Consider the following 72,089-nt stretch of genomic DNA (forward strand, 5'->3'; position numbering starts at 1 on the left):
AGCTAGTGACTTCAGCTCACAGTGGCCAGCTCTCTTCTGACCTCGGTTCGGCGATCCCACCTTCGTCGCCAGTAAAGTTTACTAAGACAGTGGGTTATGGCTGAAGTAACTGAGGCGGAGGCAGGAATAAAAGGGTTAACAAGTTTATTCCCTGAACATAACACGCTAACAAATGGAACCAGCTGAGACAGGAACAGCGCAGCTTCCCATCTGACAGCTCCCTTTTTATACTCAGGGCTGTCACATGGTAAGCCAATCAGCTGTCGACTATCTCCTGTCATTCCACAACTTTGGTGAGCATGCTCAGAATGTGACAGTATGTATAGCCCTTTAGAGATATTATCAAGCAATCCATCTCATTCTGTTTTCCATGAATGCTTCTAGTTTCAGCCAGAGGTAGTATTCAGCCAGTTTTGACCAGTTCTGGAGAACAGGTAGCGGAGATTTTGAGTAGTTCGGATAACCAGTAAATACCACCTCTGAGTGGCCCCATCCCCATCCATTCTTTGCCTCCCAAGTCCCAGCTGATCAGGAAGAAATGGGGACTTGGCAGTAACCTTCCCCTGGAGTGGGGTGGAATAGAGATTTTAGAGTATCCTTCCCCTGGAGTGGGGTGGGAATGGAGATTTTACAGTATCCTTCCCCTGCCACACCCACCAAGCCACACCCACCAAGCCATGCCATGCCCACCAAGCCACACCCACAGAACTCATAGTAAAAATGTTTGAATCCCACCACTGGTTTCAGCCACTTTGCAACAGAAACATGGAACATTTAAAATGTTAAATGTTAAAATGTTATGCAAGGGAAGGAGAAGATAAGTTATTGCTCGTAATTTATGATGTCACTAGATTTGTCTGCTAGATGCCTATATAACATGTCTGCAACCATTTTTTTATATTAATAAACTGACACTGTAACTGAGGAAAATATTATGTTTTCAATTTTCATAGTCATTCAGTCTACTGGCATGGATGTTGGGAAAATGCAATAAGCCTGTAGCAGAGCCATTACCTTGAAGAAGACTGTCTGGTTCTCTTCAAGAAATAGAGAACAGCTACATATTCAGCTCCATAACAGTGTAAGGATATAACAGATGGTCTGGAAAATCCCTTAGTTAAGGACACAAAGGACATTATTAATTTCCTGCTGCCTAAAGGCAAATAATGAGACATGGTGGGTAGTGTATGTGTTCCAGATGTTAATTACTTACTATCCTTCTGGGCAGAACAATTGCTAAATAATAATAGGTACAGTATAAGACTCTAAAGGGACACGGTGGTTCAGTGGGTAAGACACTGAGCTTGTCGATCAAAATGTCAGCAGTTCAGTAGTTCAAATCCCTAGTGCCACCTAATGGAGCTCCCTTTGGTGGGAAGGTAACAGCGTTCCATGCATCCTCAACATTTAGTCATGCTGGCCATATGACCATGGAGACATCTTCAGACAGCGCTGGCTCTTTGGCTTTGAAACAGAGATGAGCATTGCCCCCTAGAGTCAGGAATGACTAGCACATATGTGCAAAGGGAATGTTTACATTTACCTTTATAAGATTCTAGCTATCTAAATTTGTGCCAATCAGCTGCTAAAAAGAATATTGTCTTTCATTATAAGATAATTCTTCTGGTTATCCGCAACCTCATATTCTGCTAGAAAAAAAAATCAAAATATCATTCCTTTACATATTGAAAAATGTGGGCACCTTGAAAGCAGTAGAAAGATGTCTAGGAAAAGTTGAGCAGCACATTTCACCTTCTCAGCATGATCAGATAAGGTCCCCTTTATCTCCATACCACCTCCACCAGGCCTTTAAACCCATTTTCAAGTAGCCTAAAATAAAGACTCTTCCCAAATGGGAGTTTTATTTATGCATAGCAACTCTTAAGAAACCTTAAAGTGATAAATAAAGTCTTCATGTGCTTTAAAATCTTTGCTTTATGACTGACTCCTGTTTGACAATATTTTTTGAAATTTGGGTCACAACTTCACAATACAAACAGTGCCATTATGAATGCTATTCTATATTGCCAGCTTAAACATGTTTAACACAATAATCAAAAAAGGAACCAACAAATTCTCAGCGCAACTTACTCGGTCCAGTTTTTACTCTGTTTTCTTACAACCTTCCAGTCTCTTGGTGGCTGCAGTATCTCAGAGAGAAAGTCCATTCAGAGAGTGGTAAGGACAGCCGAGAAGATTATTGGAAGCTCACTTCCTGTCATTCAGGATACTGCTTATAAGCACTATGCGCTTAGAGCTCAAAGCATTGTTAAAGACCCCAAACACCCACTTCATGTTCTGTATCTGTTGGTCCACTCTGGGAGGAAATCTCAAAGTATTTCTAGCAGGCTACCGGATTCTGTTACAGCTTTGTTCCCTATGCCATCTGTCTGGTAAACTCCCAAGATTTGTTTTTCTTGCCATGTACATGTATACATCCGAACTAGACTGTGTTGTTTCTCTGTGCCATATAATATATATGGGTATATGCCAGGGGTGAAATTCAGTAGGTTCTGAAAGGTTCTGGAGAACTGCTAGTGAAAATTTTGAGTAGTTTGGAAAACCGGCAAATACCACCTCTGGCTGGCCCCAGAGTAGGGAAGGAATGGGGATTTTGCAGTATTCTTCCCCACCAAGATACGCTCACAGAACCGGTAGTAAAAAAAATGTGAATTTCACCCCTGGTATATGTATAATTTGGTATTTATTTATTTTGTCGTGTTTATGTAGTGTATATTGGAAGTGATGTCCCTTTGAGAGCTGTATGCAATGAAATTTCATTGCATTTGTATGCCGATTAGTGTACATTCTAATCTTCTAGCAACTTCTCTCCTGCTGCCAACCCTAACCCTATTATTTTTTCCAAAAGCAATGTTGCCAATATGACAATACATGCATTGTAACCTCATAATACTATATCTGCCCTGAACCATTTGTGTCACAATGTCATGTACAAATATATGGAGTTTGAATTGGGTTACAATAGCATATTTTCACTTTCATATTCACTTCCTGTCTTAGTTTCCCCCTACCTCAGTGATTGATGACTCAAATGTAGCCATACTTTATGGACTATTAAAGCTCTGCTTGATGTCATACAATAAATTCCTAATACAGTCCTTCCATATTTTTAATGTGTGTTTTATCTGCAGTTGCTGTTGCTATTTAAGAGAACTTGTCTTTCTGTCTGTCTGTCTGTCTGTCTGTCTGTCTATCTATCTATCTATCTATCTATCTATCTATCTATCTATCTATCTATCTATCTAATCATTTATTTATCTACTTACCTATCTATCTATCAGCTTGGGACCAACTTATAAATAGGTAAGAAGAGGTTTTATAAAGGCCAGAATTAGTGAACACTAGACAGCTAAGCAAAAGACCAAATGACTACAAGTTTAACTGCCTTTTCTTTTAACTGAATATATTTTTCATTCATACAACACATACCTGAAAGGCTGCCATTGTTAACAATATATTATAAAGTCCAGCAGCTGTGAAGAGCATGTTTTTTATATCATTAAATCAAGTTCTTTTTTATGTTATTTCTTTCTGTCTTTTTTACATAAAAATGAAAACAAATGTATTTTCTCCGTGTAATTTCAAAGACAATTGAGCAGTAATATTGAGGTTGACTGATTCAGTCAATTGAACTTTGAGCTATACCAAATGCTTCAAAGCTGAACTGGCATTCTGCACTAAAATAATAAATTGAATTTGCCTGAAAACCTTTAGAATTAGATTGACAGAGGGATGATTTATATAATTGAATCTGATAATGTATTGTGTACAGGGCAGGCTTTTTTAAAAGGCTTGTTTGTATCATGCTAATATTATACATTAATAAACAGATCCTTAGAAAATCCATTAGGAGATTCAGTCCTATCTTCTGCAAAAGAAAGATTATATGTAATTAGGCTGTCCTTATTTGTTGCTTTGTCATTCTACAGGAATAATAGTTACTTGCAGAGTGAGATGGGTGCATATAAATGCAATAATAAATAAACAAAAAATAAACAAATAAATAAATGTTTTAAGGCTTCCATGATAAATACCAAAGCATTAAAAAAATATTGTGCTGAAGTAACGCAGGCTCTGCTCTTTTGTGCATGCAGCATCATGGTGGAACATGTGGAACATCATGAGGGGTAAAATGCTACTTTCATCGGGGGGGGGGGACACTGCTTTCATCAGAGGAAATTACATTTTAATATATATAAATGAAACAGCAAAAGAAAAATGCACAGCAAAAGAAACATTCCCACATACAAGGTGAGCATGAAAGTGCTCAGGAGAATATTAAGAATCACAAAAACTAAACGGCCAAATAAAGCTATAACGATGAAAATCCCTAAAGTAAAAATGCCATTGGAAATATGAAATTCTTACTGTTGTTCAGGAGACTAGAATCATAGTGGGAAACTAATGATTAATCTCCAACACATCCCTCCACCCCTTTGACACAAGGATCCTAAGCTTGATTGGTTTTCTTATATATCTCTCCAGGTTTCAGAAGACAGATGTATAGAAACCCCATTTTACCTTTATTGAGCAATGGATAAATTTCAGTTCGGCAAGCAAATAAATTAGTTCAATTACGTTTTAACATTCCAACTAACTTTCATATAGCTGATTTAATGGAATTGATTGTTAATTTGTCAAGACTGGGATAGATGATTCAGATATATGAATTTATATCTCAAATTATTTTAAATGTATTTAGTCAGTTGTGTACAGTCATAAGACTTATTTCATTGCCTAATTGTAAAAAACACCGTATGGGCAGCTAACAATGGCAATAAAAACAAACAACAAAAATACCTCAATAAAGCAAAAAGCCAAAATTGGTGCCCAAGCCATTCTTCTCCAATGCATTCTATACCATGATCTTCAAGCTCTCCATCACCTTCAGGCCCTAACTTCCTCTTTCTCCAAAGTTTGGGCCAGCTCCTTCTGGAAGCCATAGAGCAGTGGTCCCCAACCCCTGGTCCGCGGACCGGTGCCGGGCCGTGGAGTACCTGGCACCGGGCCGCGCAGCGGCCAGGGGACATGAACAGCTGCCCAAAGGTCCGCACGCGCGCGCTGGTGGAATCCCCGGGCGCTGCTGGTACCGCCGCCCCCGCCGCCCCCTGCGAAACCCAAGAGCGGCTCTTCTCCTGCGAGGCGGCTGGCTGAACAGCTGCCACCGCTGCGCGCCTTCCTGCCTCAGCCGCTCCGTCGCTTCCAAGGAACGGCGTCAGCGGCGTCAGCTTTACTTCTGAGGTGCTGCACACTTCCCCAATAGTCGTCACAGCCCAGGTAAGAGAACGGGAACTTCCCGCCTGGCTTCCAGCCCGCACTGAAAGGGGGCCGTTGGGGTTTTTTGTGGAGCTCGGAAAGACGCGCGTCAGCTGTGCGCGTCCGCCTCCTCGGGGCCACTTTTGCCCAAGCGCCCGAGGCAGCCAACCCTGGTAAGCAGGTGGTGGTTAACTGGCGCCTTTGCTGCAGGTTTTTCTGGAAGGGGCCACTGCCGCTGTCCGGAGGTGACCTTGAGCTGCTCGCTCGCTCTATGCGGGGCTGGTGGGGCTGTGACGCTCGGAGGTGGCGCGTGTGGGAGTGAGAGGCACGGGGACTGGCTTTCTCCGGACCGGCTTTCTCCGGGGGGGGAGGCGAAGGACCAGGCTGCAGCGCAAAGGCTCCTGGGCCGTGCGCAAAAGCTCCTGGGCCGTGCGCAAAGGCTCCAGGGAAGAGAGCCCTGTGTGCCCCTGCGCGCGCTCAGCGGGCCACGGTAAAATTATCAAAGGCTGACTGGTCCGCGGCGATAAAAAGGTTGGGGACCACTGCCATAGAGGATAGAGGCATGCTACGGAAAAGTCAAACTTACTAGATTCCACTAGAGGGCAACAATTAAGAGAAAGGACCTGGACTTCATCTGATCTGGTAGAGCAGACAAATAACTGTGCCATGATCTATTCTTCCATTTTATTATCACAAATGTGCTACTGAGAAAGTAGGGGGGGGGGGAAAATAACTAAAGAAATGTTAGTTGAGAAGGATAAGAGACATGAAGAATGGCTACTGAAATATAACCCTCAGAAAAGCAAAGTGTAACATAGGGTGATGACATATTTTGCCATACAGAGGACAATTCTATATGTTTGCTCTTTTTAAAACACCCTGTTTGAAAGGCTAGCCAGGCAAAATATAGGGCAGAATTTAATTATAGATTTCCACCACGGAATGTGGTTTCCAGTTATGGAATAGACTATTTCTTCTTGCCTGGTGCTCTCCTTCTTTCCAGACTATGAAAATATGCTCTATTGCTCTAGCATTCCACAAATACTCTCTCCGGTATGCAGGTGGCAAAAAATGAAGAATTCCCATCAATCAAATGAATTTACACTCTTGAAAATTTGAATTCTCTTGAAGTACCACAAACAACAACAAAGAAATGCTGAAATATTTCTAGACATTTAGCCCCTAGACAGCAGATTTAGGAACAGGGTGTTTTAAAAAGAGCAAACATATAGAATTTTTTTTTAACCATGATGAAGTTTATTGTACATTTTATATGTTTCTGTTGTTTTGTTTCCATGTTTCTGATGTGTAAGCAGTACTCATGCTAGTCACGGAATTATTCCAAAATATTACTTTTTTCTCCTTTTTCTCATTTCAGTCGCAGGACTTGGTTTTGTGTAGATTTGGTTTCCTTTTAAATCCAACAGAGGGCAGTGAAACACTGTCAGTCTTCTTGCTGCTGTTATTATTTGCTTATTCTATTTAGCAACAGAAAATCTACTATATTTTAGGGCAAAATAACTTCAAAAGTAACATAGAACCTTATCTATGTTTTATTACCATTTGTGTTATTTAAATATTCTAAAGTTCATTCCAGAACTGGTTCATTTGGCTACGAAAGTACATTGACCAACATAGATCTAAACAATAGAATCATAGTCACATAGACACCATACTATGCTGAAATATTTCTAAAATTTCCTTGTAATTTGTTTCCTAAAAGTCAAAGCCTGAAGCTGCTCAAGCTGATTAAAGCTCTGTTTCTGGACATTTGTTTAAGATAATGTTAGAGTCATAGAATCATAGGGCAGGAAGGGACATTGGAGATCATCTAGTCCAACCCCCTGCCTATGAAAGGACACTTTATACTTTCCAGGATGAATGGTTGCCCATTCTCTTCTTAAAAACCTCGAGTGATGGAGGACCCACAATTCCATGAGGCAAGCTGTTCCAATGGTTAATTGTTCTCACTGTCCGAAAGTTTCCCCTTAGGTCCAGGTTGGATATTTCTCTTTAAAGAGCTTCCATCGATTGCTTCTTGTCCTCTGGAACTTTTGAAAATAATTCGAACGCACCAACCCGACTCTGTAACAGCCTTTCATGTACCGGAAGACAGCTATCATGTAGTTCTCTTAATTATTCATTGTACAATTTATCTTATAGATCGGTGGTAGTCAACCTGGTCCCTACTGCCCACTAGTGGGTGTTCCAGCTTTCATGCTGGGCGGTAGGGGTTTGCTGTAACTCTGCTTTATAAATTTTATAAAGTAATGTTACTTCCCTACTTTATAAATCACCATTACTGTGGAACCGGTGGGCAGTTAGAAAATTTTACTACTAACAGAGATACAAAAGTGGGTGGTAGGTATAAAAAGGTTGACTACCCCTGTTATAGATCCTTTATCATCTTAGTTGCTTTTTTAATATTCTTTCTGGGCCTCAGCATCTTTTCCATATTGTGGTGACCAAAACTGGATGCAGTATTCCAAGTGTGGCCTCACTAGTGCAATTTATAGTAAAACTATCACTTCTCATGATCTTGATGCTATCCCTCTGTTGATGCAGCCTAGGACTGTATTAGCTTTTTTTGGGCAGCTGCAGCACACTGCTGGTTCATATTTATGTGGTGGTTCACTAGGACACTTAGAACCTTGTCACAGTTCCTACTGTTGAGCTAGCTACTGCCTACTGTGATTTTTTATGCCTTGGTGCAGGATCTTACTTTTCTCACCACTGAACTACATCTTGTAAGCAAGGGTTCAATGCTCAACTCTGTCAAGAACCTTCTGAAACTTGAATCTACCCTCCAAAGTGTTAACAATTCTCCCCCCCCCCCAATTTGGTGGAAATGTGATGAGTTCCTGTTTTATCTCCTCATCTAGATCATTTATGAAGATGTTGAAGACTGGCCAAAAAAGAACCTTGGGCTGCCCCATCGTATGCTTCCCTCCATGTAGATGTATTCTGAAATGCATGTGGATGTGGATCTGTCTGTCTGTCTCTGTCTCTGTCTCTGTCTCTGTCTCTGTCTCTGTCTCTGTCTCTGTCTCTGTGTCTCTGTATCTCTCTGTTTCTCTCTCTCTCCCTCCCTCCCTCCCTCCCTCCCTCCCTCTCTCTCTCTCTCTCTCTCTCTCTCTCTCTCTCTCTCTGTATCTATCTATCTTGCTGCATGTGTACACACACACACACACACACGCATGCATAATGTGATACTGGTCAATCATTTCAGTTCTTGCATTTGAAACATTACTTCTGTTTTCAATAATAGAATTATAAAAAACACAATTCAATAAGCTGAAATGTAAACGCCTGCACTTTTCACTGACCCACAGAAAAACTTTACTTGCCTGGTATAATAATCTTATTTGTAACCACAAATGCTAGTGGCATTTAGCATTAAAGCTAAAAATACATCTCCAACTCATTCTCTTGTGTTTAGGTATTCAACAGATGAGTGTACCTAGGCAGAATGGGGTTAGTTAAGGACCTACTATGCAATTTGAATATGCCCACAGACACAGCATTATATGTCGCCAGGCCCATTTGTGGAGAGTGCTATATTAATGACACAATATTTGCTTTAGTGGCCACTACATATCCCTGCCAGATTAAACATTTGTAATCTGGATCAGCCTTAATATATCCTTTCAAATGGGCAAGCCACAAAGAGCTATACAGCAACATCAACAGAACGTTCTTCGATCTGTTAGCCTGTCAAAATTGCAGTTACGTCAGAACCAGTAATAGCAAGCACCTCCATGAAGGTATTAATTAAGCTGAAAAAAATTAAAGGATTCCTGACTCTGTACAAATCTTCATCTAATACTTTATAAAGTTTGAGGTTTTATTTGTGTGTGTGTATTTTGCTTGATCAAAATTATTCATTTCAAAGCTGCCTGCAACGCAGGATCAGAAAATGAACCAGAGCATGTTTCTTCTCCAACAAAAACATTCACTAAAAGGTTAGTCCTTTGCCCCATCTCTTCATACAGATGCAGGTAAACGAAATACTTTCTGCTTAAAAAGATATTTCCACACTGTAGAGTTATATCAAAGTGGTATCAGGATGCAGTTCTAGGCCTTTCATCATATTTGGATAGTGTTTCTATAGCTAGCTTTATTGCCTGCTACTCCAGAGTAAATTTTAATGAAGATAGCATATTTTTCACCTTTTTCTGCTAGAACTGCAGGGCTGTTTGCTGTTGGGTGAGCGAGGCTTTGTCTTCTCCCTCTGCAAGTCTCTTTGGATCTTCCCTTTCTCTGCAGGAATGAAGGCAAACCTGGTCTTTGCAGTCATTTGTGGTAGAATATTATACCAAGCCTAAAGTCATCTCCTGCCCTCCTTCCCGCTGTTCCCTCTATCCCCACTTCATTTTTTTTGCCAGAAAATAAAGGCAGGGACATAAAGCTGTCCAGCTGGAAGATGTTCTGATCATCTTATAAACAGGTTTGTCCACTGCAACAATGGTAACAATAGGATATTTCAGGGTGGGCTTCAAAAATTTTAGTAAGGGGTTCTCTGCTAGATGGGCATGGCCATAGTGGGTGTTGCCTAGTTGGCCTCCTGCACCACCGCAGGTGGAGAAATTTTGCCTTCCTCAGGCTCTGGAGGCTTTTCTCGAGCCTCCAGGAGGGCAAAAACAGCCTCCCCAGGCTCTGGAGGCCCTCTGGAGGCCAGAAACAGGCCCGTTTCCAGCCTTCCCATACTTCCGGTAGGTCCGTTTTTCACCCACCTTGAGCCTCCGTGGGCGCCCTGCACTTACATGCATCAAAAACAGGCTGTTGGAGACTCCTGGGAGGGGTGGAGGCAGAGTGAGTCCAGGAGTCAGATTTTGGGGTTCTCCAAACTGCACAGAATCTTAGCTAGAGGTTCCCTCAACCCCTATGAACCCCTAGTAGCCCAACCCTGGTTCGATGGGGCACAGGACTGGCATGGAAGGTTTAAAGGGGAAGTGGAGTAAATCCAGTTTCTATATGAAAGTGCCATGAGTATATCAAATAGGATTGACAACACATGGAAAAATTACTATTAAAAGACAAATATTTGTCTTTCCTACTTGCATCCTGGTGATATACATAACTTTCCAATTCAGGCATTATAATAACATGGACTGTTTCGGATACAGTTATATAATGCTTGTACTTACCAAATTGTATTTCATAATTATGACGGGGTTAATATTTCTGGGGTGTAAAACTCTAGATGATTTCCAGATGGCAGCAAAGACTATGTCCCCACCTTGTGGTGACCTTTATATTTGCAACTAAAGTATGGAGTCTTGGATTGTGCAGAGTCCATAGTACTGAATCTCTGCTTGTGAGATCCCAGTTGAGATGGGTGGGACAGAACGGATGACTGCCGTATGCCGAGCCAGCTGGTCTATAGTGTACTGGAGTCTGGAAAGAGACCTCAAGGTCAACCACGAAGTACTACAAAGATGCCGTGAAAGAAACTTTACGCCACTGTGACATCAAGCCAAGGAAATGAGAAGCTGCAGCTGCTGACAATCTCCGCTGGCGAGCCCTGTGCTATGAAGACTCCACTGGCTTTGAAGACGAGCGCTGTCAAAAATTGGTAGAGAACCATGAGTGGCGTCAGAGAATAGTAACACACAGTTACTACAACAATGGACTTCCAGTGCTCCCATTGTGCTAGACTTTGTGCTTCCAGACTGTATAACACTGTGTCTTCTTTGAACCCAAAGGACTATCATATTTATGGTAGCCAAAGTTTATAGAAATCAGATGCTATTTATTTAAATCATTGCAAATAAAAGTATGTTGATTTGGTTTGGCTTTAACCCTAAGTTCCTGTTCTCAAATTGGAAACACAGCTTCAGCGTTTCATAGTCTATCATGACTGGCATAATAATTAACTCCTCCTGTCATAAATTGATAATTATTAATAGAAATATAATTAATTAATAATAAAGCTGCAAAGTTCCCTGCGGTGGAAATAACTTCTTATATGTAGTCAAAGTTAATTACCCTTTCTTGGAGTAGAAAAATATTCCCCATATTGTATGTGTGCTGGCTTGTAACCAAATGTGTATGTGTGGAGACATCCAGCCGTCCAGTAGTGCTTTCCCATCTGTTTCTCTTCAGAGAAGTCTTCTGCATCTTCCAAGAAAGTTTCTCTAGAGGAATGAGAATCCTTGTAGAAAGTCTAGTACAATGTACTATCTTACAGTTGCTGTGATGGTAGGAAAGTTTAAGATATTGGATGTTTGAGAATTCAGATGCAAATTGATTTGGTTCAGAATAGATTCAAATCTATTGGATTTACTGTGAATCAATCCAGTTTCAACTCAAGCTGATATCATATGTATGATCATATATAATTTGAAATAAAACACATTCACAAATATTTTAGTTCTGATAGTAGAGTGTTCAGCGCAGTTCTCACCTCTGGTGTTAGGGTGTTCCACAGGGTTTGGTACAGGGTTTGGCACAAGTGGGGGCAGGCTAGTCCTGGGGACTGACTGAGTGAATATATGAGTATGACTGATTCGGAGGGCCTGCCGGGGAATGCGGGAGCCATAGGGGTGGCTGAGGGAACCACGCCCACGGGAGTGGGTCGGGGCATTACGGTCATAACAGGGAGGGGCAGATATGGCGGGGACTTTAGGGCTGGCCATTACCGGGGAAGGAGGGTTCGCTACATCACAGAGATCCCTCCTTCCGGCCCTATGAGTCCCACTCCGAGGCCAGATGGCGCGGGTAGTCAGGACCCTGGCCTCAGGCTGTTGTCGCTAAATGCCAGGTCTGCTGTTCACAAGGCTCCTCTCGTCCGGGACTTAATTTTAGACGAGAGGGCAGACCTGGCATGTATTACTGAAACCTGGCTGGGCACAGAAGGAGGAGTCCCCCTTGTAGAGATGTGCCCAGAAGGATTTCAGGTGCTTCATCAGCCGAGAGCCCAGGGAAGGGGTGGCGGTGTGGCTGTTGTTATCCGGGAGTCTTTAGTACCTCGTAGGGTCCCTGCTCCGGAGCTTGTCGGGTGTGAGACTCTGCTGGTGAAGTTGGACCTCAAGGGTCAAGTGGGTCTGCTGCTAACGTACCTGCCTCCCAACTACGTTGCAGCAGCCCTCCCCTCGCTCCTCGAGTCAGTAGCCGAGCTGGCAATTGAGTTCCCCAGGCTTATGGTTCTGGGGGACTTCAATTTGCCATCGCTCGGTGAACACTCTGATGGGGCGCAGGAGTTCATGGCTTCCATGACAGCCATGGGTTTGACCCAGGTAATTCGGGGCCCAACCCACTCAGCGGGTCACATGCTCGACCTCGTATTTCTCTCGGAGCAGTGGATGTGTGATCTTGGTCTGAGGGGTAGTGAGACCATACCCCTGTCGTGGTCAGACCACTGCCTACTGAGGCTTGACTTCCGGAGGCCAAACCCCCACCGTAGGGAGGAGGAACCGACCAGGTGGTTCCGCCCCAGGCGACTGATGGACCCTATGAGGTTCCAGACGGAGCTTGGGGTTATTCCTGATACCCTCGCCCACAGTTCGGCGGAGACTCTGGCTGCTGCCTGGCACTCAGCGGCATCGGAGTCTCTCGACCGGATTGCGCCACTACGGCCCCTCTGGGTCAGCGGATCCCGGAGACCCCCTTGGTTCACCGAGGAACTCCGGGAGATGAAGCGCCGGAGGAGATGCCTAGAGCACCGATGGAGGTCCGATAAGTCCGAATCGAACCGAGCAATGGTAACCACCTGCACCAAGGAATACACCAGGGCACTTAGGGCAGCGAAAAGATCTCATATAGCCACCTTGGTTGCGTCCGCTGAGTCCCGCCCAGCTGCCCTGTTTAAGATAACCCGCTCCCTATTAAATAAAAGGGAAGCGGGGGAACCCTTGCAGGGCAGAGCTGAGGATTATGCCCAATTCTTAGCGGACAAAATTGCTCGGTTTCGGTCGGACTTGGACTCCATCCCCGCAGTTCCAGCCGAGGCACAGGAGGATCAGGTGGAACATCTCTGGGTTGAGTTTCAGGATGTTACCCCCGGGGATGTGGACAAGGCCATGAGGGCTGTAAGTGCCTCCACCTGCGTACTGGATCCGTGTCCCTCATGGCTGGTCACTAACAGTAGTGAGGTGACACGAGGCTGGATCCAGGCGGTTGTGACCGCCTCTCTTCGGGAGGGGAACTTCCCCGCCGCACTGAAAGCGGCAGTGGTGAGACCCCTCCTAAAGAAGCCATCCTTGGATCCAGCTGTTCTTAATAACTATTGCCCAGTCTCCAACCTTCCCTTCCTCGGGAAGGTTGTTGAGAAGGTGGTGGCCTTTCAGCTCCAACGGTCCTTGGAGGAAGCAAACTATCTTGACCCCTTCCAGTCAGGCTTCAGACCCGGTTACAGCACAGAAACCGCTTTGGTCGCATTGACCGATGATCTTTGGAGAGCCAGAGATGGAGGATTCTCCTCCATCCTGGTTCTCCTTGACCTCTCAGCGGCTTTCGATACCATCGACCATGGTATCCTTCTGCGACGACTGCGGGAGGTGGGAGTGGGAGGCACCGTGCTGCGGTGGTTCTCTTCCTACCTCTCGGACAGGTCGCAGTCGGTGTTAGTGGGGGGGCAGAGATCGTCCCCTAGGCCCCTAACATATGGGGTGCCTCAGGGTTCGGTCTTATCCCCCCTACTATTCAACATCTACATGAAACCGCTGGGAGAGATCATCCGCAGGCACGGGATCAGATACCATCAATATGCGGACGATACTCAATTGTATCTGTCCGCCCCGTGCCAACTCAATGAAGCGGCAGACGTGATGAACCGAGGCCTGGAGGCTGTTATGGACTGGATGAGGGCTAACAAGCTTGTGCTCAACCCAGAAAAGACCGAGTGGCTGTTGTGTTTCCCTCCCAAAGATTCCACCAATATTCCATCTCTCAGGCTGGGGGGTCAAATTCTATACCCCTCAGAGAGGGTTCGCAACTTGGGAGTCCTCCTAGATCCACAGCTATCGTTTGACCATCACTTGACGGCTGTGGCTAGGGGGGCATTCGCCCAGGTTCGCCTGGTGCGCCAGTTGCGACCCTACCTGAATCGGGAGGCACTCACAACAGTCACTCGGGCCCTTGTGACCTCTAGGCTGGAATACTGCAATGTGCTCTACATGGGGCTGCCCTTGAAGAGCATCCGGCGTCTTCAGCTGGTACAGAACGCGGCCGCGCGAGTGATTGTGGGTGCACCGCGGTTCACCCACATTACACCTATCCTCCGCGAGCTGCGCTGGCTACCTGTCGATTTCCGGATGCGCTTCAAGGTGCTATTAGTCACCCATAAAGCCCTGCATGGTAGTGGATCTGGATACTTGAGAGACCGCCTTCTGCCAATTACCTCCCTGCGACCAATTAGATCACACAGATTGGGCCTCCTCCGTATTCCATCGGCCAGCCAGTGTCGGCTGGCAACCACAAGGAGGAGGGCCTTCTCAGTAGTAGCCCCGACCCTTTGGAACGAACTCCCCGTGGAGATTCGTACCCTCACCACCGTCCAGGCTTTCCGCACAGCCTTGAAGAACTGGCTAGCCCGTCAGGCCTGGGGACAGAGATAGTTGCCCCTCCCGAATGATGAATGCATGTTGCCTATTGTTTTTATTATATGTGTCTATGTTACTGTTTGCATTTCCCCTTCCCTGATTTTATGTGAGCCGCCCTGAGTCCCCTCAGGGAAAAGGGCGGCCTACAAATTTCAATAAAATCAAAAAAAAAATCAAAAAAATTTGAGTGAGACAGTTTCTCAGATACATGGACGCATTCCATATTGGGATAAGGATAGTAACCAATACTTTGAACTGGACCCGGAAGCAAACTGGTAACCAATTCAGCTCATGCAACAGTGGTGTTTTATGTACCACCCAGAACTGTGTTTGCTGCTACATTCTGCACCAATTGTAGCTTCCAAATAATATTCAAGAGTAACCCCATGTAGAGCATGTTGCAGTAATCCAACCAAGATATGACTAGGACATGAGTGACTATACTCAGGGTCTCTTGAGCCAGGTAAGGGCACAACTGGTACAAACATGAAGTTGCACAAAGTGGTAGTGCAACCTCATCCATACCTAATGATGATAATCAATCAGATCCTGAAGTCCCTTGCATCCAAATCCACTCTGCCTGGGTTCAACTGAGGCCTGTTGTCCCAATTCAGACTCCTACAGCCTCCTGGCATTGAGAAAAGGCAGCCAGAGCATTACTTGGATCATGGGGATATAAAGCTGTTTATCATCAGCATACTGATCTATGAATCTGATTAAATGAAATGTAGCCTATGAATGGTTATATCTTTTAATAAAATGTTTGTCACAAAAGATGTTATCCAAACTCCAATTTCAAGCTAAGACAGAATCAGTAGATTGAGTCTGGATGAATGGGATTCAACCTGTCTTATATTACCAAGACTTCCTCTGAATAGATTCATAGCTTGCTGGTGTTCCATAATAACAATTCCATCTGCACTAATATCTTTGATTGTACATTGGTTCCCCTTGGAGATGATCAAAAATGCAGTTACTGCCAAATATACTAATAGAAGTTTCAATTGAGAAATTAAGCCAGTTCTATTTTAGTTTCAGTAGCTCCATGTCAATTGTCAAGTCTATTTGAAGCATCCATTTTGAGTCATTTATCCCATAAATGCCCACAAATTCCCTAAAACATGGAACTAGTTTGAAAGCCATCGGTTGAAACTTTCTTCATTCTGAATGTCAGGTGGAAACTACAATATAGTTCTTCTTTTGGTGCTTTCGTGAAACTTCTTTCCAAGTGTTGTTAAACTGATGTAAAGTTTTGGTTACTGCAGCATATGCACTATTTGATCCCTTTAATATTGCCTAATAAATATATTGTAGAGTCCAAAAATGTTTAATGTTGTTTAGATTATGTGACCTGTTGGGTTTTTTTTTTCATGCTTCCTTGGACATTGTTTTAAGTGCTACAACTTATGGCTATGTTAACTAAGATAGTACCTTTTGTTTTTATATAGTTAAGACTTATAGTTTTTCTCCAAATATCATCTGTCATGAATTTAGTACACAGTAAAAATTTAATTTTCATTCACATGAAAACTATTCAAACACATGGAGTCTTTTCCTAATAGCAACTGTTTCCATTTAACCAAAGCATTGAAGCAACCATTTATTGCTGAATTGTGAAATGGGACTGGTTTGTATAATCAGAAAGCATTCTCCCTCCCCAGTTAGTTGTTCTTCGCAATGGGAGCATTATCGTTAGTGATGAATATTTGATCATATTGTTGGCTTCTTTCAAAATTATGTCATCTATATGAAAACAAGTAATGTACTAGAGTTGTCCAGTATGATTGTATGCAATCAGGCAAATGATAACAATTCTAAAACAAGCAGATTTTTTTTCAAGCTAGATTTATTACTTTGGGGGGAAAGGTCAAATTCCCAGCAAGTCTGTGCTATGCTGGCTTTCGTCAGTGGATCCTAATGCATAAGTAGTGTTTTTGGCTGAGAAGTATCAAGGAAAAAGTGACAAAAGTACTAAGGATTATTCAGTTTCTTGTTAGCATTAATATTGCTAGAACTTGCCAGAACTTCTTACTTACGAAGCAAAGTATATATTTATTTCTAGGATCAGGTTTTCCTCTTACCAAATACTTTTAATGGTACTAAGAAATGGTATTAAGAAAATGGTACTAAGAAAATCAATAAAAATCAAATAGCAAGCAAAATAGTCAATTAAAATAATTTAAAATAGCTTTAAAATAATATCAAAAACATAGACTAAAAATGTCACATCCATAAAGTTACTTTGAATGATAACATAGGAACCATAATGATCAAAGGACTAAGAAAAATAAAAAGTCTTTGTCAGGCTCCAAAAAGGTACCAAAGGCGACATCAGATGGTTCTTTCTTGGGAATGTGTAATGGGAAATGCTGCTGAAGTTTTTTTAAAGAACTCAGGATCATCCACACATACCAATTTCTGTATTTAGAATTATATAATATTGGCCCACTGGGAATCAATTCCAAGTTTTGATAAAGAGAGGGGGGGGGAAGAATGCTTGCTTTGGTGTTTTTTTTTTAAATTTAAAAGTATATTCTCACACAAAATTATGTTTGTGTTACCACAGGAATAGTGTAATACTTATCACAATCTGTAATACAGCTATAATGATATGAAAAAGTAAATTTACCATGTCAGACAACGAACTATAATTTCAGGCAAACAAACCACAAAAATAAGCCAAATATAGAAGAAAAATTGGTTGTTTTATTTTATAAATACATTAGTTGCTGATTCCAGATAATAACAATATCATGTTACAAGTTGGAAAGTTGATCCCACAATCTTTTCGATATTAGCTATTTTCAGATATATCTATGATTTAACAATGGGCAAATGAGCCTACGTTTTGTGCATTCTTCAAATTATCTATCTCATTGTTGTGCGTAATATGACTTTTCATTCCTCTAGCGTAAATGGACAATAATAAGAGGAATAGACTCATTTACTCCATTTTAATTAAACGTAATGCATAAATATTAGTTTAACTATGATTTGTGAAAGAAAGGTAATTTCAGGTTGTTTAGATAAATTAGACTAATTTTAGTTTTCTGTTCAAAGTAATAAACTGTATCCAGTTGAAAATGGAAGAAAATGCATCTTCTCTCCTTTGTACCTATTCTAGATCTGGATAGTACAAAGAGAAGCAAGACTAGGCATAGAATTTAAAAGAATAATTTATAGTTACTTTTATAATAATATAAAGAGTGGTGTATAATATATCACTAGTAAATTTCCACTAGCTTAACAGGATTTTATTTACTCTCTTTTCCTTACTGCAGTAGCTGGCCTGCTCTCTAAGTCTTCTTCAATAGGATAAAAGAACACAGAGGGAAAATTTAGACAACCTTGGCAATTTTAAGATATCTGAATTTCAATTTCCAGAATTCCCTAGTCAGCCACACTGGTTGGGGAATGCTGAAAGTTGAAATCCAGAGATCTTAAACTTGCAAGATTGAGAAACACTAGTTTAGAGGAAGGATTAGCCCACCTCTTCTTCAACTGAATACTCATTCTATTAAGGGAAGCATAGCACAATGTTCCATCCAGAAAGGGAAAAAAGTGACACTAATCCAGGGGTGGGTTCGTATACCAGTGGGTATTGGTTAGCTTTGTGTGTGCTGCCTGCGCACCCACCACGCTTTCCTCACACATGCACAGTTGACTGTAATTTGTTCTGTGCATGCACAGAAACATGCTGGCAATGGCAGAAGAGACCAGGGAACCAGTTCGGGAGCATTGCAAGCCTGGGTTACTGCCGGTTTTGCGACCCAGGCTGAATCACCACTACCGGTTCAATCGGTTTGGCTGAAAATGGAGCATTTAGCAGCTCAGCTACTTACCTTCCAGCAATGGTAATTAAAACGAGGGGAATCAGATGTGCCACACAATTGAGATGAGCTAGAAAGCAGGATATAAAGGATAGGATAGAGCAGGGGCAGGTAGGCAGGCACAGCTGATCATCAGAGTGAACTGGTTTGCTCCCAGCTGATTGTCAGAGCTACCGGTTCACCCGAACCAGTCCAAACCATTAGAATCCCACCCTACGCTAATGTATTATCACTTAAATTGCATTAATATGCTAATCAAGCTTGCTTTTACAGCAGCAAACTATTGTTTTTCTATAGTGTGCATATATGCAAGCAAAGTCATTCAGACCTTTCTGATGGTTGGACTTTTCTGATATATATATATATTTACGAATTAGATTTACAAGTTACTTTTAAAACTTAAATTTCATACATTTTGATATATTATTTCATGAGTTCAGACTTCATGAGTGAAATATCTTAGATTGCCGCATGCCAAGGAATATATTGAAAAGTTATTTGCATAGGTTCCTTGGTGCAGTATTGGTGTGGCAATTTCTATCTGTGGTGAGATATATGGAGGTTTGATTTCTTGTCACCTTGTTTAATGAAGTTTTGTTTCTATTTTTGACTTTTGGTTATGCTTTGAAATTCAGTGCACATCCATTCTTTTTAAATTATTATGCTAAATTCTCACTGTACATGTGTATTTAAGCTCATTGCAACCAAGACTCTTACAGTTTTGTATAAACATGTTGAAATGACATTCTGTAATGTACACTATCTTTAAATAATTGATTTATTACCATATCAATTAGTGTTTTGGTCAAAAGATTAATGTCATAACCTTAAAGCACTATTGTAGGTCAGCTCTGCTGTTGTTCTTAAACCACTTAAATTTCATTAAAGCCAGTTTGCCTTATTTTTGAGTAACTGACATGCACAAGATAATTGATAAAGTAATCTAGCACCTTAGTTGTATAATATAGCACCAGCTTGAGAGTTAAATTGGTATGACAATATACCAACACATTTTGGTCTAGTGGTTAAGGCACCAAGCTATAAAGTAGAAGATTGTGAGTTCTGCCTTAGGCACAATATCCAACTGGCTGATTTTGGCCCAGCATCCTATTTCAGCCTGGCATATCAGGCTCAGGTGGAAGCCATTCTGTCAATTCCTGTCACAACCAGTGGATCAATATTTGGTTGATCTGAAAAAAAAACTAGACCTTGCACTTGCAGGAAAATTCTAGGAAGAAAAAAAATACTGGTGGACTGGCAATTTTGTTGGAATCAGAAAATGGGCCATGTGACCAGTCACAAATCTCTTGTCTTTTTTGAGAGAATTTTAATTTTCCTTTAAAAATGTCTGCACATATTGGCCAAATTTACACTTTCCAAATTGGAACTCTGCATATTTGCTGAAAATGAAATAGTGGATGGGTGATTGGTGTTTCAGATATCTGCTATAGGATTATCCAAGGCCACAATAATTTAATTAATTAATGTTAGCACAGATACATACTGTAGCTTCGGGTTGAGTTACTTGATCAAGCACCCATTGATATTAATGGCTATTTAAGAAAATGAGCATTTTTCAGCCTTCCGTTTATGTAAACTTGAAGTTTTGAAACTTTGTAAACTCAAAGAATATTTCCCACATCAATTTGTTTACCAAGCAACCCAGATGTGTCTGCCAGGTAATATGTACATCTGCCAAAAGATGATAAGGTGACAAAATTAGTGGACCAGAGGAATGCCATCGATATAGTTTACTTGGACTTCAGTAAGGCATTTGATAAGGTAGACCATAACCTACTACTAGATAAAGTAGAAGAATGTGGGTTAGACAGCATCACCACCAGATGAATTCATAACTGGCTGACCAACTACACTCAACGTGTAGTCCTCAATGGAACTGCATCTATATGGAGGGAAGTATGCAGTGGAGTACCTCAAGGCTCTATTTTAGGCCCAGTACTCTTCAACCATCAATGATTTGGATGAGGGAATAAATGGGGAACTCATCAAATATGCAGATGACACCAAGCTGGCAGGAATAGCCAACACTCCAAAAGACAGGCTTAAGATACAGAAGGATCTTGACAAACTTGAACATTGGGCACTATCTAATAAAATGAAATTCAATGGTGAAAAGAGTAAGGTTCTACATTTAGGCAAGAAAAACAAAATGTACAGGTACAGTAAAGGTGGTACCTTGCTCAATAATAGTAACTGTGAGAGGGAGCTTGGAGTCCTAGTGGACAACCATTTAAATATGAGCCAAAAGTGTGCAGCAGCTGCCAAAAAAGCCAACACAGTTCTAGGCTACATAAACAGAGGGATAGAATCAAGATCACATGAAGTGTTAATACCACTTTATAATGCCTTAGTAAGGCCACACTTGGAATACTGCATTCAGTTTTGGTCGCCACGATGTAGAAAAGATGTGGAGACTCTAGAAAGAGTGCAGAGAAGAGCAACAAAGATGATTAGGGGACTGGAGACTAAAACATATGAAGAACGGTTGCAGGAACTGGGTATGTCTAGTTTAATGAAAAGAAGAACTAGGGGAGACATGATGGCAGTGTTCCAGTGTCTCAGGGGTTGCCACAAAGAAGAGGGAATCAAAATATTCTCCAAGGCATCTGAGGGTAGAACAAGAAACAATGGGTGGAAACTAATCAAAGAGAGAAGCAACTTAGAACTGAGGAGAAATTTCCTGAGAGTTAGAACAATTAATCAGTGGAACAGCTTGCCTCCAGAAGTTGTGAATACTCCAACACTGCAAGTCTTTAAGAAGATGTTGGATAGCCATTTGCCTGAAACAGTATAGGGTTTCCTGCCTAGGCAGGGGGTTGCATTAGAAGACCTCCAAGATCCCTTCCAACTCTGCTATTGTATTGTATTGTATTGTATTGTATTGTATTGTATTGTATTGTATTGTATTGTATTGTATCGTATGGCTCATCATCCAGACACACTAGGCATTGCCACTTCTACAAACTAGATCTGTACACCTTAGAATATAACCAATATAGATTTTACAACTCAGATGAAGACCAGTAATAGTTGACAGTAATCAAATTCCTTCCTGAAATGCTTCTCTGTCATTACTAATTTTTTTCACTGAGAAATCCTAAACTTCTAGCAAATACGGTTTAACCATCTTTGGCAGAAACCAACATAGCTGATAAATATTATGTGATTTTGTGTTAATCATACAGGTAATTTAATAACATCATTATATAATTAAGATAGAAAAATCAGTTCCTCAACCAATGCACTGAAAGTCCTTTAGGTCTATGAACAAGCCTGCTGCCTGTTTTAAGAAGCTGCTCGTATGAAATAGCTTATGTTGTATTTGTTTCAATTAACAGTGTGTTTATAATGGATAGGTAGATGAAGCATAGTTTCTCTTAAAACTAAATGAACTAAACGGGCATTGCTTTTCAACAGAGCCAGGATTTTGCCCTAGATTAGCACCATTTTGCATATTTTAAAAAGTCATATACACCAGTTTGGTAGTAAAGTTTTGTGGTCTGAGTTATTAAAAGATAATATTCCATAGAATCAGGTTATTTATATCAATGTAGAAGAATAATGATCACTAAAATATAAATGCATGTATATTCTTTCTAATAGTTTCAGCTGCAATACACAATCAGGTATGTACAATTGCTGTTCAGAAAGCATACTATACTACTGCTGAAAGTGATTAACCTTTAAATGTTACTTCTTTTTTAAAATATATATATATATATATATATATATATGTGTGTGTGTGTGTGTGTGTGTGTGTGTGTGTGTGTGTGTGTGTGTGTGTGTGTGTGTGTGTTTGTGCTGATAAATAAATAAAGGGAGACTAGTATAGGTCTATTTCAAGCTATTTAGCTCTCATCAGCTAGCCAAGAGCTAAATAGCTTGAAATAGATCTATACTAGTCTCCCTTTATTTATTTATCAGCACAAATAAAAACACACACAAATATAACAAAGGCAACAGTAAAAATATTGGGTTTCTGTCGTGATGGACTCTTGTGACGAGCCGATTGACAGATGATGGAAGCAGTTAGCTTCCTCCCATAATTGGGGCTTACCAGGGGTACTCCTTCTAGTACTCCTTCTAGTACTTAGAAAGGATTATAACCTATTCCACAAACTAAAATCATACTGGAATGGAGAGTTTTGTCCCCATGGCAGGACGAGTCCCTCACTACATCACTCTCAGTGATGAGAGGTCAACAGGTTATAAGGTTTACTTGTAATGTTAGAAAACTATTTCTTGACTATCTTTTTGCCAATGAGTTATGAAATATTGTTAGTGGAACAGTATGTTGCTGTGGGTACGGCCCTGTACAGGAGAAGCTAAGAGCGTACCAGTACAGTAGCTCGTTTGGCCCTCTCACCCGCCTGCCCTCTATAGCTGATTTTTATGGGAAATGGCAAAGTGAGCACGCATGCACAGCGTGCAGCCCCTCACGAGCCTCAACAAGCAGCTGGTTGTCGCAGGGGCGGTAGATTGCGAATGCATGCGCAGCACATGTCAGGCACATGCACAGCGCATGTTTGGCTCGTGCACGAACAGACCGCAAGCAGCGTACCGGTAGCAATGGTAAGAGCTACTCATCACTGGTATGTACCCCACAGAAGCTCAGTTCTACAGTATAATTGCTCTCCAGTCACTATTTTAGTGCTGGTTTAGTTTTGGTTACTATAAAGCAAACTAATATTCCTTTCCCATTAAGAAGCAAGATCTCTGACTCTAAATTAATGTTAGCTTATATATGAATAGAAGAGTGCATTATTATTACAGTCCGGCCTGTGTTGAACATCCAGGTAATAATAAACCTGATGCTGTTTAAAACATATCTAACTTTATCAAAACTAAACAATTCACTGTCTGATACTATTGCACATCCTCTAATGAACCTGGGATCCACATTAGCATGGCAGCATCCATCTGCTCCACTCTACCTACAAAGAATATCATTGATAAGAGTCAAGTAGTTCACAAAAACCCAGAAACAACAGGGGCCTCAAGTATCACAAACAGGAAGAAGAGTGTTTGGGACCCTCTGATGATAACCACATTGCTTTGATTTAGGACTTTGTTCAACTATAGCAACATAATTACGGTAAGTATATTTCTAAGTACTAAACTGTTAGTCTGTTAGTCCACAGAACTGTTAGTCCACAGAATTTTGCCACAATTGCACATATATTTTGAAGTAAAGGAAAATGTTTGGACTTTTTTGCTCAGTAGATACTTCTATTACTATTAGAGAATAAAGCTGTACAAATATACACCATTATAATTTCAGTATTTTTTTCTTCTGTTAAATTTTCTAGAGAACGTCATGTTTTTTTTTATAAAATTACAGTTGGTTGGACATATTTTAAAAAATATCATAACTTTGCTCATTCTAAATAGTGATACAAATAAATATCCCATATTTAAATTATTCTACCAATTTGAGTTAAACTTTTCAATTTGTAACCAGGATATATTTTGTTTCTCATTTTTGTAAAACACATACATATGCACACAAGTAAAACTCAAAGGATTAGATATAATAATCTAGAGTTCATCCTGTGCCCAGGCCTATAAATATAAAATATTTAAGGATACATTCCCTTAAGGTCTTTAAGGGTCTAAGCTTAATCACTTTAATTCCTATTCAAATTTTCCTTATCTTTGTTGTTTAAGGCACACTATTAATCTGTAGCTATTAGTGGTCCAAAAGAGTAACTTTGTCACTTAAAGGAAAATATTTAAATATACATTATATCCTTAAAAACTAATCTTCATATTATTACATAAAGTCCATAATAATATTAATGAATCAATACATTATATACAATATATGCAAATTTAAATATACAAGATTTTGTTACACATGCATTTCATTAGAACAATTGTACCATTTATTTAAACCAATATAAGTAGTTTGATGTCACTCCGGGAAAGCAAAGATTGTTAGTGCATGATCCTCCATAACTGGGCGGGCAAGCAGAACATGGCACCCCAACTTTATACGGTGCTTCTCCTATCCAATTTCCCCTAAGAAGGGAAAAAAACAATAATGTACTTAGTATGCTGAATATTTCATAACACACTTTATTGAATAACATAAAATATACTTTTTCCAAATGTTATCTGCCCAGCAGAGACTATTATACAAATACTCTTAGATGCAGAATCTACCTTTATCCAAGATGTTTAATTCACTTACATTTTTAGCCCCAATTCCTATGGACATAGGACTAGATAGTTAATTGTAGAACCAGAAAAATCTCATGAGAATACAAGTTACAATATGAATAGACTGAGGTAGATCCCTCCTATGTTGAGCTGATTTAAGAAATAAAATTTAGGGGTTGTAGATTGTTTATAATCAAATCACATGTTCTTAAAATTCAATGCTTTTTGCTACCAATTTTCAAAAAATGCTACGTATTTGCCACTGACAATTCTTTGCCCCTTTTGCTACTGTCATTTAAAAACATGATATGAGGTTTAACAACAGGAAATTCTTATATTTCTTTGAAATATGGAATTATAGCTGCCCTGATTTACTTTTATGGAATGCCAACATACAATGATGGCTTGGGTGCTGAGACAATATGAAACAATAGATTAAATAAAAACAGAGAAACTTACTTTGGGGCATAGTTGCATACCAAATAAATAGCTCGGCTCCAAACTACTCCCCAGACATTCATATTAGGGCACGTGTGGATTGCACAGCCTATTCTGTTGGAAGTGGCCCAAACCATCTAAAGAAATAGTATGATTTGTTTGTTAAAAGTCCAGCCTGAAAAGCAACATACTTATCACACAGACATAAGCTTTGAACTGAAGAATGGTACAGGAAAACTGAACCGATATCACCTGAGTATAATGTGTACACATTGGCCCGTAACATCTCATTGGACACCTTGGATTGCAATCCTGAGGATATGGAAAGGCATAATCTTTCACTTCATCATACCAGGGCTGCACCAGCTGGAGAATGGATCGATATCTGAGCAAAATTAAACAAGACAAATTGGTATTTTTGAATGTTCAGTATTACTAATGTGCCTAAATCATATATTATATGTAGACATGTATGTATTATTTATTTATTTTTGTAAATTACTTCATTCTCATACACTTGCAAGATAAAAGATGCTTGAAAATTAGTGGCTTGAAACAAATATATATGAAATTTAATTACCTTCCAGTCCGTACAGACAAATTTTGTCCCAGAAATCTCAACAAGTAAGATGGCCCATGGTCCCAAATACAGGTAGCTGCCCAAGCTTCTGCAGATTTAGCTAGATTATCATCCCACACCTGGCAAAATATAATATTTTTTTATTTATCCTAAATACTGAAAAGGAGTTCAGAAATATGAAGTGGATTGAATAATATAACGATCAAATTATGCTATTGAACACTTGTTGACAGACTACCCAAAAACCTAATTAGTCAGTTCTTCCATGTTTCTTTCTCCAGTGTGATGAACTGATCAAACATTATGAAGATGACTTGGCTGAGCTTCAATTCTAGGCAATTTATTAGAAAGTTACACTTTTGAAGACAGTTTATTCAATTTTATTCCATCCATCTTTCAAACTGCACACAAGCTGCATACTCCTCTGTGTGAAAGCAATTGACTAGTCCAATTCATACAAGAAACATGCCTATTGAGTGTTTTCTACCTTCTAGTTTCTCTACATCAGCAACATTAACTTCAAATAAACTTAAATGAAGAACTATTTACATTGAGCACAAACTCACAACTTCTGCCCAGTTAACAAGTCATCTTTCTTCCAAGCTTTGGCATAGTATCCTAACAATCCTTGACTGACTTAAGAAATTTCTAATCAAACATGGATTTTGAAGATTATGTATTTCTATCAACCTTGTAATGGTGAGAAAGAACTGGATGCTTGAAGCATACAAAACTTGGAGAAAGACCTATGATCTTATGGAAGTATTAAACAGGACAACAATGTACAGTATCTGCCCTTACTGTTCATCCTGAAGAATTCTCATAGGAAGCATTAAAACATCTGGTGTAGTTCTTGAAATAAACATTGTTACTCTTTATGCTTCACTGTAAAAATTCCACTGTTAGGTAACAGCGGTTCAGCTGCTCCAGAAAATGGGTCATTGGGCTAGGATCATTTTTTCTATATGAACCAACATTCTTACTGATTCACAGTTCCATTTATGGCAAATATGTTACAAAAAAGAATGTGTGGGCTTAAGTTGGTTTGGAAATACTACCCCTTCTAGTATGAAACTTTCATATTCAAAAAGTTTGCAATAGTTATCCTTGATTCTTTTACTACTGTTCCTACTTTACATAGAGAAAAACAAAATTCAGAAATAGATGTTTACAGCCACCCAATGAGTGTTTGCTCATGAGGCTAATATAATTGGATCTTCATCTCCTTTGTTCTATATGCCAATTTTAATGGGTCTTATCTGTTCTACTCAGCTTATTGTTTTCTTCATACAGATAATTGCATTTAATGAACTAAACCCAACAAAATATAAATTATTTCCCCAATAATTTTTTTGTAAAATAAAGTTTAATTTGATTTTTGAGAAAAAAGCTATTTTTGGAAATGATTACTTTAAAAAAAAAACCTTCAGACAAAACAACACTTTAAATAAAATTTAATCTGGGAACAATATCTTGAATTTAAATTACACTGAAATCTATTAATTTTATGTTTAAGTGCATTTAGACTTAATTTAAATGAGGTCAAAATGTTTCCTAAATGAATCAATAATAAATAATTATAAAGAAACAAAGTTAGCCAACTGATTATTTATGTATCATATCCCTGGCTTTATCAGTTGCAATTTCACATTAATCAAATTAAGAAATTCAGAGATTATTATCCAAATGAAGGGATCTCCTTAAATCATAGAGTTCAATAATTGCCCAGAACAAGTTAAATCATCGCAGAAAGACAGAGTCTGTGTCAACCCATCCAGGGAATGGGACCAATCTCTTCTCTGGATAATTGTTTCTACTGTCAATTTTGTTTCTAATTTGTAAATACAATGTACCTTTGTGCAATATGAATTCATGTGTCTGTATTAATCACTGTTAAAAAGACAGAACTAGTTGTTCTGTGTGATATCCCTTTAAGTATTTGAAACATGCTGTCATATCCTCTTTTCCTTTATTTGTTTATTTGTTTCCTGTGTTTATTATCTTTTACAGATAACTCAAGAAAGCGAACATATCCAACACACTTTCCTTCTCTTATTTTCTTTACAACAATCCCTTGGGATGAGTTGGGCTGAGAGACAATGACTGGCCCAAAATCACCCATATAGCTTTCATGCCTAAAACAGGACTAGAACTCATCATTCCCTGGTTTTTAGCCTTTTGCCTTAGGGATTTGATCAAACTGGCTTCCTTAATCTCTGTCATGGTGAAATTTCTTTGATCTACCCGTTTGATCTCCCTTAATAGAAACTGAGTTTCTAATTCTCTGATCATCCATGTTTTCCAACACTCAATCTATTTTAATTTCTCAGAATCCTTCAATTATGATACCTACAAACCAGCATAGTACTTTATACAGATTTTCACCAATGCATAATAAAAGGTAAACATTTCTTGTGATAGAAGCACTGTTTTTTCATATAATCCTCGTATTACATGTTGATTTCTGCATGAAGCTATAAAAAACATAAGCACAAATGAAATGAACATCTAATTCGCTAACATTGGCACTCTTTCTCCTGCTGTACCTCAGGGTCCTCAGGTTTTACATCCAATTTTCACAGTTAGTTAGTTTCTCTATTCTTTATTGCTGAAGAGGTATCTACCCCATGAACATTTTTTTTGCACTTAGTCTTGTCAATATATACTGTGGTTGTAGGAAAAATAAAATAGATTCCATAGGCCTGGAGTTTCTTGTTATAATAAAGACTTTCTAGATAATTCAGAACAAAGACAAAGAAAATTTGAGGGCACTTTCTGCTTGATTGTCTTCTTAATTGATTGTCTCCTTGATAGTTCCTTGATTACAGTATTATTTGTCTCCTTCATTGTTTGTCTAGGGTTAATTCCTACTTATCTGGGTGTTGGCTACTGGAGAGGTGGTGTTCTGGTCTTTTTGTTTTGTTCTCAGTTTTTATATTGTCTCTTTTGCATGGTATGTAAATATAGTTTAACTTTACATCTCTATTGATGTTTTGAGAGTCAAGCTTTCAGGAATTCCTTGGTGTTTAGATTTAATTTGGTCTAGGATACCCACAGTCTCCCAGTTGAAATTATAGTTGAGTCTGTCCATGTCTTGTGAAATTAAGGTGTTTTCATGGGGTCTTCTAATTGCTAGTAGGTGTTCATGGATGCACTCTACTAGTCTTCTGTATGGTCTACATTGTGGATGTTGCAATTCTTGTACTGAATATTGTAGATGATTCTTGTTGATTCTTCTACTTCTTCTTGGGTTACTGGGTCTTTTGAATTATGTAAGATGTTTTGTAGAGTTTTAATTAGCTGGCATGCTAAAGTGAAGCCATCTGGAGTTAAGAGTCTGTTGGATGTTTCTAAGATAATTATAATGTATGGTTGGAGTTATCCCTTGCATGGCTTGTGTTGGTTGTTCTATAGTTGGTTGAGTGGGTTGAGTTGAGTGGTCAGGCATTTTTTTTGATAAAGTTGTAGGGATATCTATTTTGTTGGAAGATATTGTACAAGTGGTCAGTTTTCTTTTTCTGATTTTTCAGGGTTGCTGCACTGTGCTTGTGCTCATCTGAATAATGTTTCCACAACTCCTCTTATGGGATGTTAGTTATTAATTTAGTAGTGAAGCACTTATTTCTCAAACTGGTGTGTGATCTTTCATTGTTAACACATTTCTTGGCTTGAGTGACTTTAATATTTTCAATACAATTTTAGCTCTGCCTTGGATCTATTCTTGCAGAGAAAGTCACTATGTGGATTGTATTATTTGGTTTGTGTATATCAAGGGAGTGGGTGAATTTTTAAATGGAATTGTCTATATATATACAGATGTTGATAAATTATTAAAGCTTCACAGGGACAAATCTGATTTTTAGAAATATGCACATTTACATAGATTCTACTCCTGTATATTGAAGAAGTTACTAGTTACTATATGCCCATGCTTACTTTGGAAACTGTTTTTCTAAAGTTCTGACTCAAAATAAAAACTAAATATAAGATTTAGATATATAAATATAAATATAAGATTCTCACCATGATCTTCTTTTGTTTCTTGGCTGTGATTGTTAATTGAGATCCTATTTTCCTTAAGAAAAGACCAGCTTGAGCAAATCAAAGTCTATCCGGACCCTTAACACTCTCCCAGCCTTCCAAAAAGCCACCAAAACCTGGCTGTTCTGGCAGGCTTGGGACTGTTGATAAATGTCCAGCCCCACCTAGACAGAATGGATGGTGTGTAATTTTAATAATTGTATTTTTATTCTTAATTTTTAAATGTTTTTTATCTTGTTTCTGTAAGCCGCCCAGAGTCCTATGGGATTGGGCGGCATACAAATTTTATTAAATTTCAAATTTCTGTAATCTAGCAATTTGTTTCCATTTTTTCACTATGCAGTATTTATGCATTTTTATCACTGTGTTTTACTTTCTCCTGGAATATTTTGATTTTTTGTTTTAATAGTACTACATTTATGTATCATTTACCTGTTATCAAGTGGGATATGAGAAATATAAGAACTCCAAATAGAGTGGGTGAAACATGCCTGGGAAATCAGTGTGAATCTTTTTTTAAAAAAAATTCTTGAAAACAAGTAGGTTGACCAATTTTTATTTGTAAGAAATAATGGCGCCTTTTTCTGAATGCAGTGAAGCTGATTGTTAGAGGTTTGGCTAAAGAATAAGCAATTAACTTACTAGTCTGTTCCATTTATTCTTATTGAATGTGGTGCTATAAAAATGATGGATGAAGTACTCAATGTTTTGAATTACACTAGGACTCAGAGAATGGAGCAGGCTAGAAGTGTGAATAAATCATATTCATCAACAACAGCTGCAGGAAACATTTAGCACTATGGGGACCAAATGGTAAAACTAAGGATCTTTTCACCCGCATCATCCATCTACTGTCCAAAATGGTGTAATTGGACTGATCAGCAGTGGCCTAATTTGGTATGAAGGCAGTGCTTTAGGTCACTGAAATTCAAGGCTTCTTCTCAATTTTCTTCCCCATCATGCAGTTATATATAAAAGAAAGACTCGTGTTTAAAAACCCCAGTGTTTGTCTTTTTGGCACTTTGATATTAATTTTGTACCATTCGAAGCTAATTTAGACTGAAAATTAGAACCTAAAGTAGCTCTTTTCCTTATCTAGCAAATGAAAACAAATTAATATTTTCTGATTCAAGTTGTAGTAGATATCTAAAATACAGAGCCATCATAACTAAAAGCTCTAACAGCTTTATACACCATTATTTTAAAACAGACTGAAACTGATGACCAACCTTATCTAAATTAATAATTTAAATATGCACAGAAGTGCTTCCCTTTAGCTACCTTCAGCTTTCAAACATGTGCAATACTATACATATATTATGTCCTTTATGCTTGCCTTTTTGAAAACTAAAAGTATATATGGTGATGTTTTAATGAGAACTGTCCAACAGGAATATGCTAGAGAAAGTAACAAAAAGTCAAGATGGAGATCATGGCCACATAATTAAAACACATTTAAAAGGAAAAGGGCTTATATTGTGTAGCCATGGTTGCCATCTCAAGTTTAGAGGATGTTGGTACTATCCATGTAAAAATTATATCTGATTTCCTGCAGATGAATTGCTACAATGTGCTCTATATGTGGCTGAAAACCATTGGGAAGCTATGTCAAGATTAGAGCAGTACAAGCAATGATGGGAAGTCACACAATTCTCATGGAACACCCATGCTTGAAGTGCTACACTGATTATCAATTGACTTCCAAGTGCAGTTCAAGGTATTAGTTGTCACTTTAAAAGCCCTCATGAAATGAAGCCTAGTTATCTGAGGGACTGTCTACTCCTGTGGTTTTTGTTTATCCTGTAAGATTTGACAGGGATACTCCCATCTTCTTACCAGCCTTTAAAAGAGTAGAAAAAACATGGTTCTTCCCTAGTACTTGGTTTAGAGAGGTAAGATTGGAGTTTTTGGCCTCTCCTCATAGGGGAGAGAGTTTAGTTATTGTAACCTCCAGATGACATTCCACATTGAATTTTGTTGATTTTATTGTTTTTTATATGTCAAATGTCCCAGAGACATTTAGAGTCAAGACAGCCTAGAAATATGAGAAATAAATAAATACATTTATTTCTTATTTACATTTATTTATTTATATTGGAAGATTCATTCTGGTTTTGACTTTTTTGTTACATGTATTTTCAAAACAGAGGTAGATATTGAACTAATGAACTGCCTTGATTTTATTTCCTACATTTAGATACAAAAATGAAAAGTAATTATAGTAAAATTATGTTGTGTCTGCTACTGTGTCCTCTGCTGAGGAGTAAACAAAAGGTACATGGTGTTTGTAAGGCTACTCTCTAATGAGATATCATGACTCCACTAATGCACAGCTACACAACAACTCCTTTGAGTCAAATTTACTGGACGGCTATATTTTTTTCTTTGCAAAAAGATGCAGATACAATTTACCACTAATACCTTCTGGGGTCTTTTATCACCTTCCTAACCTAATCCATATTTTTTTCCTGGGTGATCTCTCATTCAAGTACTCATTCAAGTAAAATTTAACTTCAAAGCTTGAAGGTTCATCAGGTGTGCTATCTGCTGAGACAATGTATGTTCTTAATTAACAGGTTCAAGAAAGGCAGAATGCATAATCCAAACAAACTGTACATACTCCAACCAGGATATTATCCCTACAAATGCTTTTATTGAGGGATAGCATTCTGATAGTTGTTATGCTTAGTTGAAAATAGTTTTGGACTGCTAGTAATTAATATCTGCCTTCAATGAACATCAACCAGATTTTTCCCAACTTCAACAAAACTTAAGAGTATTGAATTTAATTGTAGTTAGATGTGCACTGATATTTCTTTAGGTTCCTGCTGCACATACCTGCAACTGATATGATATTTCTGTGCAATTATCACAGTATGCAGTCATGTCTTCAGTTTCAAAGAGAAACTTGCACAAGGAAGCTGAACATTTGAAAATCCTGAATAAGAAAATTGGAACATGTTTCCTACCTCTGTGTTCACGTGGAAAATCTAAAGTAGACACTTAATCTGTTGGATAACCATATGTCTCAAGTGGTGTAGGGTTTCCTGACTAAGCAGGGGGTTGGACTAAAAGACCTCCAAGGTCCCTTCCAACTCTGTTATTCTATTCTAATTTGGATTCCCTTGAATGAGAGTAGAGCTACCAATATAACTCAGACTCCTGCTTTATCAAGGGCCTATTTCAACAGTACCCAAGTGTGTATGAATATAACAGGCTTCCTTCCAGATTGAGTTCATATTCTACTTGGTGCTTTGGAGAATTGCTTGATTAAACTCAGGCCCTAGAAGCCTGCCAGTTTTGACCCTGATCTGACTCAGAAATAAGACTGGGAAATGAAGCTTCCTGTCTTTCAGTAATTGTCATGAGAAAACCACAAATGGCTTTTAACTTTTTTTTCTTTTTTTTTTTCACAGAATAGGGTGAAATCCACAGACACAATTAATTCTTCAGAAAAAATGAAGTCAGTTCTGTTTCAGAAATAGAGCACAGAAGGTTTGGAGATAGACTCCTTTGCAAACATTTTTAGGACTATATGCTTATGCATTTTCAATTTTGAAGAAAATTAGACATTTTGTGGAATCAATTGTTGACATATCAATCTTGCCCAGTTTCAGACTGACCAGTGCCTATCACAAAAACTGTATCTTAAAATATTTTTTAAAGATAATTAATATTTTTAAATAGTTTAGAATTATTTTTTCCTATAGTTTGTAATTCCTTTGGAAATTGTAGTCATTTATCTGTGTTCCTTTATTTAAAATATGGCCATTATAAAAGAGGTGAAAGGATTTGTAGTTGGGCTGTAAAGTCTGATTTGGAAAAAATGGTGAATATCTTATTTCAGATAGAATTAACTGACATGTTTAGCAAGGACATTATATTCTTCTCTAAAGCATTGTGTCTAACAGGTGTAATGACCCATTTCTTGTAACAGTGATGTCGATAGGAAGCTGGGAGATCAAACACACAAGATGGTGGATATGATCTCTGATACAAAAGGGGTGGACTTGGTATGACTTTTTCAGTCAAAGTAAAAATACACAATGCAAAGCTAGATAGTAAACAATCCATTCTGATGTATGGTAACTTTCTACCAACTCTAAGTTCCTAAATCTAAGTTGATTTCAAGTGCAGTTATGGCGCACTGAAGTTTTTATTTTCAAAAAGTTGTTTGAATACTATTTATGGCTTTTCCAGATTTTATAAATATAAACAAGGCAATTCTTAGCAACTACACCTAACATTTGGTATTAATGAAAAAAGTAGGCAATACTCTAATGCAGTGGTGTAATTCAATTTTTTTTTACTACCAGTTCTGTGGGCATGGCTTGGTGGGCATGGCAGGGGAGGGATAGATACTGCAAAATCTCCATTTCCTCCCCACTCCTGGGGGAAGGATATTGCAAATTCTCCATTCCCATCCCACTCTGGTGCCACCCGGAGGTGGTATTTGCCGGTTCTTTGAACTATTCACAATTTCTGCTACCAGTTCTTCAGAATCTGCTGAATTTCACCCCTGTTCTAATGTCATTTGCAAGGGACAGTTTTAAACTGAATCAAAGAAACTTAAGGAGGCTCATTTCCTATTAAAGTCTGCTAGGTTTGGCTTCTTTTGTTAATAAAACTTAAAACATTTTCATTCTTCCAAAAAACTTGGACTGTTCACTTTGGCTGCTTATCTTCTCATTTACATAAAGTTATATTGTTATTTGATTGATAAAAGATGATTATCAATCCATTGTAGGACAAAGAACTCTTTTGAAAATATGGACTGCAATCTACCCATTAGTCCACCCTAGGTTAGTAGAAGGATGTTTCTCAACTCCCTAGCCCAGTGCTGAAAGAGAGCAGCTAGTGAACCAGTTCGCTTCCATGGCCCTGAGGCTTCCATGCCTAGTCTATCACCTTAACCACTGAACTACACTGGCTATCTATTTGATTAATTGATCAATTGAAATTTTAAAATAAATAATTAAAATATTGAATTTGATTGTTTTACCTTTTCAAAGCTGAGAGCTAACATATAGTAAATAGTCCAGAAGAGCAAAGGCCATTTTTAAAAAAACTAAAAAGATCTGTCAATGCTTCAGAAAAGATATAACTTGTAATCTTGTTTACATATAAAATAAAAACAGACTTAAGCTGTTGAGTAATTCATCCTCAGTTCCAGACAGCATCTTGGTTTCTTTCCTAGCAATTAAGTTACAAACGTCAGTGCTAGATTATGTAGCTTTAAAATGATTGGCATTATTTTAAAACTTACGCTTCTGATGTCAGTATTAGTCACTTGACTGACTAAGTGCCCCATTTTTATCAATTTAAGTCTAAAAAGTAGACAGTTGATTCAGCTGCGATCTCAAGGGTTAAGACCGTTCAAGACTGAATGTCATCTCTTAAAACGACATTGGATACATGCAAATTGCATATAATGCTATTCAGATTGATATAACCATATCTGAAGTCATTTTCTTAACTTCTTTGCAAAAATGTACACATGTACACATTTGCAGAACTACCTTGTTTCTTTCATTTTGGGGTTAAATTGGCATATAAGTGTTTCAAGAAGTATTATCATATTCAAAGTATGTTGGATTTTAAAATACTGGGTCATAATAAACTTTTCCAAATGCACTTTTCCAGATATTTTTTTCCATTTCTATGCTAATGCTTTCACTTCCTTTTAAGAACTTGAAAGTAAATAGTTTCACTCACTGTGCAATCCTTTTATATGTCCTAATACAAAAGTGTGCAATCTATGGTTCAAGGCATGTATATAGCCCTCTGTTTAATTTCCTGCATCTATTGGTCCAATTTCAAAAGGCTGTGCAATCTCTGGACAGAAGCCATCTGTCTGTTTTCTGGCAGCTTTCTGGGGTAGCCATAGATGAAGAAGAAAATAAGGAATAATCCAGTGAAACTGATCCTTCCTTCCCATATTTATTTTTGGCACTCACTACACAGGGTTTGGCCCTATCCATTGCTTATGTTCCTGTTGATTTTATTTTATTTTTTGCAATGCAATGCAATGCAGCCTTGCTTGCCAATAAAGTAAAATAAAATTAAAAGCTAATTCACTGAACATGATCTTTTATTCTTGAACTGCCACTGAATACGGCATCAGTGACAAGCAATAGTCAATTTGTGGACATTTTTACTGTACTGAGCTGCTTTCTCTCCTCCTAAGATCCAGAGCTCCCCAAAGCTTTTCCAGAAAGCTGATTCTTTCCTCAGGTGCTGGGCTGCAATTATAATTGAGCCCAAAACAGGTGCAGCTGTGTTGTGGATTTATTATTGTGCTTGGCTATTGTGTTATGGTTACTTTTAACTTACTTTGTATTTGTATCTTGAGGTTTTATTGTGTGTGTGCATGTGTATTTGTGTGTGTTTGTGTGTGTGCGTGTGTGTGTGTGTAGTTGTTTTTGTTATTTTAGGATTATGCATTTAAGATGGCTGACCATATAAATAAAAAATCACAATTGCGTGACATCTATATATGGAGCTAAGAAATAACTCCTGAATAGTTGCAAAATATTGACTTGTTTTACCTCAATTTCTCTGAAGGATTGTTATAAGGAGGAGCCTTGTCCCTTTTCATCACATTCACTCTACCCCCCCCCCCCATTTTAGAGTTTATGAGCATACAGTGGGGAAGGTAAAAAACCTGAGCAAGCAGATGGGATGGGGGAAATGCAATAGTAGAAATTCTGCTATTTCAAAATAGCAATTGAATTTCTTTATTAATGTACTCTTTCATCACAGTAAACCAAAATATTAATCATTGAAGTAGGCCCACACTCGCCAAAAGTGTGAAATATATTTCTTATTGTAGAGCTGTGCTTCTCAACCTCTCCAGGCAGAATTCTGGGAGTTGGAGTTCAGACATGAACTTATAGAGGTTGAGAGACACTGCTGTGGAGAAAGCGCTATAGTTCTTATTACTTTGTACATGGATTAATTGAGAATAAACTACCATCTTATAGCTTGTAAGAATACTATCAGTTCAAAATGTGCATACAAATCCACAATGAGTATTGTATTGCACATTGTATTTTTCTATAATGGTATTCAAATGTTTTTAAGGAAAATCCGTTTGTATTTTTATGTTGTTAATTCCATCTGGTCTACTATTTCCTCAAAGTTTTCATGTGTTTACTCCATATAAAAGGACTAAGTTCCACCATTGGTTCTTTACTTAGAGGTTTTGCTTGTGAGATTTTATTGTTAACAGAAAAGATGTAGTATGAAGTAATTAACATGAGTTAAAAATTAGTATGCAGAATCACCTGATCCAATTTAGGGAGCCATCTGGAACACAACATGGCTCATTCTGGTCTAGGCCATTCCAAAAGTAGGCCTATCTGATTCACATACTACATCCAAAGCAAGATTTAAACAAACCACACTTTTTGTTGGAGGAGAATGTAATGGAATTTGCAGGAAAAATAGCCCTCCAAATTGACAACAAACATTGTACATTTCAGACACAATAAAGATTTGCAGCAAAGATTGATACAACTAAATATTCCCTTGCATATAATTTGGCTCTGGGTCATGTAGAACTCTCTACTAGTTCCAAATGTGTAATCTCTGATAAAAGAGGATGTTTTTTTTTTATAATCCTATAAGGTCCTAAAAATTAGTTTGAAGTGGTCAAACATGCATTTGTATATCATTGCGATCAAGGTTGACTCTCACAGTTTACAAGATAAATAAAACACAAACATGCAATAAAACCCCAAGGACAAAAACAATTTAACCATATGCAATCATGGCACCAAGTCCAACTTAGTGCCAAGTAGATGCCACTCAGCCCTTGGGAAGAGGGGTATAAGTAGTGATTATTGTTTAAAAGGTTTTACTTATGAGCCCTCACTTTTTTACCTCACATATGGCGCAAGCCTAAGCAGCCCAACCTGAAAAAACATAGGATGGAGTGTTTCCACTAGGAGGAAGTGAGATGCTGCCATATATACCAAGAAGTGAAATCATGTACGTTTGAATGACTGAAACCAGCATCTTACTTGGAAACCTAATGGAAGGTAACGTAGTGCCTGTAATTTATCTAGTTGTGGGAACTCTCATCCACTGCAATTTTTACCAGTTTAAATGCAATGTAAATGTAATTTCAAATAATGTAAAGCACATTACTACCAGAAGTGCTTCTACTGTCAGGAGCTATCATTCAAAGTAGGAGCATAATTGGCACCTTATCTGAGGCAGGCAAAGTTTTCCCTGGCTATGGAATCCTCTTCTGAATCCAGCAGTAGCTGTGAATCTAGAACTTCCAAGTCATAGATCTGCTCTTTCAGGAGAAGTAACATCCATCAGAATTGAAAGCACACAGAACAACAGATGTTTTCTGGACCAGTAACAATGTGGTGAGGTTTAGCCTGATTCATTCCATCCAGGTCTCTTTAGCAAGCAATAAAGACCTCCATGGCATCTCAAGCCAGCTCAATATGCACTCATGTGTCATCAGTATATGGATGATTTATTTCATCCAAAACCATGGATAAACTCTCCTGGGAGTTTCATGTAGATATTGAAAAAGTAATGGTAAAAGGACCAAACCCTATGGTACCCCGCAGAAAGAGATCTACAGTTCAGAATATAATTTTTATATTTCAATAAAAAGGGAATTTACCAATATGTTTCACTTATTATCAAACAATAGAAAACATCATCCAAAACTGGGTAGCATATATGATAAGTAGTATATAAGATTGTTATACTGTACATTTATGTGAGCAGGTTATTTTAATGCTTAAGTTGTCAAATTTGATAATGACACCATTATGATTCAACAATTCCTTCTTTTGATATTATTGAAGATTTCATTGTTTTTAATTATATATCAACATTTGATACATTTTATAATTGCCCAAAATAAACTTCAATGTTTATGATATATTAAGTGACATTAAAAATATCACAGATTTACTGTTCCAAGAAAGCTAACAACAGAATTATAGGCCAACAGAAACAAAAACTGGCAATAGAAAAAGGGAAAAACATGCATATTTGATTAGACTTACCAAGAACAGATTTTAGGCATAGTGGAGTTCCTCAAAACTCCAAGTGATAAAAATATTTGATGCCTACTTTCACATTTTAAAATTTATGGTTCACTCCTGTGCATGTTGATTCAGAAATGCCATTATATGCAATGGATCATCTGATAACTGTGTGCAGGACTGTAATCTTAAAGAACTTTGTTACATTTTTCTATATAAGCAGAATAATTACCACAGTCAATTTTTGCTTTCATGTAATACATTAATCAAACACAGAATTAATTATGCACTTTAGCTACATTCAGATTATATAATCCAAAGAAGCCTGTTAGAGTGGCCTATTAGTCTAGACCATGTCTGCACCATAGGCAGAGGAAGGAAAAAATGGCCTGAATTACTCAGCACATGCAAACTATTACAGTTCTTTCAAAAGCTTTTGGCTTGCATTCTTTTATGAAAAAAAAAAGTCATTTGGCAATGTGAAACTTAAACAGATTATACTTTTTTTTTTATTTGCAAGATCCTTCCAAGTTCAGACATGAGGAAATGAATAAAGACATGGCTGCTTACCATGTATTCCATGTTGGATGCAGGTGGGAATACTCTGCCCCTGACCTGATTGTGAAAATCCAAAATGGCAATCATATCATTCTGTGAGATATATCGCTTTTTCCTGATTTTGGGGAGGCTTGCAGAAGCCAGATGAGTTTTCAAAGCTGCTTCAACATCAGTGTAATTTTTAGTTGACAGGAATAGGTCAGTGGAATTGGGCAACACTAGTGCACTTGCTTCATAGAGAATGGTAATTAAGAGAGCCCCACTAATGGCAGAAATGACTGTCATTTTAGGGTCTGTATACTTTAAAGCAGGAGACAAAGAGAGGATCTGTGGAAGAGAAAGGGTTAAAAATATTATTGGGATCAGACTAAATCTTTCCTTCCAGCTGAGTTTCCCAGCTGATCTCCCAAACCGATTCATGTGTGCAGCAAAGCACAGATATATGATGGTTGCAAGTAGTCAATTGAAATGCTGTGATGTCTCATGTTGCGTAGCAACCATACACACAAATTGTCCTGTAACATAGGTGACCATCTTAGTACAGCTCAAAGAGCTACAAAAAGGATTCAGCACACTATTTTCAAGCTGAAAAAAGTTTCTGAGCACACTGCAGAATAAGTTCTGCACTCATACTAAAGAGACATAATCAAAGGGGAAAAAATCAGGACAGGAGAGAGAGAAAGAGGGAGGGAGGGAGGGAGGAAGGAAGGGAGAGGGACAGGGACAGGGACAGGGACAGAGAGAACATAAAACCACTATCTTCCTCCTGCCATTCAACTGATTCAAGGAGCATCAGATGTGTAATAATAATAGTAAAAAGACATGCAACAGAAACTGAGCTCAGTGGCTTACCTCTTTGCAGAACCAAAAAGCCTAGTGTTATTATTCTTCCAAGTTAAACAGTTCTCTTCTGTGCTCTAATGTGAACCTTAGGGGAAAAAAGAGTGTATCTTATTACCAACTTACAAGGAGAAAGAAAGAGGGTGGGGAAAACTGAAAGCTTTCTAGCTGCTGGCTACGCGAACTGCTAACAGCTTTTATATGTTATAGTAAACTACAAAGGGCAACTCTTTTTCCAAGTCTTATGAACCCAAGGGGTGGAGTTTTGTACAGAAAACACAGTGATTGGGCTTTTACTGTAGGATATTAGGATATTGTTTCAAACACCCCTTTCACCCTGACTACAAAAAGGCAAGATTCAACTTTTTTTCCCCCTCCTCTCCTTTGGTTTTATTTCATTTGGCTTTCTTTTTTCATAGTTTAATTTCCTGATGTTAATACTGCTATACATGTGATAAATAATGCACATATTTTATTTTTCAGCAATCTGGATGGAAAAATACAGGAGGCTTAAAGAAACAGAAAAGCAATTTGTTTCATGTTGGCACTTGGAACACTGCTGTCAATTGTTTGGAGAAAGTGAGACTCTGGAAAAAAAGACGTTTGTCACCTGAATTCATTCCTCTGAATAGCAACAGAAGCCTATACTCCTGAAAGCAAAAAAAAAAAAAAAAGGTCAGGGAAACATCTGGTCTGCATTTGCTGGAAGGGGGGGATGGAATTCTTTAAGCAGGGAATGGTTCGGCCACTGACACAAAATGCAAATAGCTGAGGGGATAACAAAACAGCACCATGAGAAATGGGCCATCAGCTATGAGGGGTGCCAGTGACCCAGAGCCAGCAATCCCGTATCATGGATTTATAGCTTGGAGTTCCTTCAGTATTACAGGAGACAGAAGCAATGCCAGGTCTGGAAGCCTGAGGAAATCTTTACAATCAGCCCTATCAAACATTCCAAAGAGGGATATTTTGTGAAGTCAATGGAATGAGACTTCTCCCAGGAGAACTGAAGTAACAATTGGAGGGACAGAGGGATGAAAGGGCACTGGTGATTGCACAGAGAAATGCTTACCCACTTGCTTGGTCATCAGCCCAACTATGCTTTGAACCAGAGAGTATTTTCAAAATGCTTGCTGTGTGTAAGAGTGGTAGCACAGACAGTTTACAGAGTGAAAATATTGGCACTTCATCTTTGAGACATATAAGCAGCCAACAGCAGGTCATGTATCTCACTCTTTGCTCCATAACGCTGAATTGCTAGTTAAAAGTAGGAAATTCTTGTGGTGTGTAGTGGGAGGAGGGAGGAAAAATGAAAGAAATACCAGTATTTATCTAGTTTAATTTCATGAATCAGCCCTGTCATTAAACAAGTGGCACCGAAAGTTTAATTATTGCTTATGGCAGAAATCCACTTTGCTCATATCATCAATATTACCTTCAAAATTGCTTCCCACTTTGTAGACCATCATTGCAGAATAACAGAGTTGGAAGGGACCTTGGAGGTCCTCTAGTCCAACCCCCTGCTCAAGCAGGAAATCCTATATCATTTAAGAGAAATGGTTGTTCAATCTTTTATTTAAAACTTCCAGTGTTGGAGCATTTACAACTTCTGGAAGAAAGTTGTTCTACTGATTAATTGTTCTAGCTGTCAGGAAATTTCTCCTTAGTTCAAGGTTGTTTCTCTCCTTCAGGTGCTTTGGAGAATAGGTTGAACCACTCCTCTAATCATCTTTGTTGCTCTTCTCTGCACTCTTTCTAAAGCTCAACATTCTTTTTTATATTGTGGCAAACAAAATGGATGCAATATTCCAAAGTGGTCTTATCAAGACATTATAAAATAGTACCAATACTTCACATATCAATGCAGCCTAGGGCTTTTGTGTGGGCTTTTTTGGCAGCTGCAGCACACTGTTGGCTCATATTTAAGTGTCTACTAGGATTCCAAGATCCCTCTCGCAATTACTACTATTGAGCCAAGTACTACCTATATAAGGACTACGACAGAGCCTTGGGGTACCCCATTATTTACTTCCCTCTGTGTCAGTGGTGGGTTCTGGATCAAACAGTACAGTTGCAATGGGGCCCGGTGTCCTCCACTCAAACTTGTGCTGTATGCGCTATGCACGTGCAGGGAAGCAGCAAAGGCTTTAAAGGCAGGTAAGGAGCACGGGCAAGTGGATGGGCCCTCCGGAGCACCGTACAGGAAGTGTACCCGGTGCTCTGCGCAGGCTCAGGTATGCGTGTACCAAGGCGTACCGCCTGCAACCCACCACTGCTCTGTGTACATTCAGTTCCATTAAGGACTACACGTTGACTGTGATTGGTCAGCTGGTTAGGAAACCATATGGTATCGTCTAGTAACAAGCTGAGTGATATGTTCTTTCAGATAATAATGGGAGACAACATAAGTAAGATAAGATTAAACAATGGCTTCCCACAGTGCTCCATAATGGTACTTACACTATTCAGCTTATACCTATTAGATATGGCAGTGACAAGAGGATGCAAATTTGGATACACTGATAATTTGGCTAAAGAAGTATAAGAAAAACACATGGAGATGTCAGACAGCGTCCTATCCAAAGTTCTTAAAATCTTGGGAAAGTTCACTGACAGAACGGTTACTCCTAGCACCAGCAAAACATGCTTCTACCTTAATAACAAACTAGCATATGAAGAGAATATGGCAGCAAAAACCAATAGTAGGATCCACATACTCCAGATTCCCAAATGGGAATCTTTAGCTGCCACCCTCATTCATCAGCACTAGGGTTGTGCCATACTTACTAGTAAGGCTTAACAATATTGTGCCATACATACTAGTAAGGCTTAACAGCTGCCATACTAGTAAGTTATACAACAGACTCGGGAGGATTATAAGTGGATGTATTAAAACCACTCCAACTTGCTGGCTTCCTGTTCTGAGCCATATAGCACCACCAGTTTTATGAAGGCAAGGTGCCCTAATGAGAGAATACAGAAAAAATATGAACAACTCACTCCTATTGGTACATACTGGCCATTTATCAGCCGATCCTTCAAATCCAGGAAACCCCCACTGGCACTGGCACCACACCTGCCCAACAACTTTAACATCGATTCCCAATGGAAAGTAAATGGGTTGTTGAACTCCCAGACATAGAAAGACACAGAAAAAGAAAGACACCACAAAAAAGATGTCAGGCTTTGAACGACCATCTCAGCAATGGACAATCCTGAACAGGATTTGCACCTCACAAAGTGACTGCTGGGACTCTTTGGATAAATGGGGCATGGTATCTTCTCCTCAGTGTGTCTGTGGGGTCCCACGTCAAACTGTAGATTACATCAAGAGACCAGCTATAAGCAAAGACCATATACTGGTCCAGAATCTAGGGGGGAGGGGGTTAAGCATAAATGATCACTTCAATGATTAGATGGCCCAGACATCGGTATTTGAACACAGATCTTTGAAACATTTATATTTTATTTTGTTTTACTAATCTAGGTGAAATGTTAGTATATATTGCTTGTCCATGTATGATATGCCATATGCTAAATAATAATAAATATCACATGCTCAAATCTTAGTCCAAGTTATTTTTACCTCTTGTCTATACATATACAACCCCCAACCCAAATGAAAAATTTGCGGATGTTAATTTGTAAAGATAAATATATGTCAGGAGCATACATGAAGTTCAAATTTATTATTTTATTATTTATAATTGTGATTTAGTACTACTCATGCCTATGCACAGTTTTTTTTTTGCCAACTAGTGGTTAGCACTAGTTTAGTGTTAGATAAGGGTTAACAGAAGTTAAGAGGAGTTGGAATTAGGCTGTTTGTGGCTACATAGAGACACTAGGCAGTGGTGGGTTTCCATTTTTTTTACTAGCGGTTCGCTCATGTACGTGCGACACTCCTGCGCATGCACAGAAACTTCTGTGCATGCACAGAAGTGTCTGGATGGGTGGGCGGAGCCTCCTGCCACTGCAACTACTGGTTCACCTGATCCAGGCCAAACCAGAAGCAGCCCACCTCTTTTGACTCCGCCCCAGGTTCTGCTACTCCTTCTCCTACAATGCAGCTCTTATACTCCAGTTTAGATTGTGACTCTAGTACTTAGACTCAGTACTAGGCTATACTCAAAATACCTGTTTTCAATATGAACAGGAGACAATGTTTACCATTGACTAAAATATAATGAATATTATTATATTATATAAAATGGGAATTATGAGGATTGAGCTCCATACTCAGAAATATATTTGTCCACCCAAACGATGCCCTTGACGTGATGTCCCGATGCCTGGAGCCTGTGCGGATATGGATGGGGGGGAACAGGTTCAAGCTCAATACCTCCAAGACGGAGTGGCTGTGGTTTCCGTCATCCCAATTTGTGCATCTTGTTCCATCTTTGATGATAGGGGGAGAAATTTTAGCCCCCTCAGATAGGACCCGCAATCTGGGCGTCCTCCTGGATATGCAGCTTAGTTTAGAAGAACACTTGACGGTCGTAACCAGGGGGGCCTTTTACCAGGTTCACCTAGTACGTCAGTTGCGCCCCTTCCTGGATCGGGATGCTCTGTGCACAGTTACTCATGCCCTCGTCCTTTCTTGCCTGGACTACTGTAACACTCTCTACATGGGGCTGCTCTTGAAGAGCACCCAGAAGCTTCAACTGGTCCAGAATGCGGCTGCACGGGTTATCATGGGGGCACCTAGGTGCTCCCATGTTACACCCCTTTTAGGCGGCCTGCATTGGTTGCCAGTTGTCTTCCGGGTGCGATTCAAGGTATTACTTATGACCTTTAAAGCGCTCCATGGCTTAGGCTCAGGGTACCTGCGAGACCACCTACTGCCACCGGTAGCCTCCCATCATCCATTGCGATCCCACAGAATTGGCCTCCTCAGGGTGCCGTCAGCCAGACAGTGGCGGCTAGTGACCTCCAGGGTGAGAGCCTTCTCTGTGGGAGCGCCTTCCCTCTGGAATAAGCTGCCCCTGGAGCTTTGTATAATCCCCGACCTCTGGTCCTTCCGACGCGCCCTAAAAAAATTGGCTTTTCCAGCAAGCCAGCCTAGCCTGAACAAAACAAAATACAGTATTGATCACTGTTAATTTTAATTTGAATTTTTTTAAAAAAATGTATTGTCAATTTTAATTGGGTTTGGGATATTCTATTTATTTTTTAAAAAAAACTTTTATATTATGTGTTTCTTTTAATTGTTGTACGCCGCCCTGAGTCCTTGGGAGAAGGGCGGCATATAAATCTAATAAATCTCAATCTCTCAATCTTATGAGTATCACAAGAAGTTTCCACAAACTGTTAAAGGAGGTAATGGAGCTTCTTGTGTTTTGTATCCTGAAACCTCCAAATTATGTAGTCCTGCAGCTACCACAGACTGATGTATCTGTAGATACATGTGAAACAACAATACAGTATTCACAGTATATTGGACAAATTTGCTCATCAAGCAATGTACGTAACTCTAGTCATCCTTCCAAGTTTTACAAATGCCAAGTAAGATTCACTTCAGCAGATCATAACTTACCCTGGCAATTGGACAGTCTAAACTTGTATGATGCATAAAGCAGCCAAGAAAAAAAAGTCACAATTTCTTTTTTACTTACTTTGACTGGAAATGCTCCTTGTTATGTTACACTGAAATGTTTCTAAACAAGTCATTTAAAATAACAATGGAACTGAGAGAAATCAATGTCATCAATGTCATGTGAAATCCAGCAGTAAAAATGTTGACTTTAGCTCTTCTAACTTTCTCATAATCCATGAATTTGAGTGGCTGTTTTCTCTATTGCAGAAGAAAATTTCCAGTAACAGTCATAAGAGTTGTTTTACATCGACATGTGTGGAAAAATTCTACAACCAATTCTGTCTTAATACAAAAGTGAATGTGCTGTACAAAATGTACTGTACTGTACAAAGAAGTGATGATTTTTAAGGCATCATCTCCAAATTCTGTACAATTATGGAGACTAGTGTCAAGCCCAAGAAATCAGAAGTCCAGGACATTTAAATGAATATAAAGGTTTATTGCAAACTCATGCTCTCTACAAGCATCTGAACTAATAATGGTCAAAACAAATTTGTACTAGATAAGCGTCAACAGAATTCAAGGTGCTGGATTTAGATCTCTTGTGGGTGCAAAGGGACCTGAGCTGAGGTGGGCTGCACTTACATTCACAACGGGTTCGCTAGTTGTGAGCACGCATGTGCCCCTTTGGTACTGAAACGGAGCTTTAAACATGCCGCTAATCAACTCAGGCAGTTCCGGTGAGTACAGCAGGGGCGGTGCAGAACTCAGCTGGGCAGTGTGGGTGGTGGGAAACAAGCCAGAAAGTTAGTTATATATGGAAAGCATAGCACAAGGGCAGGTGGGCAGTCCCAACCAGTGATCACAGCTAAGGGTTCACGTGAACCTGCATGACCCTTCAGCAGCCCACCACTGGACCTGAGACTGTTGACACGTTTGACCACTCCCTCAAGACTCAGCCTGATGATGACATGTTTTACCTCTCCCTCAGGCTCACCCTCAGTTTTGCAAATACATACATATACATATTTTATTTTCTACTCTTATTTATTTATATTTTTTACAATGTCTTCTTGTCAAATTAAATTAAACTTAGGTTGAAAAGATTTTTATTATTTATTGACTGATCACATTTCTAAAACTGCCATCTCCCTCACAGAGGGACTTTGGGCAGTGTATTGTAAAATATTGTAATATAAAAAACTAAAAACTGGTAAAATTAATTGAAAGGGAAAGGTGGGGGCTTTGGGAGCATTAACCAGCCCCACAGCTGCATGTTCTTTTGGACTCCCCTTGCAAGATCCAGGGCCACCTTTTCACTACTTTCCAGAATGTCATGAGATGAAGGCCTATCATGGTGGAGTTGCTAATAACCAATCAGCTAATAACATTAGCTGATTGTTACACATTACAGATTCATGAGAGACCGCCTTCTGCTGATTACCTCCCTCCGTCCCATCAGATCGCACAGAGTGGGCCTCCTCCGAGTTCCATCCGCCAGTCAGTGCCGACTGGCGACTACGCGGAGGAGAGCCTTCTCAGTAGCAGCTCCGACCCTTTGGAACGATCTCCCTGTAGAGATTCGCACCCTCACCACAGTCCAGAGCTTCCGCACAGCCCTTAAGATCTGGCTATCCCGTCAGGCCTGGGGATAAGATTTGCACACACCCCACCCGAATGTTGAATGAATGTTGTGTTTTATTGCTATTATTATTTGTATTCACATATTATTTTACGTTTTGTCTTGCACCCCCTTCCCATGAGTTGTAAGCCGCCCTGAGTCCCCTCAGGGAAAAGGGCGGCCTATAAGTGACAATAAAATACTTTAAAAAAAATACTTAAAAATACTCATGTTCCCACTGAAAGAATTGTTTCGTGACTGGGATTCATCCAGCCAAACCTTTCCTGCTTAAAGGGCATGACGAGGGGAGATTTCATCCAGCTGACTGTGATTGTGGGATTGTGGGATTGTCCTGCAAACTTTACAACCTATTGAGATGGAACATTCACCCCCCCCCCTCAGAATGTTCTCTGGATCCCTGCATGAAATACATCATCTCAAGGGCACTGCTGTCTAATGCCTAGACAATCTTCATATTCAACCAACAAGCCACCCCAATAACTACTCATACATAATTTAATTTTATACATAATGTTATTCATGACTCATGCTGTGTGTTTTTAAAATAATTCACTGCCCTGATGTTAAATATTTTGATATTTGATATACATGTACACACATTTGATATACATGTACACACACACACACACACACACACGTATGTATGTATGTATGTATACACACACACACGTATGTATACATATACGTATACGTATACGTATATGTATATGTATATGTATATGTATATGTATATGTATATATATTTAGATTTACAACCCCCGGTATGCCCAAATATGGGAGGAAGATCACTATTTCCATTCTCTGTCCTTCGGCTCGTCACAAGAGACCATCCGGACAGAAACCCAATATTTTTACTGTTGCCTTTTTGTTACATTTGTTGTATTTGTGCTGATAAATAAATAAAGGGAGACTAGTATAGCTCTATTTCAAGCTATTTAGCTCTCATCAGCTAGCCATATCCTTACTGGGAATCGAACCTGGGCTGTATTGCATCTTAGGCAGATGTGTTAACCACTGAGCCACAGAGCTTGACTCCTTATCAGCCAAGCCAGGGTGAAAGGTATCTATTTAGATTTACAACCCCCGGTATGCCTATGTATGTATGTATGTATGTATGTATGTATGTATGTATGTGTATACACACACACATACATACACACACAAACACATACATACACGCGCGCGCACACACACACACACACACACACACACACACACACAGAAGAGACAGACCGGGAGACATGTCCTAACCACCCATTAATTTGATTATTGCAATGCATTGCCTTTGTGGATGAAATAGAAGCTATAGCTGGTAACTGACTCACTCTAAAACAGGGGTGTCAAACTCACATTGTCACGGCGGCATCATGTGACATATCGGGACTGTTTTCCCCTTTGCTAACCCGGACGTGGGCATGGCCAGCGTGTGACGAATCCTGGCCCAATAGCTGGGAGTTTGACAGCCCTGCTCTGATGTTGAAGTTGCTGCATTGGTTGCCAGTAGCTTTCTAATCCATATCAAAATGCTAATTAACTTTAAAACTGAAAGGATTAGAATGTATCAGGCAAATTAAATTTGCCCATCTGACATTGTCACGGAGGATCTCCTTTGACAAGGTACATGGTGTATGAACTAAATGATAGACCTCAGCAGTGGCCTCCATTTTATGGAGGACTCTAGCCTTGGAGGTAAAAATAGAACCAACTTTAGTTTCATAAACAAACTAAAGCAGTTCTGTTCCAGCATGCAATTAATTGGCTTTTAGTTTATTTTATGGGAGTGGAAGCTATTAGCATTCAGTCACTGAATTATATTAATTCTAACAGAATTGGGTTTTATATCTTTGTTTTTAACATATGTCATTTTGTTTCATATGTCATTTTGAAGGAAATTATGGTGGATTATTATTTTTAGTTTATTCTGATCTCTGAAACTTTATATTTGAAGCTAGATCTGTTTTCTGAACAATTCACTTTTATTTTAGGGTTTATTTATTCAATTAATGAAACATACCAAGGTGACATTGAAATATTGCAGAATATAATGCAAAACTTAAGAAATGTTACAAGGTACCAATCTCAGTCTGGTACACATCCAAGCAAATTCTCCACTGCCATTATTCTAAATCAGTATTATTTTCTACATAAATATGCTGAAAATAATTTAGTTATGTAAAAAGCAATAGAGGTAATCTGAATTTTTTACATTTCCAAGAAGATGGATACATGTGTGATACCTTTCTAATGCAAGAATACATTTTACTACCTTTTAACATTTGTTAGGCAGTTTTTCAATGCTACATTTTACTTAATTTCTTATAATTTGGCTATTTATCAGTATGAGACCAGCATTAGGTGGAAATCACAAAGGAATTCCAAATTAAATATTGTTTTTGAATAGGATCTTAGACTATTCTATATTATACCAGCTGTTCCCATGCAGAGCAGCATAAAAAATTACATTTAAAAACATGTTTATTTTATTGGACATCTCAAAGTTGCAGTAACAGAATAATAGAGTAGGAAAGGACCTTGGAGGACTTCTAGTCTAATCCCTTGATCAAGCAGGAGAATTTATACCATTTCAGACAAGTGACTGTCTAGTCTCCTCTTTAAAATCTCCAGTGATGGAGTGCCATGATTTCTGAAGGCAAACTGTTCCACTGGTTAATTGTCCTCAATGTTTGGAAGTTTCTCTTTAATTCCAGGATGCTTCTCTCTGATTAGTTTCCAACCATTGATACTTTTCCAGCCCTCCCGTGCTTTGGAGAATAATTTGACCCCCTCTTCTTTGTGAAAGCCCGTCAAATACTGGAATACTACTATCATGTCACCTTTAATTCTTCTTTTCTTTAGACTAGCCAATCCCAAAACCTGCAGCCGTTCTTCATATTCATTTTTGCTTCATAAGTCATCAACAACAACTAAGTACATTCTAATGTTATTTAAATTTAGATGGAAGAAAACAGGTAAATTGTGTATTCTGAAAGAAGCAGTTGAGTCATGGAAGATGTTCTCAAAGTTAATAAGACAAGGAGATACAAATGACTGCAAAAAAAGAGATAAAATAGCAAAGGTCTAAAAAGAACTATAAATTGCCACCAGTTTTCCTATTATTAATCTGGTCATTGCCTTTGATTGAAAGCACCATTTCCTGCTGCAAAATAAGTGGTCATTGCAAAAGATATTGCGAAAAGGAATGATTTGATGGCATTTGCCTACAGAACTTTGTACTAAAACAATTCTTTCTGAAATTATCCATGATTACCCTTTTCTACTGAAGGCGTTCACTGGCAAAATTAAAGATCCAGGGCACCTACTGCTGACCCTTTTATTAGTAACTTCTGAGCAATATTTTCCTTGGAGTCACAGTACATGTATTTCCTTTCGCTCTGTTCTATAGTGTTGGTCCTTTTGTTATCCTAGTAACTTTGAAAAACGAACAAGCTTTTTTTTAAAAAAAATCCTTAGCCAAATAATTTTCTACATTTTAAAATATCTGAAAAAGGAGAGAAGGTTCAATACTGTAAATTAGGATCATTAGCAATACAATACAATAGCAGAGTTGGAAGGGACCTTGGAGGTCTTCTAGTCCAACCCCCTGCCCAGGCAGGAAACTCTATACCATTTCAGACAAATGGCTATCCAACATCTTCTTAAAGACTTCCAGTGTTGGGGCATTCACAACTTCTGGAGGCAAGCTGTTCCACTGATTAATTGTTCTAACTCTCAGGAAATTTCTCCTCAGTTCTAAGTTGCTTCTCTCCTTGATTAGTTTCCACTCATTGCTTCTTGTTCTGCCCTCAGGTGCTTTGGAGAATAGTTTGACTCCTTCTTCTTTGTTGCAGCCCCTGAGATATTGGAACACTGCTATCATGTCTCCCCTAGTCCTTCTTTTCATTAAACTAGGCATACTCAGTTCCTGCAACCGTTCTTCATATGTTTTAGCCTCCAGTCTCCTAATCCTTTTTGTTGCTCTGCACTCTTTCTAGAGTCTCCATGAAATTGCAAGAAATTGTATTGAAATAATCACTCTTTTGATTAGTGAACCCATTCCACCCTTCACTCTTTTTAAATAGTATGTTTACCCCAAAGAAAGACTAGGGCTTTTTTCCTCCAAATAGTTCACCTTTAAAATGGATAAATTGCATCGAGAAAGACTACAGTAAAAGAGAAATATACATTCTGTCATCCCCAGAGTCAAATTCCTTTGGAGTAAATGAAATAATAGGACAATTTGAAACTTGCTTGATTATATTTAGGATGTTTATTTGCTTGCTTACTTATTTAACTAATAGTCACTTGCAGGGATGAAGACTGGCATTTCTAAGCAAAAGATTTAATTTTTCTTCTAATGCTACAGATCTGGTCAGAAAGTTCACTGTAGTTCGGATGGTAAAACCTAAAGGGTGCTTTTTGTTACCAAATTATTCCCTACGTAAATGTGGTGCAAGTATAATCCAACAAGTCTGACCCCAAATATTTAATGTGTATATTTAAACTTTTTTAAAAAAAAACTCTACATTTTCATTTTTGCAAGGATTTTTTTTTTGCCATAATTCTATTGTGTTGTATTTGGTTTCCACACAATTTATTTCTTTTTGCCATCCTTAGTATTCAACAACTATTATTAGGTTGCTCAGGAATTCTTCACATAACTTTCTATTCTAGGCTAGTCTAAATATTTTTTTTCTGATTTACTATACAAAGCCTCTTCGCCAAGATATTTATAGTTATGCACTTATTACACAGACCTACCATTAAGTTCTTTAGGGTTCAGTTCAAGGAACCAAGAAATAAAATAACAATAGCACCATTTGCACTTTTCAGGAACATGGGTTAAAAAGGAATACATGCAATGCTATAACAACTGTTCTTTACATTAGGCTTCTTTCTTTTGATTATTCAAGAAGTCCTATGGTCTTTTGCAAAGACTAAACATATATTTTTCCAGGTTTCTAATACTTAAAAAACCTAATGGAAACTGTATATACAATTATATAGAAAAATAAAGAATGCAACAAAAAGAAAATCAACTTATGGATTATAGTTACAATAATATCCCATCATTTTATGAACAATGAATTCATTTGAAATGCATTTTTTTTAAAAACCCATGGTTTCAAATAATTAATTTTCTCTTTAAAGGAAAAAGAGGAAGGGAACTATTGTTCAGAAGGTATAAATACATTTCTTTAAATATATAGCTTTTTAAAAAATTCTAAGAGTCATAGATGTTAAATATTGAAAACAGAGTTGTCTGTAGGATATGGTTGGGGGGAAAAAACCCCAATATGGTAGCCACAACTGAAGCGATGCCTGTTTTATATGTTTCTTACACATAAAATAAACGGGTCATTCTGTTATAACTGCCATCTTGACATTTTTTATAATACATCCTGCAAACACTCCTGACTCACAGATATAAATTACTATTTGCATGGTTGGTAAACACTGTCTGGTAATATGATATGTTATAAATTTCTTTAAGGATTGTATTTGCTCATCTCATGCTGGGAACAAATTTATTGGGGAAACAACATCTCTTTTAGAGGGAGTGGCCAATAAGAACAGAGATTTCTTCCCATGGTTTAATGCCTCGAGAAAAGGCATAAACTAAAAGTTAAAGGCATAACTAAAAGTTATTTTTCTTGTCAAGTTTCCAAATCCCAATTCAGGCAATCATATCTATTCATAGTGTTTTATTTGTTGTGAATTTCTTGCCTAATCAATATTGATCTTTGATGAGTGAAGTGATTGCTAAAACCTTGAAATTGTTTTTATTTTTTCCCCTTTTTTACCATTTGGTCTTCTTTTCTTGAGGCATTTGAATTAAATTTCAAGATGCTATGATTAATTATCTTCAGGAAGCAGTAAATAGTAATAGCATTTATACTTAGATACCACTTCATAGTGCTTTACAGCCCTCTTTCAGCAGTGTACAATGTCAGCATATTGCCCACAAGAATCTGGGTCCTTATTGTACTCAACTCAGAAGGATGGAAGGCTGAGCCACTGAGAATCGAATTGCTGGCAGTCAGCAGAATTAGCCTGCAATACTGCATTCCAAACACTCCACCACAGTAAAATTGATAGTAATATTGGAGGCAAAGTAAAGTAAAATAACATAAATTGAACAATTAACATAGATTAAAATATGACTCAGAGCAAGTGACTTGTCCTGGCTGGATATCAGTGCAATCTTCCATGTTATATTGTCTTATTCCTTCTTGAGATCTGATTTTATACTTCTGGCAATTTGTAACTTCATCGGTCCAGCCTTTATTTCTTGTTGTGCTTTTAGTTTTTTTGTAGATTCTGAGTAAATCCTATCTTCATATATAATTATATTTTTATTATAATTATCTACATGAATGAACAGCACATGAAGGAAAAGCTAGAGATAAATTGATGGAATTGTATTTTCCTTTGTGAGATAATTCTCTTTGAACGTATTGAACTAACAAAATTCATTTAGTGTTCTCACTTAGGTTTAGGTCCCTGATTTGGTTTATGAATGTGATGGTTCTTCCTTCGTGATTATCTTCTTTACTTTTGTCTTGTCTTTAGGTATGGATTTCTCTTTGATCCATTTCTCTGCTTTTGACAATGTTCAGTGCTTAATCCTTACACTTTTGAAGACTATGGAGTGACCCATTCTCTCAAACATTCTGTCAAAAGTGATGCCAAACAATAATTCCATAGTAGCCAGCTTGCTATCTCTCTTTGGGTTTCAGTCACCCATGAAATATGACAATAGAGATAAGATAATTATATCTGCACAGTGACTACTTTTATTTCACACTGTATTTTTATCTAAGTTATTGAAAGGAAGAATACTTCTAGATTTTAAAAAAATGATTAGGATTTTACCCTTCACAGGAAGTCCAGCTAATACATAAAGCTAAATAATAAGCCATTATTTATAAATAGCTGTTTCTCATATTCTTTAAACCGGAACCTTAAAAACCATATTATAATTGAGGGCATTGTGACCTTGTCAAAGTCTGTGAAAAGATAATAATAAGGGTTCTTTATCCTTATCTTTAATATCACTAATTTTATATACTTCCCAATCATCTGAATGCATGATATTGTAAACCTGATACAATTGTGCTGACTTAATTATTAGAATTAAGAGTTTTTCAGAAAAATGAATTATATCTAAGAAAGAGTATAACTATTGACATTAACAAAAATTCTACAAAATAAAACTACATTTTAGTCTCTTCTTTCTTTTCCAGCATTGCTGTTTTTACTAGGAATCACTCATCTTGGCTGATATAAGAAAGATTATGTAATTTATGTTTTTGTTTTGTTTGTTTTTCCCTTTTTACAGTTCCTGTAAATTTTGGGAATTCTAGGGAATTTTGATTCAGATGCAATGCAAACTGCAGCAGTGGCATCACAAGTCTGCTTTTTCTCAGAAACTTAATTTGTTCAGATCTATGGGTATGGAAAATAATGTTATATCTTTTCCCATCCAATGATACAGTTCCAAGACAATTCCAAGACCACTGGCAATGCTTACATAAGCAGTGACATATTTATTCATGGTTTATGAAATTAACCAATATCTTGGGTTCATATGGTGACTCATCTTTCTTTCTTCCTTGCTGGAGAACTTATAAAAAATAATACTAGATTAATCACAACAGTTCCACACTACTACCAAAAAAACCCCACCCACATTAACCCCAGCTCTAGAAAAAAAGACAGGTTTTAATGGCACTTGGCAATTAAAGGACACAGAGTACTATCTGTATCTCAAGGGGGGATGCTTTTCTAGAAGGTGGAGTTGTAACTCAAAAGACATGCTTCCAAGATCCTCTGACAATATTTAATGCACATTTTCCTTGTTTAATGGCAGCAATTGGGATTGGAAAGTCCGCTACTAAGCAGCACAGTTGGACTAACTTATATTGGCAGTTCTGGCAGTTCCAATGAAAACATCATGGGATCACCATTTGCCACCTCTGAGGGCTTCCTTTGCTTGTTGGAAACTGGCAGTAGTAAATTATAGTCATGTGACTGCTACAACCATCAGAATTGTGAGCTGGTTGCCAAGCACCCCAATCATAATGATATAACCAAAAAGATGCTGCAAAAACTGCAACTTTGAGGAACAGTCATAAACTTCCTCATTCAGTGTCACCATAACTTCAAACAATTGCTAAACAATGGCCATTAACTAAGGACTCCTTATAGAAAAGATATGGAGTGTAGTTACTCTACTTGAAAGTATCAGGTGGACAGAAACAGTGGGAGAAAGGCAGTCCCTCAGGTAATCAGGTCCTATGTCATGAAGGGCTCTAAGGATAACAACCAGAACCTACTGTTTCATTCAGAACCCTAAATTGCATCCAAATGCCAACTGATAGCCAATGCAGCATACATAGCAGTGATGACATATGGGCACAAGAGAATACCTTATTACTGCTTCTTGGATGAGGAGAAGTGTTTCCAAAGAAAAAACCAAGAATGTCCAGTTGTCTTTTGGAAAAGCACTTCTGGGACACTCTATGCATGATTTACAGTGATAATTGCTATCTTTAACTATGCCTGGACAATAGAATATCTCTAGGATATGATATAATATACAATCGTTCCCTAAATGTTTTGACTGGGGGTTCTCATGAGGTAATTGTAGAATCTGCTTTCTATACTTTTGAGGCACTTCTATTAGTTTAAGCCTGGCTTCAATTAAGGAATATGTATTGTGATGTAATAATATTCCATTTTTTCCTTCAAATATGGGTTTTTTATTGGGCTAATATCTATTTCCCAAGGCAAAGAGAAATTCCCTATTGGGAGCGAACAAGCTTGCACTCAATCCAGACAAGACCGAGTGGCTATTGATGCTGCCTCCCAAGGTTAGTCCAGACATTCCATCTCTTAGCCTGGGGGGTGAAATTCTACACCCCTCAGAGAGGGCCCGCAATTTGGATGTCCTCCTGGATCCACAGCTGACGTTAGAGCACCATCTGTCGGCTGTGACCAGGGGGGTTTTCGCCCAGGTTCGCCTGGTGCACCAGTTGCGGCCCTACCTGGACCAGGAGGCACCTCGAATAGTCACTCATGCCCTCGTCACCTCAAGACTGGATTACTGTAATATGCTCTACATGGGGCTGCCCCTGAAGAGTGTTCGAAGACTACAGTTGGTCCGGAACGCAGCCACGCGAGCGATATGGGGTGTATCTAGATACACCCATATTACACCTATCCTCCGCGAACTGCACTGGCTTCCTATTGGTCTCCAGACACGCTTCAAGGTGCTAGTCGTTATTTTTAAAGCCCTTCATGGTTTAGGACCTGGCTACCTGAGAGACCGCCACTTACCTCCCAATGACCAACAAGATTGCACAGGTTGGGCCTCCTCCGAGTGCCGTCAGCCGGACAATGCCGGCTGGCCACTCCCTGGGGGAGGACCTTCTCTGTTGCTGCACAGGCACTGTGGAACGATCTACCTGCAGAGATCCGGACCCTTACCACTCTCCCGGCCTTCCGTAAAGCCATCAAGACCTGGCTGTTCCGGCAGGCCTGGGGCTGTTGATTGATATCCAGCCCTGTTTAGATGGAATGGGTGACATGAATTTTAATACTGTATTTTTATTTTTTTATCTCTATTTTTTTAAATTAAATGTTCTTGTCTGTTGTGAGCCGCCCAGAGTTCCTGTGGGAGTGGGCGGCATACAAATTCTAATAAACTTGAAACTGGAAACTATTGGTTGACATCTATCCTTATCTGTCTTACAAAGACTCCTTTCTTTCTTAGGATTTTAGAATAGTTCAATCAATCAATAAGAATAGAGCTGAAAGGGACCTTCTAGTCCAACTCCTTGCTCAAGCAGGAGACCCTATACCATTTCAGACAAGTAGCTATCAAATCTCTTCTTAAAGACCTCCAGTGATGAAGCTCCTACAACTTCTGAAGATAAGCTGTTCCACTGGTTAATTGTTCTCACTGTTAGGAATTTTCTCCTTAATTCCAGGTTGTTTCTCTCCTTGATCAGTTTCCATCCATTGTTTCTTGTATTGCCTTCTGGTGCTTTGAAAAATAAATTGACCCCCTCCCCTTGTTGTGGCAACCTCTCAAATACTGGAATACTGCTATCATGTCACCCCTAGTCCTTCTTTTGACTAGACTAGCCATACCCAATTCCTGCAACCATTCTTCGTATATTTTAGTCTCCAGGCTTTTAATGATCTTAGTTGTTCTTCTCTGCATTCTTTCCAAAGCTTCAACATCTTTTTGTAATTCAATGACCAAAACTGAATGCAGTATTCCAGGCGTGACCTTACTAAAGTTTTATGAAGAAGTATTAATACTTCATGTGATTTTGATTCTATGCCTCTCTGTTTATACAACCAAGGATTGTATTAGTTTTTGGCTGCTGTTACACACTGCTGGCTTGTATTTAAGTGATTGTCCACTAGGACTCCAAGGTACCTTTCATGGTTATTGTTTTTGGGTCAGATTTCATCTAATTCTTTCTTCACCTAGTTTTTCCTTTGCCTCTTCTTTAACCTGGGTCCTCAGCTACTTCATTCTTTTTTTTTCACTATGGAGACTTTTACAAACCACCTTTCTTAGGGCTTTTTCTATGGCCTCGGTTATTCCTCTTAGTGTCTTCTGCTTTCCTATCTACTAAGTAATTTTCTGCTAAGAACACAGCATATGTTCCTGTCTCTGAGTAATGTTCTTCTATACTAAACTGAATATTGGGAATACCTTTACCTCTTCTAGTAATTCCTCTTTGGCTTATTCATGAAGCCTGAGCCACTTTCTTTTTAGATAGATTAGTCCATTGAAGGTCCATATCCATTGAAGAATATCCATGAAAACTTTGCTGGTATGTATATTATACTACTTCATATAGAAAGAAAACTTTACTCATTTATACTCCATTACTTCCTATACTGATAAACTTGTATAAGCCCCAACTGCTAGTAGTGCTGGTGAGCCACTCTGTCCATTGTTCTGACCTAGGCTTCCCCAAAAAACACAGTCCTGGTCCTGACAAAACCCCTTTTATTAAACAAATGTGAATCCCTTTCATTCACATTCAGCAAGGCCTGGCAAATTCTTTCAAAAGAATATTTATGACTACAGACCTTATCTATCTTGGAAAGAGGCTATGTAAATATTTTCCAAATGAAGTGCTGTGTAAAGAAAGACTGGGCACAGAGTCTCTGAGATTCAGACAGATCTTCACACTCCTGAAACGAATCTAATGACCAAATGAATGAATTGTTGCTTGCAAAAGCCCACTCCCCTTTCAGTCCTTTTTTATTTCCTATGGGAGGGGCCAATCACCTTACACCTGTGACTTTAATCCCAAGTCTACCCTGATTACTGAGTTGTTTTTTTCTTCTGGCAGCTCTGTGCATGCATACACTGGGAACAGGCTCTAGCTGTTCCTCTGCCTCACTGCTGTCTAGTTCTGTAGTCACTTGATCACTGCCAGAAGGCCTCTGTCCATCTCTGCCTCCGATGCAGAGCCCTCGTCCGAGCTTTCCTCAGCTCCAGGACTGGCCCATGGTCTTCCTCAACCTCCTCATTGTCTGACTCTGCTGCCAGCTCTGCTGGCAGGCCACAACAGCCATTTACAATAGCAATAGTAACAGCACGTAGACTTAAATACCATTTCACAGTGTTTTACAGCTCTCTCAAAGTAGGTTACAGAGTCAGCAGCTTATTGCTCCCAACAATCTGGTTCCACATTTTACTGACCTGAAAAGGATGGAAGGCTGAGTCAATCTTGAGCCAGTGAGACTCCATCTGCTAAGCTACAGGCAGACAGTAGACAGCAGAAGTAGCCTGCAGTACTGCATTATAACCACCACACCATAAACCTATAGCAACTGTCTTGAACATAAGAAACTATGATTCAATATATAACTTCCTCCTTTGAGTTTAGAAAAGTATATCTCATGCTGTCCTTCCCTTGCTATGCCAGAAAATGGATTTTGAAAACTAGTGCTTCAATAGAGGAAAGTATTTGTTACTCAAGGTTGAATTTGTGCTCTCTTGTTGCGATATACGTGCAGGTATGCATCTGCCATACTGTAACACGTATAGAACAGAAGCAATAATTAACCATATGATTAAATCAGTAAACTAAAAGCAATAATTGGCCATATGATTAGATCAGTAAGGCAAACTGTCCAACTCCAAGCGTTGATTAAATCAGTACCCTTAACACTAAGCAGATCAGCAACCACAGACTTGTAACTAAGCGCTGATTAAATCAGGGGTTACAACTGTTTAACTCTCAAACATTAATTAAGCATTGGATGTTTGCATGATGATAAAAGGTTTATTGACTATGAGTGTTCTTCAAGTCTACATGAGAGTAAATGAGTTACCATATACTGTAAGCTTGCACAATCATGATTGGTCCGCATTGGCTATGTGAATCCACCCCTCCCTTGTGTATGATCAATAAAAGAAGCCCCCAGACTTCGTTCTGGGTCGGTTTCGTCCCGAAGGAAATTCGTGTCCGAGTCTTCTTTCCTCATTGGCTTCATGAACCACCCGCGGAGAAATCGCATCTGGTGACCCCCGACGTGATGATCCATGCTGCCCATCTCATCTCACCCTCGGCCGGGAAAAGCCTCGCACCCAGGGCCGGCCGTCTGCGAACGGAGCACCCTCTCAATTCGTGAGTATGGGATCGGGTTTCTCGAAAGAACAGGAAGCGCACCTTCATGAGCTTCGGGATATCTAAATTTTCTAGTGTAATTATTCAAGCGATGGGCAAGTCGCTTCCCGTTTTCCCCTCAAAAGCATTTAATTGACTTATTGACTGATGTCTAAAATCATTGTCCAATCTACCCGGAAAAAGGGGTCTTTAAAGCTCTCCTTATGGATAAAATTGGGCACCTACTTCCATGAGGAACCCCGAGCCCCTCTGGGCGTTTTAACAACATGGCGTTTACTTATCAAAAAAGCCTAGCAAGCCCCTTCCTCTTCCCTTCTCTCTTCTTCTCCATCAACATTGAAACATGTGATCACCTTTTCTGGTCAGGGCTCAAGCCATGTGGCCCTGTCCAACAGTAAACCATCTTTCCAAGCAGCCTCCATGTCTCCAGTGTCTTCTTCCCCACTTGGAGCTGAACCCAGAAGGACATTTCTCTCAACAATTGGCGACCCACAGATGGGACTCCAAGCTAGCCTAACAAATGGATATGGCCCAGGTAAGCCTCCCATGCCGGCACAGACCCCATTGAGTCTGTGGGTGGACTTTATCTTGGCCTTAACCATTTGGATGTAGGTTTTTAAAGGGGTTTTGAGTTTGAGCTCAAAGGCTGCCTGGAAAGAAGGTGAGTACCTTTAAATTTTAATTCTCTAAAGTTTAAATTTTTGTTGTTGTTTCTGTTGTTCTGTGATAATACAGGAAAACTAATTTGGCTACATAAAGGTACTTAAAAGAAAAAGGGAAAATGTTGAGGTTTCTTTTTTTTCTCCTGTCTCTTTGTCTTCTATGTGGTTTGTTTAAGATTTGTGCCTTCCCTAATTTCACAGATTTGTGCTGGGAATGTAGGATGTGAAAACCTGAGAGTTCTGTTTTTTCCCTTCTTATTTTCTCCTTGTTCTTGTGTAAATGTGTGCCTAAGTCTTTGTGCACCCTCAAGGTCTAAACTGGCAGAAATTGCCTTCGCTCAGTTTGTCCCCCCCCCAAAAGAGTACAGAGAAGTGTTTTTTTTCCTTCCTTCCTTCCCTTTGCCTTAAAGTAACAACCCAGGAAATGTTCTAAGTTCATTTACAGGAAAAGTTTCATCCTTGCTTCTATCGTGTGTTTAAATGATTTTACCTGTTTATTTCCTTCCTGAAGCATGTGAATCCAAACCCCACTTTGCATCTGTGATATCCCCATAATGTTACCAGTTTATCTGTTTAGTAACTGATGATTTTACCTTTTTTTAAATTCTGCCTGCAAGCTTTCTACCCTCCCCAAGCCCCTCCCTTACCCTTAATCCCCCAACAATGCCTTTTCTGTGGGGGGAGGGAACCTTGTTTTCATGTTTTTCAGGCCTGGAAGATTTACTCTTCAGGTGAGTAAAGTTTTTTTCCTTTTGGGGGAAGGAGAGTGTAGCCTTGTGTGTGCATGTAAAAACCCTCTGCACATTTATCTGGCCAACCTACTCGAAACCTGGCCCCTAGAAGACAGTTTTCATTTAGATTTTGTAACAAATTTGCTGATTTTCTGGCCACCATCAGATGAACTGAAGATAAATTCTAACTGAGTTTCTTCCCCAAAGCGATTAAAGCCTGACTGAATGGGAAGACCTAGGTAATTGGACTTGATTACTTTGATGTAATGTCTGTTAAAAAAAATTCTTAGGTGTGCATCTAATAACATGTAGAATTGAATTGAATTGATGTTTGATCAGCTAGCTAAATAAAGACATTTGAAGATTTAAAGTGACAGAACCTCCCCCAGGCCTGAAAGTGTTGTTTCATGGTATGTGTGCATGTGTGTGTGTAATCATTTTCAGACCTGGAGGGAAGTTGAGATCTCTTAATAATAGAAAATGGAGCTCATTGGCTTATGTACAGCTCCCTGAAATAATTATAATAACTGCTTTGTATGAAAGAAGAATGAAATGGGATATTTTTGTGTGTGAAATTAATTTACACAAGCAGTCTGATTGCAGTGCAAATGTACAGTAAGCTGCAAGATTGTTTAATGGTATGTGTGTGTATGCTTGTGTGTTATGATTGGTTGGCATGAGCAAGCATGATTGCAGTATGAATGTATATGTCCCCGAAAGTGATAACTGAAGAGATCCAAAGACCTGTGATTGCCTGTGTGAAACCCCCCACCCTTTTTTCCCCCTCTGGGTCATTCTTTGGAGGGAAGCAGGAGAAATGGGGAGAGTGTGTGTCTGCTCATTTACAGTGAACGTGTGTATGAGATACCTGTGAATGCCTCTGTGCATTCCCCGCCCCCTTCTTTCCCTCATTCCTTTTTGAGTCATTGAAGGGGGGCTGAAGTTTTCTGCTCATTTTAACTATTTTTTTTCCTCTCTCTTCTGAGAAATTTGGAGTAAATGGGTGACTTGCTCCTTCACCTTTACCTTTTACTGTTATCTTTTCATCTATAAAAGTTATGCAATTGCATTTCCTTTTCTGCTCTGAATACAATTTTGATTTTTTCTCTTTTCCTTCTGGAACTTTTTGAGGTTTAAAATGCTTAATTAAACCTATAAACAGAAATGATTTTGAGATATTTTGCTTACATTTGTAAATGTTCTAACATACTTGTTGAGAATTTGCTTCCATCTGAATGAAATCTAATATTTTGGAGCGTTCAAGTACCTCTTTTTTAATTGCATTTTTTTTTAAAGCTATTTTTCTTCCCTTTCTCTTTTACACCTGAGTGCAATTTTAAAAGCTTGTGAGTCAAGGTACTCTACCTTATGATATTTTGTTTGTTTGTTTGCAACACAAGTTGTTGTCTCTTTTGAAAATTTACTCATCTTACTGCAAAAGTGTTTCAATCATAGAAGCAGTGGGAATGTCCTGTTCCATGAAATTTACATCATTTACATTGTCTGCCTTCTGGAATAATGTTTGGATTTCCACATTTGGACAGAATGGGTGAGATTCCACAACATGGGACTGTGTCTGTATAGAACTGTATATTTGGCCTCTCTTTTTCTTCACCTAAGACACAAAGGACTGCTAACTCTTGAATTGGCTGCTGGTGATTGCATTCTGATAAAACCTGACATGAGGAGAAAAAACTTACCCAAGCCTGGGACAGACTCTACCTGACTGACCACTCTTATCAGCAAGCTAAGCTTAATGCCATCCAGCAGATATGAAAGAATGGACTCTGAGATGGAGAAGTAAAGACCAAAAGACTTTCTTTTATCCCCAGAAGACTATTGGGGAGGGTGAAAATTGATCCTAAAGTTCTCTTTCTTTGCTTTCTTCACAGAAATTCATTGTTAGGTTTCTTTCTTTTCTCATTTATATTGTAATCAGTTTAATGTATTCATGTAAGAATTGTATTTTGAGAATGATAGCACAGCAATTCTGAACACCTTGGATTTATGTCTAGTGGGAGGGAAAGTTTGTCAAAAATGTCTGTATTTTCTGTATTGTAGAAGCAGCTACGCACGCCCACACACACACACACACACACACACACACAGAGAGAGAGAGAAGAGCCTATTCAGAATTAGATTGAAACTATCTCTTCCACACACAGTTTTTGCACATTAGCTAAACTCAATTTGGCCTCACTAAAATAAAAGCCAGGGCAGGTTGAAGAACCATCCCTTTTAAAATGGGCAGCCTATACCTTAAAGGGAAAGCAAGGCTGTGAATTTCTGCTTGTTTAAAACCTGTCTGGAAGCTCATATAAAGTGATATCTGAAACTAATTGGCATGGAAAATTGGATACTGTAAATTTCTTTCCAGAAATTTGTACCCTCGTTGCTAGACCTTCATGGTTGAAAGCTAAACACATGTGCATTCCACTCACATGTTTTGAAGAGAAAACAAAAGAAAGGGGAGTATGTAGGAAATTTAATCTTACAAATTGCTGTCTTCAAATTGATTCAACTGGCAAGGTTGTGGCCAATCTCAGTTGCAGAAATTGGTTCACGTACCCGTGCAAAAGTGGACAGGATTAATGGATGATGCAGGCTTCCTGGGAGGAATTTTTCGCAATTGGAAACAAGCCGCCTTCATGGCAGGCATGGCGCTCCTAGGGTTTCTCCTTTTACCCTGTTTAATCCCAGTGCTCCGAATCATCATTCAGTCCACAGTAGAAAGTATGACACAGGACAAAAACATTAACACAGCAATCTTTGATTCACAACACAAAGCCCTGCTAACAGCATTCTCTGATGAAGACCCAGAGAAAAACGATACTCCCTTCTGACTCCTCAAAATTTAAAACAAAAGGAGGAGATGTTGCGATATACGTGCAGGTATGCATCTGCCATACTGTAACACGTATAGAACAGAAGCAATAATTAACCATATGATTAAATCAGTAAACTAAAAGCAATAATTGGCCATATGATTAGATCAGTAAGGCAAACTGTCCAACTCCAAGCGTTGATTAAATCAGTACCCTTAACACTAAGCAGATCAGCAACCACAGACTTGTAACTAAGCGCTGATTAAATCAGGGGTTACAACTGTTTAACTCTCAAACATTAATTAAGCATTGGATGTTTGCATGATGATAAAAGGTTTATTGACTATGAGTGTTCTTCAAGTCTACATGAGAGTAAATGAGTTACCATATACTGTAAGCTTGCACAATCATGATTGGTCCGCATTGGCTATGTGAATCCACCCCTCCCTTGTGTATGATCAATAAAAGAAGCCCCCAGACTTCGTTCTGGGTCGGTTTCGTCCCGAAGGAAATTCGTGTCCGAGTCTTCTTTCCTCATTGGCTTCATGAACCACCCGCGGAGAAATCGCACTCTCTGAGCTTGGTTGTTTTCTTGCAGACATTTCATTAGCAAACTAGCTAACATCATAATTGCTAGTTTGCTCTCAATTTATCATAAGTGGATGGAGTTTGCTCTCAATTTATTATACTAGTCGCTTGCCATATAGTGTTAAAGGGAGTGGTCTTCATGGTTCCTTGATTGGTGTTGTTTACTGTTAACTTGTTTGTATGAGTTGGTAGTTGATTAGGATATTGGTTGCTTCTTGATTGTCGGTGTAATGTTAGGTGTTAATGTCTACTCATCTGCGTATTGATTGCTGATGATGAATTGTTTTGGTCTTTTTATTTCCTTTTTGGCTTTTTTATTGTCCCTTTTGAGTGATATGTAGATGTTGTTTTTCTCTGTGTGCCTGTTGATTGCTGATTTGTCTGAGTGCCAGGCTTAGAAGCTGGTAGAAGAGAATATTTGTAACACTGTGTTGGACTGATGATGTTACCTAATTTGGTAGTGAAATGTTTGCAAGAAAACCACCAAGCTCAAAGAGCATCAAGGACCGCATAATACTGGTATTTCTCCAAGAGGTGATTGTGTTCCTTTAAGCAAAATTCTATTTCCATTCCACTCTACCTCTCCTGCACTTCACTGAAAAGTGCCCTTTATATTCTAGTGAGTTTGCTTTGTATTTGTGACATTTGTTTTCTTGTTGGGAAGACCACACCCTACCTCCCAACCCTAGTTTCCACATTTTAGCCTAGAGGGAACAGTCTCAAATAGTATTTCTGGCATGATAACTTCCCAATATTCTTAAGAATTATGGGAGAAGTATACTTTATTTGGATGGCTTTTACCACACAGTGGAATGATTAAAGTTTTAGATTTCTCTGTGTATTTATTATTACTTTTGACTTTGCAGATATCTGTAGATGCAAATTAGGAGGTATGTTTTGCAAATTAACAGTTAAATGCACACAAATCATGTCCCAAAAAGCATAGACTATGTTTTGAGTATGGGCAATTAGAAACATAATTGTTCTTCTTCTTATGAAGGAAGAATTGTTTTTAATTCATGAAGCTCTGGAAACTGATTGCAGAAGACAGGTTCTAAATTCAGTGATTAGCAAAGAGGGTTTTTTTCCCCTCAAAGAGAAGAAGTACTGATTGCCTGGCATTGTCTGCAGTCAGTTGGCTAACAGGTTGAGCAATGTTTGGCTGAAGTTGTACTTTGCAAGCTCCAGAGTTGCAAGAATATGGACATTATGCTCAGCCAATATTTTTTAATCTTCATATGGGGGGGAGAAGGAAAGAAATGCCACTTTTATTTATTTGATTGTATGTTTGTTAGAAATTTTATCCCAACTTTCATTCAATAGCTCAAGGCTGTGTAAATAATGCTTGCTCTCCCATTTTCTCTGATCTGGATTATGATCACTGTATGTAAAACAAGATGATTTTAATCTCTCACTTCTGTCAATTAAGTCCTCAGATACATATTCCACATACAAACTTTTTAAAAAGAAGAACAAGAAGGAGACTGGTAAGCTTTTATCTTTTTAAAATTCCCTTGCAGGGGAAGTTTTGAGACAGATGGAGAGAAGAAGAGAAAGAATAAATTTCCCTTCCCAACACAACACAACACACATAATGTATATAGACATACTAATTCCAATTGAAATTGAGAATCTGTTTACAAACCTAAAAGTTAAAAATGGAATCAATTGAGCGCTGCCTAAAATAATATACCATAAAGATTAATAATATTTATGAACAGTTTTTAATCTATGCAAAACATTTTCACAGTATGTATATAACTTCTGCATTTTAACTATATGTCTGATTTGCATGTTATTATTGTTTTACATTTCAGTTTTTAAAGAGGTAGCTGTAATAAAGGAGTAAAGAAATAAAGATTCTATGACACTTTAGTCACCTGTCATGTTATTAATACATTTTAAAATGTTATTTTGCATACAGCAAATTAGTTCTATGTCTTAGAATAGAATAGAATATGTGATCTTGCTTCTATCCCTCTGTTTATGCAGCCTAGAACTGTGTTGGCTATTTTGGATCTGCTGCACACTGCTGGCTCATACTTAAATGGTTGTCCACTAAGATTCCAAGATCCTTCTCACAGTTACTACTATTAAGCAAGGTACCACATATACTGTATCTGTGCATTTTGTTTTTCTTGCCTAAATGTAAGACCTTACTTTTTTCACCATTGAATTTCATTTTGATAGATAGTGCCCAATGTCCAAGTTTGTCAAGATCCTTCTGTATCTGAAGGCTGTCTTCTGGAGTGTTGGCTATTCCTGCCAGCTTGGTGTCATCTGCAAATTTGATGAGTTCCCCATTTATCCCCTCATTGAAATCATTGATGAAGATGTTGAAGAATAGTGGGCCTAAAACAGAGCCCTGGGATACTCCTCTGCATACTTCTTAGAGATTTATGTGTGTTGCTCTATCTGTGACAACCCTCTGTTGGAAGGAATATCTAGCGAAATACTACTTAGAGTCCAAAAACCATAAGAAAAGGAAGCAAAAATACTGAACCAATTTCATCCAAGGTTATCAGTAGACCCAAGGTTATATGGACAAGAGTCATAGTTTTCTGTTTAAACTATATATATTTTTCTAAATGACATATTAGCAATAGCACAGTCTTAGACTTGCTTCATAGTGCTTTACAGCCCTCTCTAAGCAGTTTACAGAGTCAGCAAATTGCCCAACAATCAGGCTCTTCATTTTACAACCTCAGAAGGGTGGAAAGCTGAGTCAACCTCGAACTGGTTAAGATCGAACTGCTGACAGTTGGTAGAATTAGCCTGCAATACTGCATTCTACTGTGCCACCACTGCACCATTATTACATATAATCCACTCTCTCTTGATGTTTTTCATATGCAATTGGCAGTGAATAAATGCCTACTTGATAAATGATTTCTAATAGTTTTTGAAGGAATTATGTTTTGAGGATTCTAGTCTAGTTTCTAACTCACTACTAAATTCTCTTCTTGACAAATAAAAAACTTGTTTTTTATTTGTACCAAGCATTCAGAAATAAAAAGCAATCATTCTTTCTGCCAATAACTAGTAGAGACTTCATCTTATTGTGGAAGAAAAGTAAAGTAAAAGACAGATATTAAATGATACAATTCTGGAATAATCCTTGAATACCGGAATGAAGTCTGGAAGTATTATGGTTCCTTGCTAATTCAGATGGCCAAGATCCTCGCTTTGGTGTTTCTTTTTTATTAGGTAGTAGAACATTTCTATTTCAAACCTTTCAAGATACTCTCATGGGGTGACTACCATGTGATATGATATATATTTTATATATCTGTATTCATTTTCTTTGACTACAAAGGTAGAGCATTTGAAGAAAACTGCTGGCGACGTTTGTATGACATGCTTAGCTTTGGTTAACCTAATGTAGTTCATAGAACTGACCTAGTTTCTGGGGTTTATTCAACATATACAACCATAAAGTTGCCATCCTGCATCAATTAGCCCAACATTCTAAGCTAAAAGATATCTGGCTAGTTAATGGTTCAGCTGAACCCAAGTTCTTTTAAGAACTTCCTACAAACATCTGGCCACCATGTGACACAATGTTGGACTGCATAGATGTTAGCTTGATCCAGCTGGATTCTCCCAACCACCACATCTGTGAGAAGTGGAGTGCCAATGTTTTTGTAGGGCAGGGGGATGAGTTATGTTTTGGGAAGAGGGGAAAACTCATGCTTTCCTTTCTCTTTGTATGTTTTTACTGCTCGGCAATCATAATACTCCTGGAAAAAAGATGTCTTTTTTTAACAATTCTGACTATTTAACCATACATGACCATTTAAAAGAGTAATGGGTAACAGGATAAATATTCTTCAAGGTCACATTAAGTCTGCCCCTATTTTAAGAATCTTGCTCCATTTTCTATCACAGTAAGTAATTGGGTGTTATTTTTTATAATCTCTTAAGCATTAGTATAACATAAATCCATCGTGGAGAAATCTTACAGACATTGATTCATAGAGTGAGAAGGGAACATTGAAGTCCACTAGTGTAATCCCTAACAATATCCTCAGACCATCTGTGACAAATGGACATCCAATCTCTCTATGAAGACCTCTAGTGAAGGAGAACTCACCCTGCTATTTGTCAGCTTGTCCTTGCAGATAGCTTGTACAGTCAGGATGTTTTTCCTGTTGTCTAGCCTAAACCTCATTCCTTATAGTTTTAATCCATTGGCATTGGCCCTGCTCTCTGGGGCAATAGAAACTAAGACCACTCTGACTTTTGTGTGACAACCTGTTACATATCATACACTGCTATCATATTCACCCCACAACTGCCTTTTTGTAAATTAAACATACTCAGATCCTTTAACCTTAAACATACACAGATCTTCATAGAGCTTGCTTTCTCAATTCTTCTCCATTTTGTTAGTCCTCCTCTGAATCTGTTCCAGTTGGTCATTGACCATTTTGAACTGCGATGCTCAGAACTGGACACAACACTTCAAATGAGGTTGTGCCAACCCAGGCCAGAGCAGATCAGTTCCTAAGATCTATACCCAATATACTGACTAATGCCCTCCAAGACAGCATTTGCCTTTTTAACAATTGGGTATTAAGCAAATACGACTCCAGTTGTGATTAGACAATTGGGTCAATTAAGGAAAGTACTATGTACTGTATTAGATGTATTTTAAAAACAGAGGTTTTTTTTAAAGCAAGCTTTTAGTCTTGAGATGGAGGATGCCAAGTCACAAATGTAAAACAATTTAAAAAGCAAAATGACCTCTCCCCTTCCACTACCTTAGATGAAACGAAAGACTACTCTATGTGAGAGAGTGCAGCCATTATTTTTCAAGTATTAATGCCAAGCTTTCCAAGTCAGTCTCTGACATGCCCATTAATACCAATGGATAATAACATCACCTACTAGAGATAGAGCCTTAAGATCCATAAAGTTCTGGCCCAGACATTTATGGTCGGCATGAATGAAAAGTTGTCTAGAAAGTCATTTCATTCCTAAACACTGCAGTCACATTTTTGCATGCATGTGTGTTCTTTTTTAGTTAATAAAAACAGTTACCATAACTGCTTTCATGGTTTGAAAATCTGCCCCAAGGGAATTTGCTGCTAAGCTTTCAAATAAAATAGGTGGAGAAAACAATACTAATAATGAGTGTTCTTCATATGTCAAATCCTTTGACACAAAGAGATTTTGTCTCATAAGATTTCATACTTCTGTGTTGATTATGATTTCAAGTCTTCCAGAAGCAGCAACTGTACCATCATTTCAACTTTTGTACATGTTGCATTTAAAAAATGGAGGTTGCATAATGTGTTGTTGTTTTTAAGAACTCCTTTGGCTGCAGGTTTTGCTATCCTCTAATGATAAGATTTGGTCTTAACCTTAATGTATCGTTTCCAAATGATATCAAACACAGGTCGCTGGAAGATTTATGGGCTCTTACTTGCCCTAAGAGGAATACTGGGTAGCCACTAGACAAGTATACCATGTTTTTTTGTTTTCTAAAATGAATTTCTAGGAACTGTCACAACCAGCAAGTGATGTCAAGCAAGTTGTGTGGGCTTCATAGAGGAAGTATTGAGACCTGACCATTTGTGCTGGGCAGAGCCAAGCTTCTAATTCAAAACACACTTCAGTATTGTGATCTTATTTCCAAAAGCAAATCTGAATCCAGATGAACAGCTGAGAAAATGCAGAGGATGGAAGAAAAAAAGCCGATTTAAAGGAATGGTTGCCAGAATCAGTCCATGATGGGTTTTTTCAGGTCATGTGCCTCTGTAGACAAGGGAAGGGTTATAAATGTGGTTTCTCTTTACTGTTATATAACTTTACAATTATTTAGATTTTGGTTTGTATTGTATTCTAAGGATGTATATTAGATTCCACTGAATCAAAAAGCAGGGCATGGTATAAAATAATCTCAAATAGATTTTTATTTATCCTGGGTTTAATCTAAAAATCTAAATCTGCCTCAGTTCAGTGTTAGGCCTCCATAAAGTAGTGTTCTATTTCAGTTTCTCTGGAGGAGTGCAGTGTGATAAAGTGTAGCATTGTGGCAGCTGTGCCCCAAAGAATTTTTTACAAATTTATTTACTTCTTAGATTTTTATCCTGCCTTTAAATTGCCATGTGGCAAAGAGGAATATTGTGTTTGAGCCTGTCTCCAAATCGTAGAGATCAGAGCAGCATGGAGATATCTTAAAACTGAATAAAATAAATTCTCCATTTGCTCTACCTTTTTGTCCACTCTCTTGGGCATCTTTTTTTAAAGAGGAAAATATCTCAGCAGCTTTACTTTGACAAGCAGACTCCTTCTTTTAACTAATGCTAAGACAGAATTAATCAAAGGTGTGATTTACCATTGTTGAAAAGTTCAGGGAAGGTGGCAATGACTTATTTGATCACTTCTGGTTATACTATGTGGTGATATATGAAATGCTGACCACTTGCATTTGGGTTTGGGAGAATTACCCAAGTTCAAACTCAAGTTTTGAATCAAAAAGTATGAATGGAGGATGCTCCATTTCCATTATAGTTAAAACTTTGCTACAGTGATTACTAGACTGTGTACTATATTTCTAGAACTGCACCTGATGGTGACAGATTTGCTTTGCATTTGTATCATAGTCCAGATATATGAAATCCTTACTGGGCAATGGTCTAAGACTCTGTCAATGGAGTGGCTGTATTGCAGTAAATTTCTAGAAGTAAGTCCAGCAGGTAGAAAAGAGAGTGGTATCCTAAATTCAATTTTGAAATAAAAATATAGGGTATTTTTTTCAAAAAGGCAAATTATTATCTATTTTCCTTCTCACTATGCTAGCATATTGGATATAGAAATAAAGAATTAAACCTTATTAATTACTAATTACAAAGATAATTCTCTGAATAGGTATGCAGCAAATCAAATGCTCAGCTGCAGAGGGGGAATTTTTCTCAGCACCACGGCAGCCAGGGAAAGGGTTAAATCATTAATATTATTACCAACTAATACTCTATCATCTTTTAATAAATCATTTTAATGACAAAATACTGTCTTATGGCTGATGAATTCCGGTTTTCTAAGAGATGTGTAACAGTGAAATTGTTTATTGTGATACAATATCTTGATAATTCTTAATAACCTTTTTCATTTCAACATTTTTTTCTT

The 72,089-nt window shown here is 38.5% G+C and overlaps 2 protein-coding genes across 2 annotated transcripts; one reads left to right on the plus strand and one right to left on the minus strand.

Annotated features, from left to right (window-relative positions):
- Positions 1-22,618: 22,618 nt before the first annotated feature.
- Positions 22,619-40,476, minus strand: PI15 (peptidase inhibitor 15). Its single transcript, XM_014055902.2, has 6 exons — positions 40,319-40,476; positions 39,479-39,793; positions 25,851-25,969; positions 25,523-25,655; positions 25,292-25,407; positions 22,619-24,691 (listed from the first exon to the last, which is right to left on the minus strand). Exons 2-6 carry the CDS (start codon positions 39,749-39,751, stop codon positions 24,556-24,558), a joined length of 777 nt encoding a protein of 258 aa, XP_013911377.1. The 5' UTR covers positions 39,752-39,793; positions 40,319-40,476; the 3' UTR covers positions 22,619-24,555.
- A 1,949-nt stretch (positions 40,477-42,425) lies between these two features.
- Positions 42,426-46,250, plus strand: LOC148049166 (uncharacterized). Its single transcript, XM_087703573.1, has 3 exons — positions 42,426-42,463; positions 44,550-45,084; positions 46,110-46,250. The coding sequence occupies exons 1-3, from the start codon at positions 42,426-42,428 to the stop codon at positions 46,248-46,250; spliced, it is 714 nt and encodes a 237-aa protein (XP_087559699.1).
- The last annotated feature ends 25,839 nt before the right edge of the window (positions 46,251-72,089 follow it).

This window comes from Thamnophis sirtalis, unplaced genomic scaffold, assembly GCF_051295495.1.
Source record: "Thamnophis sirtalis isolate CommonGarterSnake01/CBP01778 unplaced genomic scaffold, rThaSir2_p1.2 scaffold_2, whole genome shotgun sequence".
Taxonomy (NCBI): Eukaryota; Metazoa; Chordata; class Lepidosauria; order Squamata; family Natricidae; genus Thamnophis; species Thamnophis sirtalis.

Bases quoted from the DNA above. Each gene is read 5' to 3' on its own strand.
- PI15 (XM_014055902.2), bottom strand. From the start codon at position 39,751: ATGACAGTCATTTCTGCCATTAGTGGGGCTCTCTTAATTACCATTCTC. The intron at 25,656-25,850 runs GTAATTAAATTT...AATTTTGCTCAG, and splicing joins TTGTCTGTACGGACTGGAAG to ATATCGATCCATTCTCCAGC. The intron at 24,692-25,291 runs GTAAGTTTCTCT...TTCCCTTCTTAG, and splicing joins GTATGCAACTATGCCCCAAA to GGGAAATTGGATAGGAGAAG.
- LOC148049166 (XM_087703573.1), top strand. From the start codon at position 42,426: ATGCACGTGCAGGGAAGCAGCAAAGGCTTTAAAGGCAG. The intron at 42,464-44,549 runs GTAAGGAGCACG...CTCCATACTCAG, and splicing joins AGCAAAGGCTTTAAAGGCAG to AAATATATTTGTCCACCCAA. The intron at 45,085-46,109 runs GTATTACTTATG...TCTCTATTGCAG, and splicing joins TCTTCCGGGTGCGATTCAAG to AAGAAAATTTCCAGTAACAG.